This window comes from Cupressus sempervirens, chromosome 6 (assembly GCF_028749045.1).
Source record: "Cupressus sempervirens isolate cs-2001-9-10 chromosome 6, ASM2874904v1, whole genome shotgun sequence".
Classification (NCBI taxonomy): Eukaryota; Viridiplantae; Streptophyta; class Pinopsida; order Cupressales; family Cupressaceae; genus Cupressus; species Cupressus sempervirens.
This window is the reverse complement of record NC_143123.1, coordinates 82,718,553-82,790,641: the sequence shown is the minus strand read 5'-3', so window position 1 is coordinate 82,790,641 and position 72,089 is coordinate 82,718,553. Positions and strand designations below refer to the sequence as shown.

General features: G+C 35.8%; 1 protein-coding gene across 1 annotated transcript; it reads right to left on the bottom strand.

Annotated features, from left to right (window-relative positions):
- Nucleotides 1-25,235: 25,235 nt before the first annotated feature.
- LOC149551271 (transducin family protein / WD-40 repeat family protein) lies at nucleotides 25,236-56,940 on the bottom strand. Its single transcript, XM_089786832.1, has 23 exons — nucleotides 56,336-56,940; nucleotides 53,821-53,875; nucleotides 53,603-53,725; nucleotides 53,351-53,447; nucleotides 53,161-53,197; nucleotides 52,919-53,024; nucleotides 52,777-52,834; nucleotides 47,896-47,993; nucleotides 47,616-47,735; nucleotides 43,187-43,238; nucleotides 40,776-40,897; nucleotides 40,575-40,702; nucleotides 39,890-40,475; nucleotides 39,585-39,677; nucleotides 29,164-29,349; nucleotides 28,857-29,067; nucleotides 27,870-27,943; nucleotides 27,266-27,577; nucleotides 26,972-27,091; nucleotides 26,525-26,831; nucleotides 26,171-26,409; nucleotides 25,978-26,087; nucleotides 25,236-25,772 (listed from the first exon to the last, which is right to left on the bottom strand). The coding sequence occupies exons 1-22, from the start codon at nucleotides 56,650-56,652 to the stop codon at nucleotides 25,998-26,000; spliced, it is 3,531 nt and encodes a 1,176-aa protein (XP_089642958.1). The 5' UTR covers nucleotides 56,653-56,940; the 3' UTR covers nucleotides 25,236-25,772; nucleotides 25,978-25,997.
- Between the last annotated feature and the right edge of the window lie 15,149 nt (nucleotides 56,941-72,089).

Sequence of the window (72,089 nt, the reverse complement as noted above, 5' to 3'; positions counted from 1 at the left end):
AGAAAGAGAGAGAAGTGAGAGGAGAAAGAAAGTGTGAGGAGAGAGAGTGATTAGAGAGAAAGAAGTGAGAGGAGAGAGAAAGTGAGAAGAGAAAGAAAGTGATCAAAGAGAAAGTAAGAAGAGGGAGAGAGTGTAAGGGGAGAGAGAGAGAGAGAGAGAAAGTGATGAGAGAGAAAGAAATGAGGGATCTAAGTGAGAGGAGAGAGAGTGTGTTCAACAAGAGAGAAAGTGTGAGGAGAGACAAATGAGAGGAGAGACAAAGTAAGAAGAGGGACAAAGTGTGAGGAGAGAGAGTTCAAGGAGAGAGAAATTGATGAGAGAGAAAGTAAGGAGATAGAAGTGAGAGGTGAGAGAAATTTGAAGAAGAGAGAAAGTGTGAGGAGAGAGAAAGTAAGGAGAGAGAAAGTGTGAGGAGAGAGTTCAAGGAGAGAAAGTGTGAGGAGAGAGAAACTAATGGAAGAGAAAGTAAGGAGAGAGAAGTGAGAGGAGAGAGAAAGTATTAGAAGAGAGAGAAAGTAAGAAGAGAGAGAGAGTGTGAGGAGAGAGAAGTGAGAGGAGAGAAAGAGAGAAAGAGAGAGAGAGAGAGAAAGTGTGAGGAGAGAGAAAGGAGAGAGAAGTGATGAGAGAGAAAGTGTAAGGAGAGAAAGTAAGAAGAGGGAGAGAGTGTGAGGAGAGAGAGAAAGTGTGAGGAGAGAGAAAGTAAGATGAGGGGGAGAGTGAGGAGAGAGAGAAAGTGATGAGAGAGAGATGAGAGATCTAAGTAAGAGGAGAGAGATAGAGACAAAAAGTGTGACGAGAAAGAAAGTAAAAAGAGGGAGAGAGTGTGAGGAGAGAGAAAGTGTGATGAGAGAGAAAGGAACGAGAAAGAGAGAGAGAGTTCAAGGAGAGAGAGAGAGTGACGAGAGAGAAGTGAGAGGAGAGAGAAAGTTCAAGAAGAGAGAGAGTTCAAGGAGAGAAAGTTTAAGAAGAGAGAGAAAGTAAGAAGAGGGAGAGAGTATGAGGAGAGAGAAAGTGTGAAGAGAGAGAAAGAAAGGAAAGAGAGAAAGTGTGTGTGTGTGAGGAAAGAGAAAGTAAGGAGAGAGAAGTGAGAGGAGATAAATTTTGAGAAGGGAGAAAGCAAGAATAGGGAGAGTGTGAGGAGAAAGTGATGAGAGAGAAATAAAGGAGAGAGAAGTGAGAGGAGAGTGAAAGTGAGAAGAGAAAGAAAGTGATGAGAGAGAAAGTAAGAAGAGGGAGAGAATGTGAGGAGAGAGAAAGAGAGTGACATGAGAGAGCAAGGAAAGAGAAAGTCTTAGGAGAGAGAAGTGAGAGTCCAGAGAGAGAGAGTTCAAGGAGAGAGAGAAAGTGAGAAGAGAGAGTTTTCTATATATTGAAGGTAATTTTTTATCAATTTTTATTAATCTATAGTTTTAAATTGTTTTCTATTTTCTACATCTTAGATCATATTTTTAGTTTTCTACATCGAATCCTATTTTTGGTTTTCTAAATCTAATCATATTTTTTGGTTTTCTAAATCTAATCATTTTTTTTTTTTTTATTGTTTATCTACCTAGCATCTTAAATAAAATAAACATATAATATTTCTTTCATTAACTACAATTTTAATAATATTTTCTAACATTTAAACTAAAATATAACATATAAACATAAAATTAATTATTGTATACTAAAAATAACAAAATACTCATAAAGAGCTAAATAAATTCATAAAAATAACTAAATGTTCAAAAAAAACTACTAATAATTCATCAAAATAACTAAACAATCATTAAAAAAATTAAATATTCATTAAAAATACAAAAAAGAACATACATGGTACGGTGAAAAATAGAGGATCTGGAACATAAGGGAGGTCCAACACAAAGTGGAGGCCCGAGGAAAATAATAGAACAAGGACTAGCAGTAATAGAACAAGAAAGAGAGGTTGGGCATGCAATTTTTTTTGGATATAACCAACAGATTCATCTAAAACAAGATTAGTTACCTCCATATTTCTCTAAACAAAGCCAAAAAAGTAGTCACAACAACATTTTGATCGATGGCGAGCGACAGCGGTGGGAAGGGATCGGGCGAGAAAGGAATTTGAAATCTGCGAGATCTTCGCCAGGTCTAGGATCAGTTTCAACAATAGTAGGTGATTCCACAGGCTCAGGGGATGCTGAGGATGGAGGTATGTTGTGTTAGAGTAAATAATTAATTTATTAATTATTTATTCTATTTACTTAAGTTTACTTAGGTAAATGCATTTCATTTATTAGTTGTAGTCTAGGAGTTTGTTATAAGTTGTTGACAATACAGGAGTTTGTTCTCTCCTAAGTCATACTTATCCTCTCACATTGTTCGAAGACTTTCCACCTCATGTGGATGTATGCTTAGTTGTCACACTTATCTCCTAGCTTCTTCTAGGAGATTCCTTGAGCTCTTTATATTCAAGCTCCTTCATTGTATTTCATCATCACTTCTTGCATATTGTAAATACATATTTTCTTGTGTTTCAATATCTTGTGGTCTCTCATGTCCATTTAGGGTTTTTCCCTAGCTCCACACTCTTCTCTCTTTGGCTTCCCTTTGACAGATTATTGCATGCAGGTGATCTTGGGCATCTTCGGAGTTGGATTTCATCAACTCTAACATGGTATCAGAGCCTCCTTGCTGCTACTTTGTTGAAGTTTTTTTGAAGCTGTGATTTAAAGTCACAAACCCTAGTTTGTGTATTTTTTTTCAAATTGAGGAAACAACAGATTTTCGGAGCACATTGAGCCCAAATGAACACTACCATTGGATTCAGAAGGTATTTTTCAACTAGGATCCATATAAAACTTGTTGATTTTGGAGACAGGGCTCCAAGAGGCAAAAAAATTTCTTGCAGGCCCTTTCGTACGATCGTACGGATGATTTTTTGGATGGGAAACGCAAAAATATTTTTTTAAAAATGCGCCACCATAATAGCACTGAAGCACCACCCAGTGGCCTCCCGCACATCACCCACACTCCGTCGACCCCTATCTAAGCCGCCGCAGGCAGCGCCCCCAATTTCTCCACTCCGTCGGGCTTGTTCGCTCGTCCATTGCCTCCAACAGGGTTTTCAGCCACTACACTGCCTATACACTCAGCCTTACTGTACTTGACACGAGAGTATTTTCTACACCATTAGTATAGCAACCACTAGTTAGCAAGTGACAAGTGGCATGTGCCACATGGCACTTTGCCACGTGGACACTACCACGTCACCCAGCTAACGTCACCATTTTGCCATGTGGTGACCACGTGGCCCCTTTTTTTTTGTTGTGACGAGCCACAAGCCATCAATTTTAAGCTTGCTATTTGCTGACATCAGCATGACATCACCTGCATCATCCCATTGCACCTCTCAGGGTCATTTTGGACCTACTCTTAATTTTTTGGCCATAACTTGAGCATACAGAGGTATTTTTCCAAACCAAAAGAAGTGTCGAAAAGCTAGTTCCGAGACAGAGACATTGGTGCAAGTATTTTTAGGTTTTGATGCAATATTTTTTTAGTTAAAGTCTAAAGTTCTATTTTTGACTCCAGCATGCATATCTTTTGCATCCCATGTCAATTTTTTGAAAACGCTATATTTTTGGAAAGCTAATTTTGTCATCTTTTCAGAAATGTAGTCCTTTTCTTTAGATTTTGGACCATGCTCTCTCTATCATATTTTTGGCATTTTTTCTCTATGGTGGATATCTTGGGTGTTTTAGGTTTGAGGATCATTTTCTTGGCATGGTTTCTTTTGTTTTGGGTTGTCCTTTCTTTTTTGTCAGCTTTTTGTGTTCTGATCATTGTAGACATCATTTGCAAGCACTTTTTTATACGCACTGAGATAAAGTGTCACTTTTGCATTTCGGGTTCATGAATGTTGTTTTGAATCAGTTGTACATGCACTATTTGTATAAAGCACCATGGGGGGGATAGTTTTTTGCTATTTTAGGCCCTCTCCCTTTGTCAAGTGAGTGTCCCTTCCATGACATTAGCCCCATGCAGTGTTGTTGTGACCGTGTCTTTAAAGGTGTTTGTACCTCTTCCTCTCTCGTCGTTCTTGGTTCATCTACAGGAGATTTTTGGCCCACCTTCTCAATTGCCTATCATCTCACCAAGTTTGCATTAAGGGGGGGTTATGTTGTTGTTCTAATGCATCCTTGGTTCGATGCTTCGATAGTGTGAACTATGTATTCAATGGTTGATCCTATATACAAGGTGATTGTAGTGGCTGACTACCTATGCATTTCGGTGAGATGGATCATCTACCATATAAACATTCTCGGTTTGTGACTTCCTCTTCCATGGAGGTTCTTCAGATTAGCAATTTTCTTTTTGGTGGTAGATTTGTGGCTTCTACATGCTTCAGTGATGCTCTTCATGATCACTCCTTGTTCTTGTTTTAGGGGACATTTTCCTACTTGGAGGCTTCTTCAGTTCTTCACTAGGTTCTTACCTCTTTTTGGGGGAGGGTTTTTCCCACATGGTTTTTTCTCTTTCCTTGTTTTCAAAGGTTGCATCTCTTTGCATTTGTACATGGGTACCTAACATGGCCTCGTTGTCAGGACCCATTTCAGCATTCATCTTAGTTTTGTGAGCTTAAGGCATTTCCCTAACTTGCACTTAAGGGGGGCTGTTAGAGTAAATAATTAATTTATTAATTATTTATTCTATTTAGTTAAGCTTACTTAGCTAAATGCATTTCATTTATTAGTTGTAGTCTAGGAGTTTGTTATAAGTTGTTGACAATACGGGAGTTTGTTCTCTCCTAAGTCATACTTATCCTCTCATGTTGTTCGAGGACTTTCCACCTCATGTGGATGTATGCTTAGTTGTCACACTTATCTCCTAGCGTCTTCTAGCTTCTTCTAGGAGATTCCTTGAGCTCTTTATATTTGAGCTCCCTCATTGTATTTCATCATCACTTCTTGCATATTATAAATACATATTTTCTTGTGTTTCAATATCTTGTGGTCTCTCATGTTTGTTTAGGGTTTTTCCCTAGCTCCACGCTCTTCTCTCCTTGGCTTCTCTTTGATAGGTTATTGCATGCAAGTGATCTTGGGCAACTTCGGAGTTGGATTTCATCAACTCCAACATGTTGGAGGAGAAGGCAAGATTTTGGAGGACTTGGGTGGAGGGTCCAAACCAATTTAAAAATGGTCGAGCTTGTTCAGAGTAAGACCTATAGGAAAATCTTGCTTTCCACCAGTTAAAGATACGTCGACAAAAGATAAAGGTAAGTTTTCTATTGAAATCCTTGACCAGATCATTGATTAAAACATTTCAAGCATGGATACTAATGTGGTTGGGAGGTTTATTGGGGCTAGACCTAACATTGATGATGTAAGGAGTTTTGTGCATAAGAAATGGAGTCTAAAAGGTCAGTTGATGTCTTTGCGATGGCTAAAGGGTGTCTCTCTTTTTGCTTTTCATGTGATGAGGACAAACGAGACATTCTTTGTAGCAGCCCTTGGGTAATGGGGAGGCATACCTTGATTCTCCAGAAATAGTCTCCAAATCTTTATGCTATGGATGACTCTACTATCCAAGCCCCTGTATGGGTTCATTTACTTGGCCTCCCTCTCAATTTTTGGGTGGATGATTTTTTTCAGGGTATAACCAACACCTTTGGTGAGCTTCTTTCATTAGATCCAGTGACGGTATCTCAGAAAAGGATAAATATGCTAGATTTTGTGTTGGAGTTACTTAAGGAGTGGATGTGCCTGAATCTATCTCATTAAAATCCAAGCTGGGCATATGGGATCAATGTATTGAGTTTGAGTCATTCTCTTTTGTTTGCTTCCATTGTAAAAAGTAGGGCATTGGGATAAAAAATGTCCTTCTCTAAGAGAGAATTCCAAAAAGGGTAAAAAAGTATGGCAGCAGAATCTTGTGGATAAAGATTTTGGATCTTCGTTGAGAGGAGGGGTTATTCCAGATGGGAACACTACCTCTAAGGATCAAATCAAGGATGTTGGGACTGCTAAGACTATTAGTGAATCTACCAAGACTAATGGAGTGGTTGTTGGTGTCTTGGAGGCTGGTCATTCTGAGAAGGATTCTTCTATGGTAATGAAGAAAGGTGTTGAGATTCATGCTTAGATTAGGACACTGAGTCCTAATTCAGATGTTTTGAAAATTACTCTTGCTGATAAGAATGATAGTCTTAAGGATGGGAAGGATAGCCCTACTAGGCAGGCTCCTGTGGAAGCCATGGAGAATGACCTAGAGTGTATTGCTCAGGAATGGCTGGATGACCATAATAGAGACGGTCTAAAGATGACCCTAGTTGGTCAAGATGTTATCCCTAAGGATGGTAAGGATCATGCTAAAGAGGGTGCCCAACTGGTTTCGTCTCTTCCTTTAGATCCCCATATGATGGATTTGTCTAAGAAAGGAAATTTTGTCAGTGGAGAAGTTGAGGACTTTCTCTCTGTGTCACATGAGGAGGAAGATCAATGGGAAGAGGATGCCTTTATTGTTGAATGGTCCACGGTTGGGAGAAAAAAAACAACAAAGGCAAAACCAAGAATAGGAAGAATGAAGGAGAGAAGGCTGAGCAAGTACCTCTTAAGAACATGAAGAGAGGCCCCAATCCAAAAGGGGATGTCTTACAGAATAGACTAGAAGGTAAGCCTCTTGGGGTATCTCGTAAGAATGGGGATGTTGGATCTTCCCTTTCTCCGGTTGGTAGACCTTCTAACCAGCAGAAGAGAATAGCTGAGACCATTAGAAGCATTGCAGATGGTAGTCAGAGAACTATCCTGGAAGTAAAAAAAAAATCATAAATTATGAAGATTATCTCATGGAATATTTGAGGGTTAAATAACCCTCAAAAATAAGATATTTTGAAGAATATGATCAAAGATAATAGGCCGGATATTTTGGTTATTCAAGAAACTAAGATGCTAAAAGACAAGGTGGAAAGTCTCCCAATGTTTAAGAGTGGAAAGATTATTGGGAATGATTCGATGGGAGCTTCAGGAGGTTTGGCTATTTTTTGGTCTAATAGATGGATTCAAGGGGAGATCATTTTTTCAAAACTCTAATTTTATGAATGTTAGATTTAATAATTCTAAAGATAATTTTTGTTGGATCCTCACCAATGTTTATGCTCCCAATACTAAATGGGGAAGGAAGGCATTATGGACTGAAATTTCTAATTAGAGGAAGTCTTTTGAGGATGATAATTGGATTGTTATTGGGGATTTCAATACTCCACTTAAAGAAAATGAAAAATGGGGAGGGAGCCAGACCCAGCTGGATAATAGGATTGATTTAATGGATTTTATTGATCAGCACACTCTTCATGATATTGATTTACATGGTATTGAGTATACCTAGACGAACAGGAGGGCTAGTAGTGACCTTATTCAGGTCAGGTTGGATTGTGCTCTCATTAGTAATGACTGGCTCCTTACATATAAATGTAACCTTAGTGCTCAAGTAAGGGTGGGTGCTGATCAGTACCCTATTTTTTTGGTTGCTGATAAGATTAATTACCATAAGAACTTCCCTTTTAGGTTCAAAAAAATGTGGACTCATCATCCGGGTTTGGAGACCCTTATCAAGAGATGGTGGGACATTCAAGTTGAATGTATAGCAATGTTTAAAGTTGCTACAAAATTGAAGAATGTTAAGAAAAATATTAAAATTTGGAATAAAAATACTTTTGGTAATATCTTTGAAAACAAAAATAAGATTATGGAGGAACTTAAAGATATTCAAGATAAGATTCAAGTGGAGGGTTATGAGACCTTTTCTAGGGAAGAGGAAAGTGGTAAATTGGTTGAATTGCATGATATGATAGCTAAAGAGGAAACATTTTGGAGGCAACGCTCTAGAAAGGTCTTCCTTAAGGAAGGTGATCGTAATACTAAGTTCTTCCATGTGACTACTCTCAAGCACAGGATGGCAAATAGAATTTGCAAACTTAAGACGGATGAGGGATCAACAGACAATGAAGAGATCATTAAAAGGGAGGTAGTGGGCTTCTTCAAATCTCTGTTACAAGAATCCAATCTGGATCTGGATAAACAAGAGTCTTTTCTTGAGTGCATCCCTTCACGTGTCTCTGAGGACTAGAATCTATTTCTCACTTCTATTCCCTCGAATGTTGAGATTTCTCAAGCTATTTTTTCTTTTGAAGGAGACAAAGCCCCTGGTCCTAATGGATTCCTGCTCTTTTTCTTTCATAAGTACTGGCATATTATTGGAATGGACATCTGCAATGGGGTGAAGGAATTTTTTGGGTCCAGGAATATCCTTAAAGAGTTGAATGGCACATTCCTTGCTCTTATTCCTAAAAAGCCAGGAGTTGATAGTATGGACTTGTTTAGACCCATTAATCTGTGTAACTCTTTTTATAAGATTATTTCCAAGGTTCTTACACTGAGGATTATGCCTCTTTTGCCTCACATTATTTCTAGTTAGTAGAATGGGTTTGTTCCTGGCAAGCAGATAGTGGACTCCATTATTACGGTGCACGAAAATATACATTCCCTTTCGTTGTCTAAGAAGGGGGGTTTTTTTCTCAATCTAGATCTTTCTAAAGCCTATGACAGAGTGGATTGGCACTTTCTCCTCCAGGTTTTGGAAGCTTTTGGCTTCAGTAAGAGATTTCGGGATCTCATTTTTATGCTGGTGTAGTCAGCTTCTTTCTCGATGCTTGTGAATGGTTCCCCTTCCTCTTTCTTCAAGGCTTCTAGGGGTCTAAGACAAGGTGACCCTATTTCCCCTATTCTTTTTATCATTTTAGCTAAATGTTTGGGAAGATTTGTTGATGGTTTGGTTCTTAAAGGAGACTTTGTGGGCCTTAATCCTTCTTCTTCGGCTTTAGTCTGCTCCCATCAACAATTCGTTAATGATTCTATTGTTATGGGAGAAGCCTTGGTGAAGAATGCTAGGATTTTAAAGAAGGCTTTGGTGGATTATGGTTCTGCTACTGGTCAACTTATTAATTGGAATAAGAGTCTAATTTACTTCATGAATGTTAATATGGAAAGGCAATTGAAGATCAAAAATATTATTGGTTGTGAGATTGGTTCCTTACCCGGCTCTTATTTGGGTTTACCTATGGGTTTATCTCCTCCTAACAGCTTTTGGAACTCTTTGATTGACAATATTCACTCCAAACTTGAGGGCTAGAAGAGATCTTTACTCAGCCAGGCAAGTGAGGTTGTTGTTCTCAAATCTATTTTCCAAAGTGTCCCATTGTATGCTTTGAGTCTTTTTAAAATTCCTATAAAATATGCCCTCGTTATTGAAAAGATCCAGAAAAATTTCTTATGGACGGTCACGGAGAATAAAAAAAGACTCCCTCTCATTGCTTGGGAAAATGTTTGTATGCCTTATAAGAAGGGAGTTCTTGGGCTACGAAGGGTTTCTTCCATGAATGATTTTTTAATGGCAAAGTTGTTATGGCGATGGCATAAAGAGAATGGGGAATGGAAGAATATCTGGAATGATGAATACAACTTTGAGAACCTTGACCTTTACCATTTCCTTAATAGTAAAGTGGAACAAGCGGAGTCGATGATTTGGAAAAATTCTCAGAAGCTTAAAAATATTATCAAAAAAGGGATAAAATGGAAGGTTGGCAATGGAAGAAGAGTTCTTTTTTGGGAAGATGTTTTGATTTTGGACCACCCCCTGTGTGATGACCCAAGATGGAACAGGTATATGGAGTTGTGTAAGACCCAGTTTGGTTCTCTTGTGGCAGACTATTGGATAGAAAATGAAAGGGTGGATCTATTTAGATTGGATCCCAATTTGGTAGAACTAAGAAAGATCCTAAATGCTTTTTTCTTAAACCAAAAGGAGGATGAGCTCATATGGGGAAATGAACCTAATGGTGTTTTTTCTATTGCCTCTACCTATGCTGATTCTTTTGATAACCATGATGAACTGTGTTGGGCAAAGGCGTGGATGAAGGGCATGACACCCAAGGTCAACATTTTCTTTTGGATCCTATTGCAAAATAAAGTTCTTACTCTAGATAACCTTAAAAAGTGTGGGATTATTATTATCAATAAACGTGTACTTTGCAAGAATGATGGGGAATCAATTGACCATATTACCTTACACTACCCTTTTTCTTTGAAGATTTGGGATTATATATTTAACTTATTGAAGGTTGAATGGGTTTTCCCTTCCAATCTTCAGTTGTTCTTTATTAGTTGGAAGGCTCCTACAAAGAATTATTTGATTGGTAAATTGTTGGATTTTATTCTGTCGTATGTTGGATGGGGTATCTGGAAGGAGTATAATGACAGAATCTTCAGAGATGTTGAATCCAGCCTGGTGCAGGTTTTCCATAAAATAAAGACTCTTTTGATTGAGAACATCAAAAATATAGCACCAGAACAGCAATCCTGTAATGATTGGGATTCTAATATTCTCCTCAATTTGAATTTAAAGAGTGAGACTATGGGTGATCAGAGAATCAATCCTAGGGAACACGCTAGATGTGATTGCCCTCCTGACAATTGGTACAAGATTAACTTTGACGGAGTTTCGAAAGGCAACCCCAGAAAAGCAGGGTGTGGTATTGTGATTAGGAATTCCAATGGGGATAATGTGGGAAGCTTGGCTATTCCAATTGGTTTTCAAACTAATCACGTTGTTGAAGCCTTGGCTGCTCTCCATGGTCTTCTATATGCAAAAAAGTTGAACTTGAATAAGACCTGGTTAGAAGGGGATTCACTCAATATTATTATTTGTCTTAATAAAAAAAATACACCTTCATGGACAATTAGTAATATAATTTATGAGTCTATTCAAATTATTAATTCTTTTGAAATATGTGTTATTTCCCATAACTTTAGAGAGGCCAATGGGATGGCTGACTAGGAAGCGAATGTGGCATGCAGAAATGATCAAACTATCATTTGGAATACTCATGACCCCTTACCACTGGAGGCTCGACTTCTTTTCCATAATGATAAAGGGAGGTCATCTCAAAAGGCCTTTTAATTATGACTATGTCAGTACGAGGGTATAATGTAGAGTTATGTGACCGCAAGTTTTGTGTTTTAATTCCCAATTATTTATGTAAAACCTTGCACAGATTCTAGGTCTATATTGCTATTGTGCTTGCTGTCATTTGTGAGGCCTTCTTTATTTGGGAGTTGCAGACAAAGAATTATGTGATTTTAGGTTCTTTACAAACGGGTGGAAAGAGGAATCGAGTTGAACCAGGGAGCTACATTGAGGGGATGAAGAAGGAAGAGGTGTGGGAAATTTTGAGAAGGGGTAATTTCACTGGGGTTATGGAGAGGCTAAATGGCAGAAATCTTGCAATCATGCAACAATTTCTCAAAACTTGGAAAGAGGGCTTGATCATGGTGGGCAACCAATGCATGGAGATAACAAAGGAGGTGATTGCTAAGGCTACGGACTTGCAGCTTGAGGGTCTTTATTTCTACAGGGAGCAGAAATTGTCTAACAGAGCCGTTGAAGAGTTTGTCGACTCAAAGCTTGAGAAGAGTTGTCTAGTTAAAATTGGTAAGTCTTACATCAACCCAACTTTTGTCTCTCGTCCATGGCATTTCATCCTATTTGTTATCATGGAGTATTTAACTTTGGACAAGAGATTTACCAAATGTTGTGGTTACCACTTCATGCTGGCCAACCACTTTAGGCACAATGTTAAAATTAATTTCCCTTACTATCTGAAGCAATCACTTACTATCTTTGTTCAAGCTTTACAAAAAGACCCAAATGGCGAACATGTCTACCATGAGGGTCTCATGGTGCTCATTTTGAATGTTTTAAAGGCCAAAAGAATTGTGAGGAGCAGGGATCATATTAAAGATGCAGATTATGAAACGGAAGGGAGTGCTCAGGAGATGGGTTATGACTTTGAAACCCAGGATGAGGCTGAAGGGGGTGAGGTTAATGTGGTTAAGGGATTTGGGAATAGGTCTAAGAAGAAAAGAAGAGTTGCAATCACTCTGATTCTGAGAAGGAGAGTGATTTTGTGGAGGATTTGGTAAGGGATTATAAGAAGAAATTTGAGATTAAAGGAAAGAGGGTTAAGGAAAGTCCAAGGATGAGGGCTTCTTCCCCTTCATATGATGATGAGACCCTAGCTCAACGATTGGAGAAGAAATAATACCTGTCTAAACGCCTTGAAAAGGATTTAGGAGATAAAGGGGTGTAGGGAGATGAGGACTCTCAGGAACAGGGGATACATGTAGATTGGGAGGACAGGTATGTAGGTACCCCTAGGTCTGTGAAAGGGATGTTTGGTAACCCAGGAGCTATACTAAAAGAAATTGGGGTCATGAAGAGCCAAATGCAAACACTTGGTAGAGACATGCAAGACCTCGGGAAGGATGTCATGCATGCTAGTAAAATTGTACGTGGTGAATGCACCCTTGGCCAACATATTAACAGGCTTATGGAGGTGGTTGGGAGTGCTGAGGATGTTAAAAATCTTATGCAAAATATTCTGCAATTGGAGGCCAAGCACAGGGCTATTGAGAGAGACTTCAATGCGAATCAGGGCAAGGTCACTACAATGGAAGCCAAGATGTGTAACCTTGAGAAGCTGATAAAATAAATGGTTGATAATGTGTCTACTCTGCTGAAGAAATTGGATACAGACAAAGGCTAGGATTCTCCTCAGGCGGTTAATAGCCAAGTTCCCAGCAAACACACTAGGGCCCATTCTAAGAAGATTGATAACACAAGCAAGAAGGACGAGGTGAAGGCTATGGCGAAAAACATGCAGATTCTAGCTGATCAAGCCCTGGACCTGATTAAGGCCATGTAGCTGGTTCTTTACTATCTTTTGTGTTGTCTTTTTTCTATCTTAGTGCTGTCTCTTTGCTATTTTTTTCAACAGTTATGTCTGTGACCTCTTTTGTATTCTTTTTGGAGGTCTGTTTCGTTTATGCTTCTAAATGCTCTATCTATTTCTAGATTGTCCTTTTGTAAAAAGGTTTTGGGTCCTTAAAACCTGCTTTTACTTAATCAAAACATACATGGTACGGTGAATGCTTGAAGGAGGTTGAAAAAGCTAATCCGGAATAATGATGTAACTCCAAACATCACGAACTTCACTCCAACCACTACTAAAAAATTGTCATTGTAATAATGAAAGGTAAAAATGGTAAAATGACTTTAAAATTATCATTTTTCATTTGGGGTTAGGGTTTTAAGGCACTTCAAATGAAGCTCACAGCTTCGTGCGAAGCCCTAGCAGACCTGTGGGCAGCAAGGGCTTCAAGCGAAGCCTGTGGCTTCCATCGAAACATGGATTTGTTCAAAGCCATGTGGAGGCTTCGATGGAAGCCTCTCCTTCACTCAGAGCCCCTTAAAATGATTTTTCCCACTTCTCATCTAATTCATTCATGATGAATAGTGGGAAGGAGTTGTGTGGCCTTACCCAGAAAAGATAGAAAGGAATAAGACCTAGACTCTTGTTCCTAGACCCAAGGATAAGAATGTAATTAGCACTATGTGGGTGTTCAGAAATAAGTTGAATGAAGATGGAGAAGTTTCAAGAAACAAAGCAAGGTTAGTATGCAAAGATTATTCTCAAGAGGAAGGTATTGATTATGGTGAAACGTTTGCTCCTCTTGCAAGATTAGAAGGTGTTAGTACTCTACTTGCTTATGGTGCACATAAAGAATTTAAAGTGTATTAGATGGATGTGAAATCTACATTCTTGAATGGAATTCTAGAAGAAGATGTCTACATAGAGAAACCTGAAGGTTTTGTAGATCCTAGCAAAAAGGATATGGTTTATAAACTGCAAAAAGTATTATATGGTTTCAAACAAGCTCCCAGAGCTTGGTATGAAACACTTAATAAATATTTGCTGAAGATTGGTTTTCAAAGGACAAATGGTAACAGCAGCCTTTACATCAAAGAAGGACTAGACAAGAAGATTGTGTTGACAGAAATCTTTGTGGATGATACATTGTTTATTGGAAATGATGATTTGTGGAAATCTTTTTCAAAGGAAATGACTAAGGAATTTGAGATGTCAATGTTTGGAGAAATCAATTTTTTTGTTGGCTTGTAGATTCACCAAAAGAAATATAGTATCTACATTACTCAATCTAAGTATATCAAGGAGATACTAAAGAAGTTTGGAATTGAGGATTCAAGACCAGTTGGAACACCTATGTCTACTAGACATAAGCTTTCCAAAAATGATGATTCCAAGGAGGTAGATCAAACCACGTATAGATCTATGATTGGAAAACTTCAGTATGTAGTACATAATAGGTCTGATATTGCTCTTTCAATTGGTATGGTGGCAAGATTTTTAGCTAGTCCTAAAGAAAATCATATGATAGCAATAAAGAGAATCATGAGGTATTTAAAGGGTACTGAAGATTATGGATTATGGTACAAGAGAGGAGGCAACTTAGATTTGAAAGCCTTCATTGATGCGGATTAGGTAGGAAGTGTTGATGACAGGAAGAGCACCTGTGGTGGACCATTCTTTCTTGGTAAGAGACTAGTGCCTTGGACAAGTAAGAAGAAAAATTACATCTCTTAGTCTACAGTAGAGGTAGAGTATGTTGCAGCAATAATCAATTCTTTCAATATTACTTGATTCAAACAATTTTTGGTAGGTATGAAGGTAGAAATCAAGGATCTAGTGGTTATCTTCTGTGATAACACTAGTGCAATCAATATATCAAAGCATCTTGTGATGCATACCAAGACCAAGTACATTGCAATAAAATGTCATTTTTTGAGAGAATTGGTGCTAGACAAAGAGGTTAGATTGGAATATGTGAATACTAAAAAAAAATTGCAAACATATTCACCAAGCCTTTACCTAAGGATGCATTTTTGTATCTAAGAGGTAAGCTAGGGGTCATTCCCCTATCTGAAGCTCACTAAACAACATTTAGCGATGCATCAACTGAGTATTCTTGAAGATTGGTCAAATTGATGCAATAATAAAAGGGAAAATTGCATATGAATCTATACATCAGGTACATTTAAATTCACTGAATATTGTCTTTAGCATAAGATGTCAAAGAGGGAGAGTTTGTTTTGTCATATTACAAAAATTTTGTAAAGGAAGAGCTTGCTATATCAGAGAAATTTTATGAATTTTTGAAGATGTCAAAGAGGAAGAGTTTGATGAAGAATAAACTTGAAGAGTTTGCTGATAGAGGGATAAATTGAAATCAGAGGGAGAGATTGATGTCAAAGGGAGTTCATACTGATAGAGGGAGTTCTCATGGATGAGAATCAGAATGAAACTAAGGATATTATCATTACTTTTATTTTCCTCTAAAATTTCATTATATTATGACATATTGTGATGACATCAATCCCAAAGAGGGAGATTATTGAAAATAATTGATTAATTGTATATTGTCATTGATGTTACACAAAATGCCATATCTTTTCTTGTTAGTGTATGTCGAGCTCACTCAAGCGATGAAGACAATTTCCTGTGTCTATCAAGCATTCTAGTGTTTACCAAGTTTGGAAGATAATGTCTACCAAGTTCACTCGGGCACCAAAGAGAAGTTTGTAGAAGTTTAATGTTAACTGAGCTCACTCGGCTACCAACGAAAGTTTGCGAAGTTGTAGTATTAACCAAGTTCACTTGGTTAACACAGGAAAATCATTTCAGAAGTTAATATCTACCGAGCAGGGTCAGCTAATAAAGGGTTTTCTTATTTTGTCATATTGAGTTTAATGGATTTATTTGTTGGTTCTAGTCAACTGAAAAGATGAAGAATTATTGTTATAAGTTGTATTCAAGCTTACTGGACAATGTATATGATATAATTATAAGGTCAAGATGAGGATTGAATGTGTGAGAATGTGTGGAAGATAAGAAGATGTTTAAAGGAAGTGAATTGGAAGGATAAGCAAAATTCTAAAATCAGCAATGCAGTTGCATCAACAATCAGGTCATTTCATTATTACTCTCTAACCATTGTAGCAATGAATCAAATCTCTTAACAGAGTTAGCCTAACAGGTATTTGTAAATCCTCTAACAAGGTGGCATTTGTAGATTGAAGTGTCTAAAGACCTCTAACAAGGTCACTCCTAACAGGGTGATTAAATCCTCTAATAGGGTGACACCTAACAGTGTGTTTTGTAACCTTTAATAGGGTTGGCTCCTAACAAAGCTCACTTCAGAAGAGTGAAAAATAGTAACTAGTTGTAATTGGTGGTTTTTCCTAAATTGGGTTTCCACATTAAATCTTAGTGTCACTTGTGTTCATGCTACATATATATGCAACTAAGTTAATTAAGGTTAATCACACTTAATATCTTAAAATTTGCATGTTTAGTATTTGTCAAGTAACAATTGTTATTTCAGTGCTTGCCGAGTTACAACATATTGATAGTGTTAACCAAGGGCCTATATGTTAACCGACTGATAGTAGTTTCAGAAAAGTTTGTGTTTTGTATTGACATCTAAGGGATCTAGGATTTATTTTAGTGGTAACTGATTCATCCCTCCCCTCTCAATTACTCCTCTTATATTTCCAACAGGTTTGTTTAGTTTGGGGTCTTTTATTAATGTCATGTGCATCTACAGGTAGAGTTGTAGACATTGTTCTATCTTCGTGCATCACCGCATTTCCCTTTCAAAAATTTATTTTATGCATTTGTTCTCCCTTTGCTCTCAAGTGGTAGTGTAGGTGCACCCTGATTGTAAGGAAGTCGGCCTTCTCCAGAGATTCAACCTCAGAGCTCAAGTCCCACACTTCGAGGTTCTTTTCATGCTACACAAGGTCACTTGAGGGTCATACCTCAAGCAGGGGTGCAGAATTTTGTGTCAATAGCAACATGATAAATATATTTATATTTTGCAGTAAAATATTGTCTTATTTTTTATTAGTATATATTAACTTTATTTTTAAACTTATTATTTAATTTTCTATATTAAAGATGACAAACGTATTTATTTGAAAATATTATAATAAACTTAAGCAATTAAATTTCCTTTAAGACACTTCTAAAATATTTAGAAAATAAATTGATATATTAAGTTATATAAGGCCATGAAATGATTCTCTAGGTTGCTCTTGCTTTTAGCTCCTCTTATTCCTAATCTTCTTGTTGATGTGGGCAAATAAGGGGTTGCATTCTCAAGCCTTAACTTTAGAACTATGGTCTACAACACTCATAATATGCATGCTCATAAACAACCATATATGCTCATTGCATATCTATAATGAAGCTCCATAGGATGATGTTGTGTATAGACAAAGGATCTCTCCCCTTAGGCACTCTTCAATTGATGGTGTTATTACTTCTTTAGGGGTGGAAACAAATAGTGTGCTCAAGGGTCCTTTTCAAAGTTACTAACACATGGTGTTGAACACTCTAGGGTTAGGCCTTTGGCATGGGATGGGCAACCTATAAGGAGAGTTCATTTCACGATTTGCAAGGGATGTCTGTTGGCTCAAAAACCCTCATCAAATCAGCTCTTGCATCTCTATTTTTAGTATTTTTGAAGATCTTAAAAGGAGCTTTTAATTGGGAACAATTCTTCACTATCAATGCTTTGTTCGACAAATTCAAAGGATTGTCACATAGGCTTGTAGATTTGCATAAGTAGCTCATTAGGCATTGGAAACATATGATTAAAGAAAATATATGGTCTAACCTTGTGGACATAGTTTTTTCATCCTAATGTTTAATAACAAACATAACTGGGATTTCATCCTCCACAAATGATAGTTTTGGGGGAAAAGTTTGCTTCTCCACAAACCTTAGCACTCAAATTTCAATCCTCTCAATGAATCCTTTGTGGTGAAATCTATTTGGGCTCACCTTCCATTTGGTGAAATCCGTGTGTGTGTGTGTGGGTGTGTGTGTGTGTGTGTGTGTGTGTGTGTGTGTGTGTGTGTGTGTGTGTGTGTGTGTGTGTGTGTGTGTGTGTGTGTGTGTGTGTGTGTGTGTGTGTGTGTGTGTGTGTGTGTTTGTGTGTGTGTGTGTGTGTGTGTGTGTGTGTGTGTGTGTGTGTGTGTGTGTGTGTATTTAGCGAGATATCATTTCCAAGATCAGCATATATTGTTGGACATGAACTATAGATTATGAAGGTTCACCTTGTAGATGTCGAAGATGCTTTGATACTGGTCACATGGAAAACAAGTGTTCCAAATCCAAGGTCAAGGATTGATACCAATCCTCATGGATGGATGCTTTTCTAAAATATTATATATATAGTGAAATCTCTTTTTATGTTCAGGGGGTGAGTCTAAATCCCATAAGGACAATAAGATTGCATCCTTGCACAAATCTTTGGGGTAGGTTCAGTGCAACTTGTAATCTTCACCAAAGGATACTCCTTTACTGCCTTTTGCTACTTCAAATTTCCAGCAATATAATGCCCTTTCCATGAAGAAAAAAATTCTTAAGAGAGTCATAGTTACTCATGTCGTTTACCCGCGCTTGGTTGAATTTCGTCACTTTTATATATAAGTATTGACAGTGAGGTTGATATGACTATCAAAGAGAGGTCAATCGATCAAATTCAAGATGTTGTGAAGGGGAAGAGATTCCTATTAGATATAAATCAAAATTATGTATTTGTCATCACTATGTGAAAGGATGGACTAAGCTCAAAAGCAAGAAATTCCCTTTTGGAAAGCATCAAATATCTCTCAGATTGGCAAAAAACATTTTGCTTTGAATATATGATAAGTTGCAAGTTTGTGTAATCTTTTTGTAAGCCTCTAACATAGCATAGGTTTCATTACTATAAGTGACAACAATAACTACATCAATTTTCTATAAATGGCCCACTCTATGTATTGGTTCCTAGGTGGGAACCATCTAGAAGCACCTATGATTTCGCATTGTTACATTTTGAAAAAAAATAGAGTTTCCTTGGTTTTTTTATGGTTGGACTAAGGCTCCAAGGAGAACCCAATTGGAATCCTAAGTCACCACATCAAGTGCTCAATATTGCACCAGGAGGGAAACCATTTTGTGTACCATGACCTATATGTCAATCCGATACAATATATTGATTCACATCTTGCTTATATAATTCCATATCCATATCTGACTTAAATTATTCATCCATTTTGTTTGACCACAATCCTTGTGAATCTAGGTCATTGCGCACCTAGGTGTGGATCAACATTATAAATTTTTCCATCCACATACCACCAAGGAAAAAGATTGGGTCAAGACCACCACTAGTAGAGTCTTCAAATTAATTTCAACCTAAGAACTTTGTGTAATTTTAAAAGACATTCTATTGACATAATTTAATGGGGTATCATATTCATCCAAATAAAAACCCTAGTTGCAAACTTCTATTGTTCAAGTATTTGGAAATGTTTCACATTGCCTAAGACCTTAGTAATGATTAATTCATCCCAACAATAATGTCAACTTATTGGTGCGAGATAATAAGATGTCAAACATACTCAACACAATACTACTAGAAGAATCTAAAAACCAAGTTGTGTAAGCATTTCAAAGATGCATCAATGTCACTCGTCGTTAGAAAATCCTACAATGACTTAATGGTACCACTATATTGGGTCTCAAACCATTGCTTTATCCTTTTGTTAAAAATATTACTCATAAGGACAAGGTGTTTCCCTTTGAAATGAGCTCTCAATATATCATGGAGGGATGAAGGCCAACTCTATGAGTGCATTATATCTCCTACACTTTGATCTTAGATTAGACTTTGTAGGGCATTTGCATGGTTATACCTTAACAAATATTTAAACTATCAATGATGAATAATAATGAATTAAACGAAAGTCAAACCTAAATTTCCCACCTGGATCCAACAAATATAATTGAACCAAGTCGATGTAGCTATTTTTGAACCCTATATAAATATACAACTAAATAAACCACATTAAATATATTAAACATTTTGGCTATATTTGACAATGAGTGTGCACAAAGACAGAGGACCAAAAAGGGGGTATAAGATGCCACATTTTTTTAAATCAACAATCTCTAAGCTTTGATGAGAAATTAAAGATAGCTAGACTCAAAATTCAAGATGTGACAAGAACAAAAGTTGCAATACTCTGAATCTAGTTTCTTACTAATTTATTTTGAAAATGGTGGAGATTAAGGGCCTCAAAAAAGGGATCCTATTTTTTACGAAAAAACATAATATAGAAGTTGGAGTGCTCTCCCTAAAATGCTAAAAAAATAGAATATTTTTAATCCTTCTAATGAAAAGTTAGCTAACATCACGTAGTGTTTCACAAATGTTTTTGCTAACATTTTTCCTGAAAGTGTGATTTTTTATGAATTTCTAAAGTGGGCACATCCTAAAAACATGAAATTTGTGTGTTCTCTCCTAAGAAATCATTGAAAATGAATAAAAAATAAAAACTTCTTTTTAATGTATGTAAAATGGAGTCTAGTTTCTCAAAAAGTAAATTTATTTCAAGATTCGTTGAACAAGCCAAAATCTAAGCCCAAAATCCAACACATTGGTTTTTGGAAAAAATGGATATACTTACAAAAGAAATCGGAGCTGAAAAACATAACATAATCAAAATTGAAAATAAATCATATAGTTAGAGAGATAACTAAGAGATCTAAAATATTGTGTTGCTTAATTATTTCGTTGTTGAAATACATGCAAACTTGATAGGATTTTTGGAATCTCTGTTAGATGTCATGTCTAGAATGCTTTTACATAGGGTGTACACCCTATCATAAGACTAGAAAAAGAAGAGGGGAACCTGATAGGATTTTTGGAATGTTTGTTAGATATCATGCCTTAGACCTATTTGAATCTGCCAAGCCTTTAGTTTAGATCCCAAAGGAAAATCCAAACCTAAGGCTTAGTGGAACCCAATGCAATTGATAGGGCATACACCCTATAAAGTGCATTCATTGTTTAAAATATTGCATTTGAACATGCATAAAATGTGGCTTGCCCACTTGGAATGCTTTTACATAGGGTGTACACCCTATTATAAGACTAGGGAAAGAAGAGAGGTAGATATAGTGTGAGAAGTTGTAGAGAGAGGGGGGGAGAGAGGGTGGGTCAGAGAGAGAGAGAGAGAGAGAGAGAGAGAGAGAGAGAGATGGTTTGTAATAAATAAGTGCAAAGGAATAGATAACAATATTCTAATAGTTTAAACATTATTCTTTAAGAACCTTTAGGATGCCTAATGAAACATATTAGGGGTCTTAAAGGGTCCTAAGGGTTTTTAAGAGGTTTTTAAGGGTCCTCAAATACATCAATGTGTCTCAATGCCCCTTAATAACCTTTGCAACCCCTAAGATGTATGGCAAGGATTCCTATGGCAATTAGTGTGGCATAAGAGATCTTATTGCCCCTTAGGACCCTTTAGGATTCCTAATAATATATCATAGGGATTCTAAGGGGTTGTAAGGGGTCATAAGGGATCCTTAGACTCACTAATTTTTCCTAGGACACCTTAACAATGCTTACAACCTATAAGATGTATGCTACGGGGGCCTAGGACTCCCTACTACGTGTTTCCATCCATTTATTTATGATAAGGGGACTTAAGGGGTCATAAGGGATCCTAAAACACATTAATGTGTCATATGACCCCTTGTAACCCTTTTGAATCCCTAAGAATACATTTTGTATCTTAAGGGGTCCTAGGACATATTAATGCGTCCTAAAACCCTATATGACCCCTTATGTCCATTTATAATCCCTAATAATACATCTTAGGGGTACTAAAGGATCCTAGGTTGTTTTAAATAGTCTTAAGGAATCTTCAAACATATTAATCTAATCTAGGACCCCTTAACAACCCTTACAACCCTTGAGATATATGGTATAATGTCCTAGGATCGTTCACCGCTCCTTACAACCACTTATTATGCAATTTTGTATGGTAAGGGGCTATAAGGGTCTAAGGGCCCTAAGGCACATTAATGTGTTCTAAGACCCCTTGTGACCCCTTGGAACCCTTAGGGATCTCTAAGATTACATCTTAGGGTTCTTAAGGGGTCATAGGACATCTTATGTGTCCTAAGACCCCTTATGACACTTTAGGATACATAATAATACCTCTTAGGGATCCTAAAGGGTTGTAGGGGTTGTAAGGGATCTTAAAGTGTCCTCGAACACATTAATGTGTCTTTGAAACCCTTAACAACCTTTAAAACCCTTCCAACCCTTAATATGTATGGGAAATAGGTCCTAGGACACATTATTGTGCCGTAAGACCCCTTACGACCCACTAGGACCATTTAGGATCCCTACAAATACATATGAGGTACCAAAAGGTCCAGGGGGTTGTAAAGAGTTAGGGATTCCTTGAAAACATTAATGTATCTTAGGACCCTTCAACAATTCTTACGACCCCTAAGATATATGGTAAGGGGTCATAGAATTCTTTATCATCCCTTATGAACACTTACCATGCATTTGTGTATGATAAGGTGTTGTAAGAGGTCTGAAGAGTCATAAGACACATTAAAGTATTCTAAGACTATTGCAAGAGCATCATTGGACCATTGGTAATCTTGCATCACCTAAAATGATTTCTTTTCAAAAAAAATTGTGTTCATTTGGATAGGTTACATGTTCTTCTAGGAAGTGATCAATCCAATTGGCTTGTTATCTTATGTAGTCCTTATGGTGTGGTCTAAGCATCGTGGATATCTTATGCCTATCTTTGTAGCTTGTTCTAAGGTTTCCATGTGAGATTATCTTATGATCAATCTAATCCTATATCAACTTTCTTGTTCTAACAACTAGGGTGGTGAGATTCAACTTGCAATAGGATTTTACAACATATCATTCTAATTGGTGCATTGTTCTATGTTTTTATACATGGGCATGAACCTCTTATTCTTTCGTGCAGTATAATGCATCTAGTTAGGGATGTTATTATGGATTTGGTTCCTAACCTATATGTTATAATATAGTTCCTTTGTCTTAGAGATTGTTGATCGAAGAAGTCAACTTGTGTCTGGCAAAAAGTAGGTTAGTTTCTCTTGTTTAATAGCATAGGGGAGGCAAAGATAGAGGATAGCTCAAAGGCTAGCAAGTGATTTATGAGATAATTTGACCTATATTTCTAGAATAAAAGAAGGTTTAGGTCCTAATTCTATAATATATACTTCCAAGCCAACTTGATGATAATTTAAGTTGCATTTCCTTATTAGTTGATGGTATTATTTCTTTATATTGTTATTTCCATTGTGTTTCTTAAGACAGTATTGGACATCTTTTGGTGACTTCTTTGACCTTAACTACATCAATATGTATCATAGCACAATTGTGATTCTTGGCTTGTGGATTCAGATTCTTGAGCTTGTGATGTTGTTTACTTGTTGCTTGTGAGGTGGTAGAGTTGTCGATCTAGCCGACAATATTTGATGGCTTGCACAAGGTGGTCCAGAAGAAGATATATTTCTAAGTGGAATGATAGAGAGTGTGACGATAATAAAGAATCTATTGGACCAAGATTCAGATATTGTGGACCCTACAAATCTTAGTTGTGGGGAGGCAAAAGATAGTACTAACCTAAAATTACAAAGGATTATATAATGGAAAGTTGGTGAATTACTTGAGTGGAAAATTGGCGATTCTAGGATTAAGAGGATCAATTTCTTGAGGCAATTTTTTGTTAGAAAATTACACGATGGTGTTAAGGCAATCAATACTTGTGATTAGATCATAAAAATTTAGTAGATTGAGAACCTGAGATTCCTTAAGTTTATAAGAATGATGCCTTGAATGAATCTAGAAAGCTAGAGAAAGTGGAGGAATTCAAAATTAAGATATGGAATGAGATATAGAATGCATTGCCTGGGGTTAGGAGAAACCTCGAGGCTAAAGATGAATTTAAAGAAAATGCAAAAGATCTCAAGATAATTGAAGTTGAGATTCATTTTGAAAAATAATTTTTGGTGAGAACTACAGCACAAATGCATAAGAACATTAGAATTGACCTGCTTCTTTCTTTGTCGGTTCATTACATCTAGAGGATTGAATATATTTGTTAAATGAAATAAAGGATTACTTTTATCTTGAAGATGTTAGAGATCCAAAGAAAGTTAGGTTGGCACGAACTAATTTGAAGGGTTAATAATGAAAATTCTCTATTGTCAAGAAATTTAAGGCATCTATAAGTAGGAGAAGCTACAACTTACATGGGAAAAAGCCATTGGATATCAGTCTTAACTTGAAATTGATCAAAAGTAGGGATTAACAAAATGTAGTTTTGAGAACTTTACCATAAAGAGTCACAAGAAGAGATATAGAACCTTGAGGGCAACATAGAGGGCAACATAAGAAAATGTTATGAGTTTGAATCCATACTTAAGATGTGTCATAGAAATCCTTATGCAATCATTGTTCAAAAGATGTTATTCAATGATATCATTAATCGTGGAAGAGTTATCAATTAAATCACCACGTGAAGGGATACATAAAGATTGATTAATAACATGACTAGCTTCTTCTTTTATCATAAGTGATATTAGTAACATGAGAAGAAGGTTGATTAATAACAATCATTGAACACAAGTTCTAATTGGGATGTGCAGTAGATTTATTTGTACTATTAACCTCAGCATCAATAAACATAGCATTAAAATTGATAAGATCATGAATAATATTTTTGAAATAGAGAGTGCTAGGCAAACATTGATATTAATAAAAAAAAAAAACATTTTGATCAAATGATTTAGTCATTGGTTTGCTAGTAACAATAGGACAACTAAGAGGAAATTTAATATTATTAGATTTCAATAACTTTGTCATCACTACATGAAAAGGTTTACCTATAGAAGTGTGAAAAGGTTTACATATGTGTACTTATGATTATAGAATGATATGCAGTAGAAAAAGTACCCTTAACTTTAGATGTGGAAGCAACTCGATCATCTATTGTATTTGTTGTCTTGTTGATTTTGATATAGTTGTTAGGTTTAGAAAACAAGTTTAAATGATCAGTGACGTCACTCTTATTAACACCCATAGGAGCCACTGGATTGGTGCTCTCGAGTTGGCTCACTTGTAATTAATAATGGTCTCTCCCATGTGACTAGATTTTTGAAACTCAATTATTTAATATCTTTTTTAGTGAGTTAATTGGGAAGTGACCTTTACCTTTTCTCGTCAACATTAAAAAATGAATTCAAACATTAATAGCAGAGTCGTATGTGAAATTTTCTTTCGTGTATTCAATGTGAATTAAATCCTTTTACACGAACATAACAAAAAATAAATGAAAATTCTTCATAAAAGCTACAGCATGCAACTAAAGGAACCTTTTTTCAACTACCATCCACAAAATATTCAATGGATATATATTATATATGGTGTGACTTTGTTGCTCAAAGACCTGTTTGCAGAACATAAATGGCATAGAATTCAAAAACATATAGGAAAACATCGAACTCTGCAGACAAAGATTTAACATTCTGCCAAATCATCAAAATATGTAGACGATTATTTAAAGTATTCCCCCACAACTCCTCACGAGTCCATTGATTCAATCAACCTCGAAAACCTAACAAGTCTAACTGTTACAACTGCATTTACCTAGAAGAGGTTAGAGCATGGCAATTTATTTGTTTGCATGTTAACAAATTAAAATTGACCATTGCAAATGCCATTTACAGAAATTTGAACAACTCGATAAGTTGCGTCAATGAAACCTGACTTCCCAACAGAGCAGGAAGCCATTCACCTAGAATATGAATAAGCTAATAAATAATGACACTAATGATTAATACATAGAAACAAGATACGGAATGATCACGCAATCAACTCTAATTCATAATGCCTTTTGCACCTTTTCGCTGAGATTTTTCCTCTAATCAATTCAACCTGAATCATTACAATAGCTCACATAAATAACTGTCGTGCGAAAAAATTGGTGAATAATAATTCACACAGAAGTTTACAATAGCCAATAGCTAAAAACTGTGTACATTGCTATCCTATGACACTAATGTCCACAGGAATTAAAACCAAAGGCAGGAAATAAAAAGATCACCAATCACATAAGTAAAAATAGTTGAATTACTTGTACCTGAAAAATCATCAGCATGCTCATCCCATGCTCTGTTTTGTTTTGATCATTCGCTTCAAAGCAGCAAGCCAAAAACTGCATTCGTCCCAATCACTTGTTGTCAAACCCACCTGCAAATTATTAAGTCAATAGATGACAACTATAAACTAGAAGTGGTAGACCATAAATTCAACAGGACTATGCAAGAAAGGACCTGAATTTGAATAGCTGCTGAATAGTTCCCAGAGTCCAATGCTCGGCAGAGCTGTACAAGTTTAGTTGTCGCATTTGATGATAAATCACCAGAGTTCAATTTCGCAAATAATGACCCAATTTTTCTAGAATTGTCATCTATCTCGCGACGCTTAGATGGATTTGCTCTGGCACCTCCAAGAGCCTCAGAGGTTTCCTTGTAAAGCCTTGTCAAAGTCCCAATTACAGGTCTTAGCTCAGCTGGCAACCACACAGTCAAACAAACATGAATCATCCCACACATCCAAGATCAAAAGGATACCAAGTACCATATTTAGCTATATCATCCAGAGTTCAACGAACAAACAAATCTTACCTGCCACATTTGTTGTATCCACGTTTTGTACTGTTGGGGGTGGTGCAGGTGGAGCGGTCACACTCTGCACCTGACTAGATACAGTGGGACTTTGAGGTTGAACTGGGGGAACAAGACCAGCTTGTGGAGGTACTGCTGGTGTTGTAACTGGCATAAAACTCCGAGGAGGTGCCATAGGTGCAGTACTCGATCCTGGCAACATTACATTAGGAACTGGAGGTGGGTGTACTGGAGTTGACCCAACTGAAGCTGAAGCAGGCATCCCAGGTTGGTAGGCATATGTTCCAATAGAAGGTGTGGGAGCTCCCTGGAGCCAAAACACAACTTTTTCAAGAATCAAATAAAAGATTACAAATTTTAGACACACATATATATTCTGGCATCTAGGCAACTATATTTAGACTGTAGGTGGTCATAATCCACAAAAATGAAAATGTGGCTACAGACCGGATAAATCTGAGACATCAATGAAGGTGGCTGATATTGCTCTGCATTTTTCAGCACAGGTGGTGTCGATGGAACAAAAGACTTAACAGGTTGTTGGGTAACAGTTGGAGCAAAATTAGTCTGGCAAAACAGAAGTGAGATTTCACATATTATCTTTAGAATGAATAATGCTAGAACCAAAAAAAAATCACAACTCGCAACTCTAACAAATGCATTAGAATAGTACTAAATCATGACTAAAATATTTGGCCTGCACTAATCAAAACAGACTAAGTAAATGATACACTGCATTACCTGCTGAGACACAGGAGCAGATGATGGATAGAAAACTCGTGGAGCAGGGGACGGTTGGTATTCTACAGAAGGGGTATAGTTTCCAAGTGGGGACTGTGGCTGCTGTGTTGTTTGGTAGCCTCCAGTGTAAGAAGTATTGATTTGGCTTGGTTGGTAGCCTCCAGTGTAAGAAGTATTGATTTGGCTTGGTTGGTAGCCTCCAGGGTAAGAATTGACAGCTTGATTTGCTTGGTAGGTTCCAGGGTAAAAAGAATTGCCAGTTTGAGCATATCCTTCATATAATCCACCAGTGACAGGCTGATGCAGGTTATCCTACAAGAATAACAAAGTATAAGAATCATGTATACATCAACTGTCTCTTCAAAGTTCAAAATAAAAATGACTACCAAAATTTTTACTCTAGGCCTGCCTGTGTTAAACTTATCCTAGAACTTTGAGGAATCATTTTCTGTGTTAAACTTAAATTTTTGCACCTGCCCATGCGATTATTTAAATTTCAATCTCAAAATCAATATCTTCCGTCTCCTTGCAGCTTCTAAAAGGAAATGCCTAATAAAGTTTATCTTTAGAAAATAAATGCAACCATCACAAACTTCTTAGTTACCTGATTATTATACACAGGTTCTGCCAGAGATTCTTTAGTTCCATTAGGAAAAGTAGAAGGCTCCTCCTTAGTTACTGAAACAAAAGAAGCAAAATAATATTAAATCTAACCAAAGCTGTAATTGCCTCCAAATATGAATATAATTTAACAAACTATTCAGATAAAAACAATTTTAACAAATAAAATCCTACATTACTGGATTCGTGTCTCACCCACAAACCAGATTCGGGTTCGACTTCACAAACCCTTACATCCCAGGTCAAACTGCAAATCTGGGCAGACCAACAGGGTCAAACCTGAACCCTGCATAGACCCAGGACGTACCAGTCGAGAATCCCCACAGACCCACCATGCAAAACATAAGATGTGGGCCCCAAACTTAGAAAACTCAATTTTTATTTTTTTTTGGCTCTAACCCTACAACAACCCGTATTTGGTCTTCACAAACACATTTCATCACTCATTTGCTTTCATTTTGCTCTCTCCATCTTGCAAGTTTGAAGTGAGGTGAATATTGAATCATGTTTCAGACATTAGTGAACTATAAATATATTTTGAGTTTTGTAATTCAGTTATTTGATAATGTTTATATTTGACATTTGGCATTGATCAATGATCAAGCATCATAGATTCAAATTATAAAATGACTTAGTTTTACAATTATATATATTTCTCTTATTTTTTTCAATAATATTATATATATAGACAGATACACATGCACTCGCAAATCATTATGGGAATTTTTCTTTTTCACAAATCCACAAATCAGTTTCTTGAACCCGAATCCACCCTGAAATTGAATCGGCAACTTAGAAAAAATCATTTCAGTGCATTAGACCAACCACAAAAACAACATAAAAACTAAACAAAAAAAAGTTATTCTGGCAATAAAATAACAAATATAGTTGATTGACATTCTTCAAATTTAACCTGGACAAAAACAATGCCCCACAACTACATGCCTCCAATGCAGGAATAATATTTCACCTGTTGTGGAAAGAGAGATTCTATCTCGTAAAATAGCCAGCTCATATGAAGATTCTTGAGTTCCTAGAAGCTTCAGATACTCCAGAGCTATAGATAGAAGTCCCTGACTGGAGAGTAACTCAACATAATTCTCAACTAGCTTTGACAAAGAGGGACTGATCTGCTTCTGTCCAGTTGCTAGAGCAAGAATAACAGTCTTTTCCATCAAATCCTACAAATTGCAACATTGCTCAATATTGTCAGGTTACAACTTTTAACAACAATTTCACATAGCTGGACTTGCAAAAATTGAGCATTATTGGCATACCTGCAAATGATCAACAAAGCTCCTCCCATCATGTTCACTCTGAAGACTTTCAGACCATATCTCTACTGTCTTTTCTATATTTCCGGCACATATATAGCAAAGGGTTGCAGCTAGTGTATTTCCAGCTGTGGCTAATCTAGAAGCAAGTGTATCACATAAAACAGCCCATTCCTCTCTCTGTGAATACTGCATAATACGTACAACTCCAATTAATCCAAACAAAGGATGGCTCGTAAGGCAAAATACTTTCTAGATAACTATACATCACATGAGCTTGTTATCTAGGAATCAAAACAAAGTTTCTTTGAGGGAATAGATGACAAGATAGACAAAGAGGCTAACGTGTCAGAATAATCACAGCTGATCAATAGCAAGAAAACTCCAAGCAGCACATATAAAAGGCCCCTCAAAAAAGGCACGTACTATAAAAAGCCAGGCCCAACATATGTGCAGTTCTTAACAACTCATCCGCATTCTTAATTTCACTATAAACTAGCTCAGACAGAAAATTCCGATTATGTCACATAGTAATTAAGAATATCATTAGTATACTAGTTGAGAAAGTCACATTGACCAAAGACACATGTCATTCACTGGTATTCACACATGGAAAACTGAGTGAGTGAAATTCACTTAAAGTTCCAGAGTAGAAGCTCTAAAAAGAGGATGTAGATCTCAGAAGGCCCTAACAGAAAAAGAAAATATGAAATCAATTGGTCTACTAGTTGAAACCGAAACTCTCTTCTCTAGTACATTTGAGGCTGAAGTAGAGGTCATGGCAGGTGTTATTGCATGCATGGATAAGATGGTTTCAAATTCTGAGATGAAAGACATAGTTCTCGTTGACTTGAAGGTGAGCTTTACTGTATTATTGGTAATTTTAACTCTCTGGAAACCCACTTTGCATACATAATAGTTGATTCTCTATATTTAACCTATTTATTCAAGGTCTACAATGGTGTGAGGAGAGACTCTTTTCTTCAGCTCATGCAATTCAGAAACAAAAATAACCAGCTAAAAAAAAATTGTCCAACACAAGAAAAAATTAGAAACCTGATTCTTCTATTTTTTAATGTTTTCTTGTCCATTTATTGTGAGAGAATTTTTGTGTTGACATGCCCAGTCTTCAAAATCTAGCAATCTGCATGTTGTCCCAGCCATGTCGTGCTTATGGATGTGACCACAATTGGAATTTATTGACCTAGAAGCACTTCAAAGATCTTGTATTCATTTGGTACAACCTATGCATTCAAACTAGAAAGATGGACAGTATTTCAAATGAATCCATCCACTTGGATGATATTAATCCTTATGGCCACAAGACTGTCCAAGAGCATGATGTCCTCCCTACTAATCAATATCTTGGAGATGGGAAGAGAATTGATATCAGCCGCAGAAGCAGTAAAACTCGATGCAATGGAGGAATACAGAGACCCTTTTGAAGAAGCAATCCATCATCTATTCTAAAGAGGAATATATGCAGATTGTATTTGGTTATTTTTCCCATTTTGACATATAATCATTTGTAAAGATCTATATATTTATTATGCTATTCTAAATTTGAAACAATGAGATTTCAAATTAATGAGAGTTTGAAGATCATATGTAATTTTAGAATTATGACTTCATTTGGTCTGCTTCACGTATTCAACACACTTCTTCACAATCTAGACACTTTTCTTGAGCACTCTATACAGACTTTTCATCTCAAGCATGGCTCTCATCAACCATGTTTACCTTTATCTCATAGAGCTCAGCTTCTCTGTGGTGACAGAGAGTTGTCTACAGTTCCATAATGTGTCTTTGATAGCATATTGCATCTTTATCAACTTCTATTTACATTATTGTTTATTTTTCTTTTTCTATACAATTATCTCACTGATACCATGTCTACTAGGCTGCTCAGGAGGTGGAAACACCAAAGCAAAGATTTAATTAAGGTAAGTCCCAAAACAGGCACCCCTTTGTCTCCATGTGTGCATGTTCATGGGGGAGAACAAAGTGGTTTGGCAAACTTCATCAACTCTTATCACCTGTAAGGTCATTCCTCTCTATTCTATTTTGTTCCTCATTGCTTTTATAGTATAATTGTACCCTTAATTATTTTGTTTGTCTTTTACTTTTTGTTTTTCTATGCCAAGAGTTATCTCTCAATTTTCTTGGATTTTGTGTCATTCTTCATCCTCTATTTATACATGACATATGCGTATTCCAATGGCATCTCGTACTTCTTCTTGCATCCTCGTCTCTTGCTTGCATCTTGGGCACTAAGCACACAGAGTTCAGCATTTTCTCCTTGTATTGGCATCATTTCAAATTGGTAGATACCAATTATTCCATTTCCTTTGCATCTAGTATCTTAATCAATTTAATCATCTTAATATCTTTTTCTTCATTCACATCTAATATCCTAGTTCATTAAGTCATTTTTATTACACTTGTGTCTTAATCCTCTAGCTCAGTAGGGCACTAGTATAAATGAAGTGGTACAAGGAAAGGTCCATCTTTTGAGAGTTTAAATGGTCTCGAGGCTGGTGAACTTTTTCTTTCTTCACATTTTGGTGAACCCAACATGACGCTTACATTTGTAAAGCTCTTCTACATGTTTGGATGTTGTGGACTGCTATGACCTTTACTACCTATACCACTTCGGAGGAGTAAAGTGTGAAGGTCTGCAAGACATATTTCCTCCTGATCAACCAAGTTCCACTAATTGGGCCCTATATTTGTCAGGAATATGGATCTTAACAGTACAAGTGGGTCCCTATTCTTCACAAGACTAGCTCTAGGACTTAACACCTCCCCGAAGGAGAGGTCCCACCATTCTACACTAGCAAGTTCTCCTCCTGATTGCCCTCCCATAATGGATCATGAATCAGCTCTAACTATCAGTTTGACAAGATTCAATCCCTCAAGGAGAATCTAAGGGGTTTTGAGAAGTTTCTTTGAAAATGAGACATTCCTACTGAAGCAAGAAGTGTTGCTGGTAATTTAAGAAGTGCCTTGAAGTCTTCTTAATTTTCAGGGAAAGCAATCCAATATTACTAGAGAACAAATTGGTATTGCAATACCTAGGGTGTGAGTACACATGGTGGGATCCATGCCTAATATTGTTCCTTTGAACATTGAAGTTGTTTCCAGTGTCAATGTAAACAAAGACCCCTTGAGATATAGTTCATCGCATACTTGTGCGAATCCTAAATCTTGTCAAGAAGGCGGTGACATAGGACAAGTCAATAGTCAATTATCCACTCCTCCTGGAGATGGTGGTTAACCACCTCTACCTTATCGACCCCATAACCTCGTTCTCAAAACCATATTGCAAAGGTATATTTGTGATAAGGATCCACATCGATTATAGTTCTCTTCCATAATAATCTATCAACACCTTCGACCAACTAATGGATGCATTCACACTCAGTTTCAGACATCTAAATGAGCCCAATTTTGAAAAAGTATTTTGAATCTTCTCTTCTTTTTTGACTTGGTATTTCAACAATATTTTATTTTGATTTTTCTATTTTCAATGGATTTTTTCACAATTTTTTTGATCGGTTACTCTCTAGGTTGCATGGGTACACATACCCACACCCATGGTTAAAAATAAACTTTAATACTATTCACGTTAGAAGTGTTTAACGTCTGTCTTCTATGTTATCCATCTAAACATTTAGCATATTATTATTGCAAATCTGAAATTGAAAGCAATACATTACATTTGTAAACTTTTTCACTGTTCTTGTTTTGGAAAACCATTATCATGACTCATAATTTCAGATTTTCTATATATATTAAATTACATCAAAAAATGCTTGATATACCTACGTACCCCTGTCCCCTATTTTGAAAATAAGCCGTACCCATACTTGTACCAGTACCCTAAGTATCCAAGTACCCCTGTCCCCATGTAACCTTGGTTATTCTCAATGACCATTTAATTGTTTACTGCACACATAACTAGTATCCTGATTTCCAAGTAACAAGCATAATGTAGTTCCTATGGCTGAGATTACTTTGGAGAAAGTTTTAAAAGTGGTATTTGAGATGAAAGCAGATGGAGCGAGATGAAAGTGGATGGAGCTCTTGTCCCAACTGGTTTCTCAGTATTTTCCATAAAAACTTTTGGGACCTGCTGAGCTCAAGAGCTACTCAAGCATACTGGATGATAATTTTGCAGTAATTCTTATTCATTAACAAAGTATCAACATTCAATTTGATTTGACTTCAGACACTATTTCGTTAGCCTTCAAAACTTCACCTTCTTGGCCTTCATCTCAAAGCACAATTTGCAATCAAAACTTAAGTCTGGCTACAAGGTTATCTAAAAGGTCTTGGCAAACAGGTTGCAGAAAATCCTTCCTAAGTTACCCAGATGCAGAGTCGAATGCAGTGCAGGATGCTCTGCAGATGCACTGTGGTGTGCAGTTTGAATAGTCATACTGCGTGGAATAGACATTCCTGTCACAGTAATGAAGCAACTGTAATTTTTCTTCTAATGTTCTTCAAAGGTTCTGCAATCAAATATTATTCACACCAACTATATATAAGAACATTGCGCCAAGACACCAAACAATAAAGTATGCTTGAGGCTGCCGATAATATTCATGACTTTAATAGTCTTAAAATATAATCGTCTGGTAGATATATATATGCAGTCATACTCTTCTCTGGGCAATAATAATAATTAATCTCTGTTGAAATATAGCCTTCACTTTCCATATCTTAAAAGAAGACCACAATATTTTGCTTGAAATAGATTTCTCAAGTCCCACTATAAAGAACACAACTCTGCTATTTATTTTATAATGTAACAAAAATGAAGGCTATTGCTCCAAATGATGTAATTATATATACATAAAGATTATGGTTCATACTATATTACTATCAAATGATTTAGTTCTGTATTTCTCGTATTGTTTTATACATTGTTATGGGACTTGTACTCGTCTCTGACTCAGAAAGTGAAAATTGGGCTCGGACTCGCACTTGGTGACCAGACTTGGCCAAGACTCAGCAAGAACTCGGAAAATCGAAAAACCCATGAAATTCAAAAAATTTTAAGGATTTAAAGATTTTTCATGCATCATTTAGTCATTTAACATCAAATACACAATAATTGAGATAAATAGATGCTACGTAACACTCATACACAATTTTGCTTAGATCACATAAGTGTAAAAGCGAATTTCTGAAGGAAAAAAAACTAAATAACATAATATAAAGTTAAACATAGTGTCACTGTCAAATGTCTACAATATATGAAATCAATGGAATCAAAAGTTCAAAATATCAGCTACAGTGTAGAAGACTAAGGTTCATAATAGCCTATGCTCTCCTACGAATACGCCTAAGATAAGTCATGAAAGACTCAAATATTGAGAAATATGTTTGTTACAGCTTATGTGCACATTGTAGACAACAACAGGGTTCTCAAGTATGTCTATGTATTCAGTAGTGTAATTTGCTATAACCTGGTTAACGACATTTGAAAATTTATACCTAAATTTCCTATAATATGACAAATATTGTTCATATTTTCAGACTTGGAGCTGACTATATTGGTTTATAACTATTCTTCTAAAATCTGTAGGAGAACATTGACTTTTGTAATGCAAGGATATAGTTCCAGATTAGTTTTGAAAAACATCATTACTTGCTTGACTAAATACTATTGTACTAGTACCACGATAATCCCACTCCAAAGGTGTCAAGTCCTATATACAAGGGCAAGCTGGGAAAGGACAATTTCCTAAGAATAAGCTTGTCAAAATCAATTTCAAGCATTCATAACTGCATAAGGCATATTGTTAGACAGTTGGCATTCTTTCTACATAATTTTCTAGACCCAAAAGACTGAAATAAGAACATTATAACTTGCTGCCTCCATAATCTGAGATTGGTCAAGGAATTGTTTAAGATTCAATCCTTAATAAATTCCTGACATACCACAACATCATTTTCAGAATTAATATGCACTGAAAAAACACCTTCCAGAAATCCCTATATCTATTATCTCTATATTTATATTTTTTTCAGGAGAGTCCTGGGCTCGGGACTTGGTGAGTCCACGTGGGCTCTGCCAGGACTCAGAAGAATCCAAGTCCAAAGGCCATTTGCCTCAGAAAGGCCACCTCTGCCTTGGACTCACAGAGTCCCCGAACAGTGGAACTTTTATTTATAACCTTAAAGCCTACTCTTCAGGTAGCCCTCACTCATCTTCAATTTGTGGATAACCTGTTTCTCTCTATGTTCACATTGTAATAGATCTTCTTCACAATTTCAAGAAGCCTTCTGCTCAAAACATAAACCACACCAGATCTTTCCTAAGCAGGATCCTATAGTCTCAAAGGTTTGCTGTCCCTTCTCTCGGTTTAGGCTTGTTAAAAAAATCAAGGACCTGTAATCTCCATCAAAAATGTAAAAACGAATTAGCAAGCTGGATTAGTAAGTTCTTATCTTCAATGAGTAGAATTGCCATCCTCAAATCAATGCTTCAAATTATCCCAGTCTATTGGTTTTGAGTTGTTATTTTTCAAAGATGTTGTCCCAATTTATATAAAAATCATGAAGAATTTCCTTTGGTACATTATGTCAGAGGATAGAAAGTATCCCCTAATTCTTTGGAAAAAGGCCTGCAAACCTATTCACTACAGATGTGGGGGAAACTGAAACACAAACATTATTAATGAAGTTCATGTAGCTAAGTTTATCTAGTTCTACATACTAGATAATATTGCTTAAGGATATATATCGGAAGGCAAACAACCAAGCTCCTTTCTCCCTTTTAGGAGGGCTCACCTGTGGCTCATTTGTTTAGGAAATCATCAAAGGAGTCGACAATAATTGCGATAAAAAACGGGTTTGTAGATTATCAAAAAATTCAATATGCTCTATTTTTGGAAAAAATTATGGTTAGAGAAATGAGGCAAATGGCAAAGAGGAATCTCAGTACCTTGGAAAAGTTTAAGTAATGAGGCAAATTATATAATGCCTATATCCTTCATCTCAACACACTGCTCCAGGGTTTCAACTGTGGGGTTAGTAAGGCTGGAGATCTCCTCAGGTGGGATAAGCAAGGGAGTGGTTCCAATTGTGTTAAAGGTGGTTATCTCAATCTCTACCAAATCATAAAGGAGTACCTCTCCAACATGTCCATGGTGAAAAATTCGGTTGTTCAGCTCCTGGCCCATAACCAATGCTTTCGTTTAGCTGGCCACTCAAAGGTAAAAGTTTGAGTTGGCGTCAATAAACTAGAAAAGGATTTGTCGGTTCTAGCAAGTGTTCTCTATGTCTTGGAAACACTGAGATCAACACTCTGATTCTCCACTGCCGTTTTTCTAGGAAATTGCAAAGTAGATTCTTATTTGCATTCAACACTTCTTGGGTTACTTATTCCATGTTGTATAAGAAAATGGAAGCTTGGATCTACCCCTTGTCTTTAATAATTGTTAGGAAGATGTGGAAGCTAGCTCTAAAAATAAGCTCCTAAAGAATTTGTTTAGAAATAAACATTGCACTCTACGATTCTAAAGTGGAATCTGTTGATCAAGTGTGCAAAATGTTTATCTACTCTGAGATTCTCTCTCAATAATAAAACCAAGAACCAAGAAAATAGTTTCACTGGCTTCAATATCTGTAGAAGCTTGCCTCTCTTGTAAAAAAAACATAAATAAGTTACATGGGTCAAACATCATCATTGTTTGGGCTCTGAAAGTATTGTCTCTAATAGTAACACTGTTGAGGAATTGGAAGGAATGCTCTTTGGGCTTTGAGCTGGCTGCAGAATCTCTCATGATAGAAAGAGATTCACACTTAGTAACTGAAGGAACTAAGACTGGCAAGTTTTCCAATTGGAAGTTAAAAAGATTTTGCCTAGAGGCAATATACCTCATTAAGAAATTTCAGTTTGATTAGGCTTGTTTCTTGCATGTCAAAAGAAATGAGAATAAGGCTGTGAATTGTCCATTTAACCTCAATTTGATTCCAAACTTTCGCAACTTCTGCACAAACATAGAATCTTTTGGGCTTCTCACTGGTTTTGAGGCCTTCCACAAATTCATGGAAGGGCATTGTCGGCTATTTTAACTCTGTTTTGGTGACACTTCTCCTTCTCTCCTAATACAATTAACCAGATCTTTACTCTAAAAAAGGTCTCGGCAATTTATTCCCTCACAACATGTACAAATGTTAAAGTTTTAGTGTTTTCTGTTTTCTTATTACAGTTGTTTTTTTCTTTACTCGCAGCCTCCTTGGAATTAAAACTCGTTAAAAAACTTTCATAAAATGAATGCAATCTTTGTCTTTGGGATCCACTGGTCTTTCATCCTTCCTAGCAATCTCACTTCACTGAATGGAAGGGCTGCTGTGTTTGCCCAGCAAGTTTCAAATTGGCTAAATCATTTCTTTTTCCTCCTTATGTGGAAGCAAACTTCATACTTTTTATCTGAATTTGGTTTCAGATACTTTTCCTATTCTTTCAGTTGTCATGGCAACTTCCCTATAGCATCCTTGAATCTGCTATTGGCCGCACCCTCTCAGCTCTGCTAGTGCACCTCAGGCCTGAACTTGTTTGTCAATTTTAATGCTTTGCTGAATTTTCTGGGCAGATTGTGTTAACAATTTTTTTGCATCAACATTTCGGACACACTCTGTGATCCATCATCAGGATGAGAGAGCTAAAGGAAAAATGTAACACAATCTGCCCAGAAAATACAGCAAAGAATTCTAATGGATTGTGGAAAACTACTATCTACAATTTTAATGCTATCTCTCCCTTTAGTTGTGTCCCTCCTAATGGATTTGTTGCTGATAATCTGAACTGTGAGGGAGACATTTGACTTTCTCCTTCAGAAGAACTATTGGTTGCTTGGTTGTACAATAGTAATCACCAAATTAATCAGTGTGGGCTCGTGGCAAATGATAATCAGATGAATCTTGAAGGATCAAGCATGGAGAGATTATTATTTCTTCCTTTGGCAGAAATAAAAGGGAAGGTATGGATCCTCATTGGTGCAAAAAAGCTCAAGGTGAATTGGTACTCATTATAGGTCATATTTGTCGGATTTTAATTCTGAAGTCATTATTGTTTTCCAAAATCAAAATCAGTCACAATAGGAACAATGTCGATTGTGAAAACTGCTCACTCTTTCTTATAGTGATTAATAGTATCAAAGTTATCAACCTTTATTTCAGAAAATTAACAGCAAGTCAGTGGAAGGAACAAATAGGCTGGGGGCCACCTTTGCTACCTTCATGACCATCAATGTGAACACAAATGAGCTAGAAGTCATTTGTGAGCATCTACTCTTCTTCTCAGCAATACCCACAGCATCCAGCATCAGCTTCAGTAATATTAGTCTCCTTGTGGTTATCTATTTATGTTGGTTTGTTCTTTTGATATTTTTATGATCTAAATAAAGTACTAAATCTTTATAAAATATTAACTAGTAATTCTTTATTTGCATTTGCAACCTACTTGTGATTTATTTTGCTATGTCATCGCTTCATATCCCTATCACGCAGCTGGTTCAGGGACAAACTGGTCCAGATCCTCATCCTGACCAGCTGCAGATGGAGGTGTGACCACAGGTTGCTAAATCGTATTTGCATTCAACGTGGACAAACACAGGAGGTCCCACACTAATTGTAAGGGTCGTTAACCTAGTCTTCAACAAATATGTCCTTTTTATTCTAGTGTTAGATTCTGCAAGGGATGTGACTTGTATGTGACTACAATTCAATATTTTCGAAATTTTGTAACCATAACATGGAGCTACAGGGCAATTTCTCTGGATAATCATAAAAACCCCCAGAATTGAACTGCTTGGGATAAATATAATTGTAAAAGAGCATACGCAGAATATAAGTTTGAGAAAAAAAACTTGTGTCATAAATAATGGAGCACTCTTTTATATTTAAAACCTTTAACCTACAATCACACAAGTAGTAGAATCTTTTATTAGTTTTTCATTCACCTAAATACTTGGTCGATGATTAAGATGCACATATCTATCGACACAATCACCAGTTTAGTTGGGAAGAATATGTGATCTTTGTCTGCTCACGTGTGCCAATGGTATTTTGCCTCTTGGGCCTTTTTGAGTGTTTTATTCACACTTTTAACCAATGATGTGTACAATATTAATATGTACATGGAATCTATTTGTATATTATATTGTGATATATTAGTTTGTAAAAGTAGTAATATCTATTAATATTATTTTACCTTTATTGATAATCTATTATTGTATTTTATGGCTCATAGAAAGGACTTTATCAAAAATGTCAAACTACAGCTGAAAATTAGAAATTTGTTATAAAAAGGACTTATTGTCAAGTACAATTTGCTTCAAATCAAAACTGCATTATTCAATTTACCTAATTTTCTGTATGGCCGATATTTGCGGCTAAAAAACACTTACCGTACAAAGCAAAGCAAGAGTTTCTTTCCAAGACCTCAAAGGCCTGCTGTTCACAAGGCCAATTAGATCAGTATTGACCAATGCAGAAACAACCTGCAAAAATAGTGTTAAATAAGATAATGTTCCATAGAAAGCAATATATCTCAGATAACCAGTGCCAGTTAGCCTTCATAAATTCAGATAACAGAAGAACGTATTGCGGCAAAAGCAGTACCACACTTAATACAAGAAAAAAGCTAAAACGTCAATATTAAAAAAGCTTATGTCAATGCAAATTGCATAAAAATTAGAATAGAAAAAAGAACCTTAAGATAGGAGCAATTCGATTTTTGTAAATATTCATCACGAGTTTTTTCCCATAAAGAATTCCCTCCAACATGAGCAATGAGAAGTGCATCTGCCATCCTGTTTGCTGACATGCAGTGCATGACAGCTCCCTTATAATCACCAACAACTAAACAACATTGAATCGCTTCATCACAATCCGAGTATTCAGTTGGATCATTAGTAGCTTCCTGTTGCACCTCTTCTCCATTGTCTAGAGTATCCTTTCCAACAACAAAATCATTTTTCATGAGAGGAAGTGATGAACCTTCTCTTGGACTCTGCAAATTATCAAAAAAATCCTCGTCATTGTCTCTGAGGGATGTGACATCGTGTCCACCTTTTGACTGAACTGATGGATCTAACTGTGTTTTATCACCAAGAGTAACATTGTTGATTATCTGACTGTTGATATCATCAATGTTGGCAGATTGTGCTTCCTGTAAGTCTCGATTCTCTGCCGACTGCACTTGAAATCCAAGGTGCTCAAGTAGCTTTGTCCTAGCATTTCCTTCATCTTCAAACATGACTTTTAGGAAATTCCATGTTTCCCTTTCTTCTTCCAAACTAAATCAACGCAGCAAACAAATCACTTCAAGATGAGAAAATACAGGTAGATGTAAATTGTTATTCATCCCATTTGACAAGTATCCACAAATAACTAACCGTGACTCCTGAGACTTTTTATCGCACAAGGCTCGCAACGATGATTTTTCACCATCTGCTATTGCAGCTTCAAACTCCGTGGAACGAAGCACCAGACTGTCCTCGGTAATGAGATTGTGTATATATACCTATGAAAATAACACAAAAATAAAGACCATATATCATCTTATGACATGAACTGAAAAATAAATTTTAATTTACCTCAGATAAGCCAACAGCACTCTTCGAGTTTGTACTGGGCCGAAAAGAAGCAAGCTTTCCTCCAAAACCAAAACTGACTCCAACTGGTCTCTTCAACCACTTAGGAGCCTTCAAGAGTGCACCTGAAAAGGACAGAATAAACAATAGACATCATGTATTTGCATATAGAGTCCCAAATTTGTTGAGAAAATCTTATAAGTAAGATTTCCACTTCTCGACTAAGTTATGGTTATCAAATAAAGCAGCACCTTTATGTTTAAAAGCAAAGCACTATACTTGGGTTTTTCACAAAGAAATTGTAGACAACAAATCATGGGCATATCAAACCAGTAGAGCATAGATAGCTAGGGTGATAGTGTGTAAATATCATAAACAAACTGCATCTATTAAGGTCAACATATTTTAAATTCAACAATGAAAAAACCAGATAGCTTCCTAGTACTGTTGATTATTTAATTAACACAGAAGGTTAATGAAATGACAAAACATGTAGATTGGGTGGGCACAATTGGGCGCTAGTGACCCCATATCGTGTGAATCAACAATACAGACTACAGAGGATTGGTAACATGTCATCATGTGTAATGATATATTTCCATAATCGCAAGGAGTGGATAATAAGATGCAGTTAAACCATGGAAATCATGCATATATTTTGATGAAAAAAAATGTCTATGCTTTCATCACTTGCACAATGAAAAATTGCATGCATATGAATTACCAGAAAATTAAGAGACACAAAGAATTAATGATGGATATGATGGATAGCTTGTTATCTCAAAGAGGACTAATAAAGCATATATATGGTGTTCATTGCATAGCTTGACCAGACCAATGCCAACCCTTTACTTTATGATGTTCTTGAATCTTAACAATTAACCGTGTTACTACAGTTCTGCCAAAAGTTATGACAAGATGAATAGTAATACTAGTTCTTTAGTGATGAGGATACCATTTGAGCTAAATAGTAGCAATGGTGATAATAAAAAAATTAAGATAGATAAAAGAATCTTGTATGATTGTCCATCATTGAATATGATGCAGGAGCATCTTGCATGGAAAATTATTGGGAAAAAAATCTGGAGGAGAGAGAAAGTGACGAAAATTAAAGGAGAAATAATAAAAAAATAAAAAAGGAAAAAGGAGAAAAGAAAGGAAAAGAGTATTTCTATTTTCGAGGTGCATAGGTAGCATAATAAAACAAAATAAAAAAATAAATGGTTGTCATTCCATTTATCGAGGTGTGTGGGTAGAATTCTAGAAAGTTATGAATATTGTAGAAGGTCGTGGAAGTTGTAGAAGGTTGTGGAGGAATTCTAGAAGCTTGTGGATAAGCCATGCATTGGGTGGTAAATGCCTATTTAAGCAAGGCATATGAGCATTTCTAATCAAGCTCAAAGAGAAGCTTGAGAAGTAGAAGCTTGAGAAGTAGAAGCTCGAGGAGGAGAAGCTCGAGAAGGAAAAACTTGAGTAGTGGAAGCTTGGAAAGCTTGGAAAGTTTCAAGGTGTGAAAGAGAAGGAGGAAGTGAAGAGTGAGTTTTCCTGAGTCTATGGACAGAGCGCCGAATGTGAGGCAGTTTACAGCAGGATTGTGATGGACTTGTGAGTGTGTAGACAGAGCGCCGAATGTGAGGCAGTTTATACTTGGATCTTGGATGAAGTTGGAGAAGAGCTAGTGACTGCGGTTTAGAAACAAGGAGGTTGCTTGGTGGCTTGCGAGCACAAGTTGAGATCTCAGAGGTTTCTACTAGAGTGTGGATTTGGACTAGCTTGGGTTTGGATTGGACCTTGAGAGATCTTGTAGAAATGTTATTGTAATTGCTAAGGATTTTCAAGTTTAATAAAATTTCTTGAGAAGCATTTATCTCTCTTTGTCTTCATATTGTTGCATTCTTAGTTGTGAGTTGGTAGGGTGGTGTGGCCCTTCGTCAGTGGTATCAGAGCGTACCTTTATCAGTGGTATCAGAGCAGTACTTCATCAGAATAGGATCTGCTACATTCAAAACTGCTAATGCATGCATGTCAAGTGAGTTAAATTGTCCAGAGCACTTCTCCAGGAACCAACTCAACTGTTTTCTGGATATTGTATACACTGTATTCACTCAGCACACATCTCACACCCTCCTATAACCACAATTTGCAGGGAATTCTACATGGTAGTTTGAAAGTGAACAGAGACACTCGTATATAGAAAGCATGACTTCCAAATTCTTATTCCCAGAGCCATTCTACCAAATTAAATAAAACAATTTGCAGGGAATTCTACATGGTAGTTTGAAAGTGAACAGAGACACTCGTATATAGAAAGCATGACTTCCAAATTCTTATTCCCAGAGCCATTCTACCAAATTAAATAAAACAATACAAATAAAGATATATTTTCGATATAATGAATTACACCAGAACATTACCTGAGGAGCCACGACCAAACACATCATCCTGGGAATCCACTTGACTGCAGGACTGAAATTGATCCACATCAAGAAAGACAACCTCGTATTAATTACCAAGATGTTTCGTAAGAAGAAAAAGAAACACATATAGCTCAGCAAGTTAAAAACATAGTAGCATCTGGCATGTAAGACTAGTTAGCTTAACCTAGAGATAAACTTCTCAAGAAATACTCTCAGCAGACAGAAGCAATAGTAAAATATCTACATCCTGTAATTATAAGAGATGATTTTAACACACATACTTTTGATCCAAAATCAATAATGAGTGTATGGCTATGTTAAGCTTGCCATCTTTGACAATAAGACAATAAGTTATTATCAATAATAACAGTCAATACAATCAAACAAGAATCAGCCACAATAATACACTATTTGAAAGAAGGGTGCTTGAAATAAATGACATTCTCTTCAATAAATCCATTAAGGATAAGTGACAAGAGGACATGGCATTTCAAATTCAATAATCATTTCAATTCTCAAATGAATTATGTCTCACTTACAAAATCACAATATGACTGTTACTGTTATATTTAAATTATTTTCATCACCTCAAATCACTGACTCATGAACCACAATGACATGCATCCTAACACTCCCCATAATGTTGCCAATGTATCATTCTACTTTCAAGACTTGATCATGAGTCAGCTATTAAGTATCTGCAATTCGCAAGACCCACGTCAACCTAAATAGATATCTGGAATTATACAGTATCACCAGGCTTTCCTTACATTACTTCAATTTGTGAAGCGTATATCGAGCATCTGCAACCAGCTCTCTGTGTTACTACTGCTCCTACTTTTTTAGACATATTCCAATGACATAGCTCATTAAATCTCTCATCCAGCTAATACGAAGTTATTGGTAGGAATTCAAATGCATCTGACATTTTCTTGTTAATACAGGAATTAAGAAAACAAGTTCAACACCTTATGAGACCATGATAGGTCCAATTAATTCTCAAATATGGAGCTTTTGCCACTCAAAAAATTGTCTTTCCCCAAGCTCTCAACATCATTTCTAATCTACTTTATTTCTTCAAATCAGAATGTCAACCTTTTATGTTTTTGGCAAAGTGAAATGAAAATTAAGTTGAAAGTCAGAAGCACAATTATAATAAGTTTGTGCAGTCTGATTATTTTCAAGAAACAAAGAACACAGTCTCACTGTTACAGTCAATCCAAGTTAAGGGTAGTTAGCTAGATGAATTGATAGGGTATAAACTGTCGTGTTTCAACAGATATGATTCCTGTTTGCATTGTCTTAAAATAATATGTTTTCCTATCTCTTTTTCTAGAAAAAAATCTTCAAGCTTGCTTTTTATCTTTACAAACTTAGGTTCTTGGTTAATTCTGTTTTTTAGTATTTTCTTTTTTATAAATGGTTGCATCTATGGAACACCTTTTACAAGATGATATTTCTGTGGCAAGGTCAATTTACTATTGAGATCATTTTCTTCCATGAAGTGTGTGATCATTTCCTTTCATGAAATGTCGCATGCATCTCTCACTTGTAACTTCTCAACCTCAAAGTGTCTTCCAATGGCTAGCCTTTTTCTTGCAGATTTCTGAAGTCCATTCATTTGTATCTACAATGCCAATGGATTTAGATTATGCTTGGCCAACATTGTAATTAGACGATAGTCTATTTTTAGGTGGGAAACCTCCCCTTGGACTTTCCTCATGTGTCGACAAGTTTGTATGTTCAATTTTATCACTAAATAAATCGCCAAGGATATTTTCCTTGTATTGCGGTGATAATTAACTCCGAAAAAATTGCCAATTATCACGCTTCTTCCTCTTAAATATCAGTCAACATTTACGTTTGACCAGTCTGAAACAACACTAAAAAAACTCAACGCTAAGGTTTCAACTTTTATTTTTACCTTTTAAATAAATCTTTGTTTTATTTAGGCGGAGCTGCATTTTTGTTAGACGGAGCACAATGCAATTACTGGTATTTTGGAGAACAAGTGATGAAGGGTGCTCCCCTTGATACTATAAACACATAACAAAAACAAACAAATAACAGCAATCTATGAGAACAAAATATGGGCTTCTTAATATCGCCACAAATGCAAAATTACATTATTTTGAAATACAATATGCAAACCCACAAGGGCGCCTTCCTTACAATAATTTGCAACACAAAGCTGCAAACTATCACCCAGAGTTGTCCTAGACCATGTACGGGCATTCTTTAAACAGGCATTTTTTACACCGCCCGAGAAGTTTCTAGACATCAAAACTTAACCCTTGAGACCGATTAACTCTAAAATTACATATAGAGTTGGCCCGATACACCTTTGACACTTATTTTGGAAATTTTGGTCGGCCCAACTTCGGAAAGCCATAACTTTCGAACATTTGCTTCCATTGGCTATTATAACCACTTTCGGAATCCTTGACTTCTAATCTACAAGGCCCAAACTCACACGAGCTCCAATCGACCCCATTTTGGAGGTCTTCAACGGTGAGCTTGAAGTTTTTATACCAAAATTGCAGACCAATAATTCGCAATAAATCCTTGAATACTCATGATATGGCACTAAGCCTCAACTGGTAGGCTGATATATCCAAGATGAACATCCACCTCTAAAATTAGCACATTCCAAACTTGTTATGGCCATCTTACTAAGTCGCAAGCCTTCACAGACAACAACTCTGCACTGAAACAACCTTTATTCAAGCAACAAAAAGAAAATATTTTTAAGTAATGCAAGATTGCTCTTACACCCAAGATGTTCTTGCATCAACAAGGTGATTTGAACATAACTTGAGTCTAAGAACAAGGCAATAGAATGTGAACACAATTGTGTTTGAGAACAAGGTGAGTAATCACAGCCTAAGAACAAGGTGATTACTAAGTCGGTGCATGCTATATATTCAATATTGTGTCTGTATGCTAGGAATGCACAACGACTACTATATTGTATACTACCATACTACTTACTGTATTCATTAATTAAATAAAAATTTATAAAGTACAGTGTGTTGAATATATATTAATTTAATAAATACAGTTTATAGAATTTATATTATTTATTCTGTGAGTGTATATTAGCAATTATTAAATATTAAATAAACAGTACAATTTTTTATTTTTTATTAATTATATATTTACAAATGTTCGACAAAAGTGTCGATTTATTGCCATATTTTTCGCCGAGTTGTTGGTGATTCCTAAATTTTCAAAAAATTGGGCTGGCCGAGATATTGCCAAAACCGAATTTTTCAACTATGCCACAGACCTCTGAAATGGAAACACAGTGAGCTAAATTAAAGTATTGAAGAGATGTAACTTCAAATGAATATTCAAATCTTTGATTCTCCAAAACACAACAGAAGGTAACATTGAGTAACATATTTAGATTCTCCAAGTATTTTACCTTTATATAATTTTTTAAAAAATATATCTATATATATATAAGAACATCTTTGGAGATATAAAAACGTCTCTGAAATTTAACATGAGGCAGGAATAATCATCACATCAGAAGGAAACGGTTCAAAAGTTAATAATTGATGTAAGGCACACCTATTATCAACAAGAATCTTCTATTTGCTCACCTCTGTTAAGTCAAAAAAGTTTGATGGAACAGTACCATCATTTAACTACAGTAGTAGGCTTGACTAAGTCATATCTGTGAATAATCTGAAACTGACAAAACTGTAACATAAAACCTCATGAATGCTATTATTAGAAGTTCTGCATATCAACATGTCAAAACCTTTCGATGAACAGGTATCAAGGTACAATGTAAAAACATACAATGTGGAAAATACTTTAAAAAGTCACTGAGTAGAGTACTCAATGATAGTTAGAAGGATAAAGTGTGATTAAAATCCTGGTATTCACTACTAAAGCATGCATGCAGCCTCATTAGGTCACTCCAATGAACTTCTCAAATGCCACATGCGAAACACTATAACATAAAGGTTTCATAAATGTACACGCAATAATAGTTTTGTTTTTCAAAGCATAAATTCCCCAACATTCAAAAAGAGCTACAATCATTTTGCATCCATTCACTTAACTTTGATCACATTGTTCCTTAAAAGACTTATTTTTTGCATCTTGGAAAATGAGCACATACACTATCTTTTCTAACAACACTGTGACCCACCAAAATAGTTGACTGAATCTCACAAAACTGTTCATGTCTTGCAGAAGCGCATCTTGAACAACTGAAGGTAATTTGAACAGGCAAAATATAAACTGAATAATTGTCATCAATTATCTTTATATAAATTATTTTATGGCCATCACTGATGCTAACTTAAACATTGAAACATAAATGGGAAAGCTATTTCATGATAAATATCAGTCAATTTCTTTGGATATAGCCTTTCCACAAAGCAAAATTTATTGAAATATATCATCTCACCTCAATATTGTAAATATCAATTGTTCCATTAAAAGAGGAAGCCGAAAATAGTCCAGCTATCCTTGGCGACCACTGAACATCAAAATTCCAACTGGGCCCAGCTGGTAATTGGCAAACAATCTGCAGCTCATAAAAGTCAAATATATTTGCACTGATGCATTTAAAGTTATAATTTAATCAACCAAAACTTATTAAATACAATACTGAACCTAACAAAAGAACATACTTAAATAATTCAAGCATTGCAGAATATTCATAGGAACAAGTACACATGTCATACCTCACCAGATACAGTGTCCCAGCAGAGAGTAAGGGAATCTTTGGCACAAGATAGCAAAAAGGAACTGTCACTTGTACACCATGACATACCCATGATTCCTGAACAATAACATAATAAGAGTACCCTCAGAATAATGAGAGTGCCCTCACTTAATGCAAAATTCACAGTATAGAGTGAGCAATGGGCAACACTGAAACAACCAAGCAGCTATAACAATGAATTAATGACTTTAGATATTTGTCCTAACAGAGGAAAAATACACATAAATATATACCTTCCAACAAACAAACCAGACAAAGTTTAGAATAGAATGCATTCAATAGTGTGCTTCACAGAATCAAAATTCAACAAATTACTGGCAATCAAAAACAGGTGCCAAGAACCTGGCAAAACAATCACATGTACAAACTTGAATTTCGTAAACCCATGCATCACAGATGTCAGGTGCTAAAAACATTAAAGGACGGGTCAATTTTCCACTTTGTCTTTTCATCGTGTGCTCTGCCTCTTTAACTCCACCAGGATTTTATTTTTTCTCAATTAGTTTAAACTCACCTTCAAACAATTCAAGGAAATCATTGAACAGATTGTAAAGATATTTAATTGTTTTTTTTTTTAATTAAAAATTTTTGTCTCTAGGATTTTAAACTTGCTTATTTCACTTTATTCTTTCTTTCATAACTAAGGTATAAAAAATTTGTGGTTGAAGCTAGACTGGTTTTGATATCTTTCAAAGGTACCCAAATTAACAGATGGAGATGGTATCCACAAATAGCCAAACTCACAGAGAATCTACTGATCGCACCTAAAGGTATGGAAAACTGAGTCAGAACCAAGAATGGTGGTATGCAAATATTGCGGCTTTCCCAGGAGAGAATACCTCAATTGCCTCAATATCGACTTCCATAAACCTTTAATTGAGAAATATAATTGCGTATTTCAATAGAACCCAATGATGCCTAAGAGATGAAGAATCCTTGTCCTAGCAACATGAGATAGAAACATAGAAAGGAGGAGACTAAATATGTAAATTGCAGCATTAATAAATTATCCTCATTGTTTAGATACTTTTATTAGTAGGCTTTTGTCTTGGCATGTGAATGTAGAGTTAACTGAGAGAATACCTCAACGGTTCCCAAATTAACAGATGGATATGGTATCCACAAATAGCCAAACACACAGAAAATCTACTGATCGCACCTAAAGGTATGGAAAACTGAGTCAGAACCAAGAATGGTGGTATGCAAATATTGTGGCTTTCCCAGGAGAGAATACCTCAATTGCCTCAATATCGACTTGCATAAACCTTTAATTGAGAAGTATAATTGTGTATTTCAATAGAACCCAATGATGCCTAAGAGATGAAGAATCCTTGTCCTAGCAACATAAGATAGAAACATAGAAAGGAGAAGAATAAATATGTAAATTGCAGCATTAATAAATTATCCTCATTGTTTAGATACTTTGATTAGTACGCTTTTGTCTTGGCATGTGAATGTAGAGTTAACTGAGAGAATACCTCAAAGGTTCCCAAATTAACAGATGGAGATGGTATCCACAAATAGCCAAACACACAGAAAATCTACTCATCGCACCCAAAGGTATGGAAAACTGAGTCAGAACCAAGAATGGTGGTATGCAAATATTGTGGCTTTCCCAGGAGAGAATACCTCAATTGCCTCAATATCGACTTGCATAAACCTTTAATTGAGAAGTATAATTGTGTATTTCAATAGAACCCAATGATACCTAAGAGATGAAGAATCCTTTTCCGAGCAACATGAGATAGAAACATAGAAAGGAGGAGAATAAATATGTAAATTGCAGCATTAATAAACTATCCTCATTGTTTAGATACTTGATTAGTAGGATTTTGTCTTGGCATGTGAATGTAGAGTTAACTGCTGAGAGCTTTAGCCAGTTGCATCACTTGGCTTCTATTTCCTCATATTTTAACATTCACTCAAAGGTAACAATTGGAACCACAAGAATCAACTCAAAGAAAGGATAATTGCCACAAATTTTTAGTAGTATGGAATTATGCAATCCATGTTATGCAGAGCCCATCTGGGAGTTCTTGCTCAACGCAATGACTATGATTGAAAAGGGTCTAATTTACATAATTTCAGTGTAACACAGGGACACATCACCCCCCCCCAAAACTAGGCCGTCTCAGAGACAGGGATGTCCCCGAGATAGGGGGACGACATCTCAACATTTCGGGCGGCTCCACTTAGAGCACCACCTCCGCCAAAGACGGCGAGACGTCTCCTGGGTGCAGGGGGACACGACGGAGTCTCCTTTATTGCGGGGGGATGCGACGAAGTCTCCTTCATTGTGGGTGCAAGGAGACTTGTGGTTTTTGTTTGCATTAAAATATTATATACTTATTTTGATATCATGATTCATGGCACATGATACTTATTGTAATCATCTTTATATCATGACTCATATGATCATAGATTATTTTTAGATAGAAGAATCTAGATACTCATACTATTGATCTAAAGATTGATATATAGGCTAATATTTGCTGATGTTCAATGTCAATGTTCATTGTTTGTTTGTCATTTGATCATGAATCATGATGTTCCAATTCCAACCTTCAATGCAATGTTCAATTTTAATTTTTTTGTTGAAGTTTACTGTTTTTTAAATCTTTATACGATTATATCAAGTTACATTGTATAATTATAGTACATCTTTTGATAACTAGCATTTTAAGTACCATATGTATAGTATATACACCCCTGCTCCCCCCCCACCACAAACCCCCGTCCTTCGCCGCCATCCCCAAATCAAGGCCCCTCTATCCCCCCGTCTCAGAAACTTTTCCCGCCATCACCCCGTCTCGCAAGGCGGTGTAACTATGCATAATTTGAGTGGGTCCCTACAATGAAGACAAACGTCAAAAATAATGTCTTACTTAAAATCAAAAAAAGGTGTTATAGAAAGGGCTGCAGTTTCTTGTACATGGGTAGATCAACGGCAAGAACCATACATATACAAACTTCTCAGTGGCTTTGAATAATTAGTGTTTTGTGAGTCAATCAATGCCTCCTGTGGGGCAAAATATGCAGAGATTTTGTACAATATTCAGACAAGGTAATCATGGAATTGGGTAGATACAGAAACAATGACAAACCCCAGTCATGGCAACTATGTTGCAACATCTTCTCAAGACTTTAGCCCTAGGAAAGGAAGATGTATATATATGGTTAAAGGTAGACCGTAGCCTCTACAGAAGAAATGCCACAAAGCAACACTAAATTTTCTTCTGGCTAAAAAGGTACATATTGTGCCTCCCCATTTATATATTATTTTATATAGAGACACAATATAGCATCACTAAACCAGAGCACAAAACATAAATTTCACAAGTGAAGAAAAAAATGCAAAAAGGTTTTCTTGTAAATGAAAGACTTAGTCAAAAATTATGTCATTATTTAACTTTAGCTTAATAATTTAAATTTGAACAAAGCCTATGTGTCTATCATACGCTCACTGTTTATAGCCTTCGTTTGCAGACAAGTTCAGCCAAATTAACTTAAATTCAACTTCAGCTGTTGAATGCAAAATGACTCAAAAAGACACCAGCTATATATAGATTCATGAGAAATGATAAAGAAAAATATTATAAATATTTACCAAAATAAATACAACAGTCCTAAGGATTGTGTTTTAGCTTCAAGAAATGAGTATGTCTTTGATTCATCTAGATACCTCATTTCCAACAATTTCCACCAGACATAAAATTCCATAAGCCTACAAACTTTGAGAAGTTTACTGTATTACAGAACAGTAGAAAGTCATACACCATAGCCTTTATGCATCTCTATGTTTCCCTTAAGCTCAATATGCAGAATCCTAGGGACAATTCACAGCAATTTGCTGCATCTGGCACAATTACCACTATCTCAACTTGCAATTTACAAATCAGTTAATGCAATGTATTTTTATCATAGGATTTTTTTGATGCAAACAACACAATAAACAATGCAAATATGCCAATAGCATGGATAAGGTACCACACCCTGTAGAGCATTTACAGATTAAAAACTAGTGTGTGTGTGTGTACTAAAACATTTATCTAAAAAAGGTCAAGATATATCATTTTACATTAGAACTGTTTACAAAGTATTTTATTTCATTTATATTGTTTACTCTATGTTTATTTGTTTAATTAATTTAATTATTATAATTATTTATTTACTGAAGAGGCTTTTTTATTTTATTTTTGAAATATTTAAGAATTATTTTATTTTATTTACTGTTTACTTTATATTTTGTTAAAGACTTACTTTCTTTACTTAAAAGTTATTTTGTAGTTTTAGTTTCTTAAAATATATGCCATCTGTGTTTTTCTTTACACGACCGTGACATGACACACCCCTTGCTGCCAATGTAAAAAAAAAACTCGTCATATTAACATATAAGCATTATTCCATCTCAACTCCAACCAAAACCCTTCATTGTAAGAAATTGGTATTTACCCACATTACAATCTGAAAATTATGATGCCTCACATTTGTACCATGCCTTATTGTTTCACTTTCCACAAGAGGAAAACATTATACAAATTCAAGCACACGCAATTTAAATGTTATTTCTTGTGCCTGGCCTTCCACATAAGCCTACGTTAACATGGTGGATTCAATTAAGTAAAAATTGTGGAAAGACAATATATGTTCTCACTTACAGATAGGCAAGAGTAGGCAAGAGTTGTGAATTATCTACATTCTGCAAGGATTGGCCTACATGAAAACTTTTGAACAGTAGGATTCAAATAGACAAGAATGCAACCAAAAATAAGCCCAGTAGTCTGTGTCACTTCCCATAGAATGTGACAACTGCAAAAGATTGATCAATTTAATTGCTTACCTTTGCTATGCCCTGTAAACTCCTTAACTGGAGAAATTGTATTTCGCATATCCCAGAGCTGAGAAGTTACAATGTAGAGTTAAAAAGCAAGCCTTTGTTGAGTTAAATTAAGCACAAAATTATCAAATGCATCAATCTATACCTGTAAACCTGGAGACAAATCATCATCTAATGCTACAATAAGCTGCTGTCCTATTTTGGGATTCCATTGTAACACAGAGCCACGTCTTCGAGTTGAATCCGAAAAGCTGTTATCAGGTACAACAAGACATCTTTAAGACATTTTGCAAATGAAAAAACCAAGTGTTCATCAAAGCTGATAAACATACATTGAGAAGACACAAGTTTTGAATGATTCTACACCTTTTAATTAAAGTGAATTACCTCATAACAGCTTTCTTTCGTCTTAGATCCCAAACCACTGCACACAGTGCATGCCAAGTTTAGAAGTTCCATTGGTATTGCTTGTTCAATACAAAAGCTTACTACCAAACTAAATTATCATTGCATAATTGATAAGCTAAAACATGTCAATTATATTAGAAGAAATTAGGTCAATACAAAAAAGCCAAACCTGTGGCTCCACTGTAAAAGGTTGAAGCCAATACAGATGCATTCTTTCGATTCCAAGATAAAAATGACATTTCACCTCTAGCACCTAAGCCCGTACTCTGAAAAATATATTTATTACTAAGCTCATCATATAAACCATGCCAAGAAACCTCAGTTAAGTTTTAACACAGGTAGCAACATATCATGTAGATCAAAACATATAAACCCTACATATGATTTGACATAATGGAATTTGCATATAAAAAGCACACACCCCAAGTGGTGGGGAAAGTGAAGGTTCTAAAGGTTTCTGAAAATCCCAGATACAAAGCTCCCCGTCTCCAGCACCAGATGCCAAAATATTTGGAGCAATTGGATTGAATTCCAGACCACGAACCTGCAAACAAGAAGCTGTAATGATTGGTGTGTTGTTCCAAAAATGCATTTAATATTACAATAAAAAACTGAAAATACAGATAGCCATATACCCACATTTCCAGTGTGCTGCTCAAATCGTGCAATTAAAGCACCTTCAGTGTCCTCGAGACTGCAAAGAAACCCCTTTCTTGTTTTAAGTAAAAGAAATGATATAACCATGCTTTAAATGCACCTTAAAAAGTAAAATGGTAATAAGTGTTTTCTTATAACTGCAAAAACATTTAAAAATGAAAAACACTCGTAGACAATTAAAATATAAAAAATTACTTATTCAACACATGGAATAATTGGATGAAAGTGAAAAAGGGAGGATTTCAGAAAATGAGTTCATAATATGATTGATAACAAAGCTCACAAACCAGGCATTTCCAGCCCATAGCAGGTCGGCGAAATGGTTTTGAGGAGTGTCCAATGCTGACTGAATTAAATTATGAACCCAAGGCAGAAACCTTATTAGCCATAAGAAAGAAATAACTGAAGTTTAATTTGAGTTTACAGATTATTCTTGAAAAGCGGGGCATTGACCAGAATGAGGGCAGAATGAGGATAGCAGCATACAAGCAGCAGCTTCAGTAAAGAAATATGCAGAAGAAGAACAAAAGTTATTGTTGCTTGTGCAAAAGAAAGGTTTAAGGGCATAATGTAAATCGAAAAGTTGGAAGTTATTTTGAGATTTGTCACACCTCAATTCGTTGATACATGTGTACTCACTATGTGAGACCTCTTACATGCACCCTTCCCACTCACTGTAAGAAATGTTCCTTCATTTGAGGGGCTAGTAAGTTATTTTTTCCTAACATCCTGCCTTGAGCACCTTGCCTATCGATGAAAGATTGTTTATTTTACATTTTTCACACTTCTTTCAATCAATTTTGTGTTGCATCGTTGTTTTCAGCTTCATCGAGTGCACATTTTCTTAACTTGGGTGACTCATTGATACTAGCATTAAAGAGATACCTAATATTCTGGATTTTGAGCTGTAAATTCTGAAAATGTAGATATTTATTATCTTCACATATTTATGTACTGGCATACCCAGCCACAAAATTTTGGTTGAATCTGTGAGCCAACAGGAAAACAGAAACCCAAACTGGTACTGTAATCAATACCTTAGGTAGAGGTTAGTAGATTACTTTTAGAAGGGTAAACAAGGTCTACAAACATGCCAATGCCAATAAAATCTATAAAATCTACTATAACATACATGGTCTCCAGTGCTGATGTTTGTACAAGAAGAATGATGAAGACTTGTGGTAAGGAGGGGACAAGAACAGTTTAAAATATGTTCAATATGCAATGCAGAAAGTGGTAAGTCTTATACTACCAATTTTTTCTTAGCACATGTCATCTCATTACAGGTACATACTATCCCTATTTCAAACAAATGTTCGAACATGCAATATCCATCAGTCCTGCATCACCCTGCATGGAGAACGTACCACCCACTAGCCTTTGTGATGAAGAATATTCTAAGGTGAATTCAGCGATAGTGGAGATGAGTCAACCCTCTTGCAGATGGTGTGCTCTATTATCAAGGATGTGCAGAGCAATATTTGACATCAGTTACTCCTCACCAACAGTCATACGTGCAACAACCTCTTATTTTTTAGAGTTAATGATTATTTAGAGAAGTGCAAAGATGCAGACTTCCATTGTTAGAATTTGAGAAAGGCCATACAGGAGGTTGAGGCCTCAAAAATTGTACTAGTAGTCACCAAATTGATGCATATTTGCAAATTAGTTGGCATGATGGTTTAAGGTGCTTACTACCATATATTTTAAAGATTGTGTTGTGTTCATGCACAGAGAGACATAAGGAAGATAGATTGGGTGAAGAGGGCAGCGGCAAAATCTAGTAATGTGGATGATTGTTTGCAACCACCACAGCTCACTTGCTCTGTTAAGACATTTTCAAGGAAGGAATTCTTCAAACTTGTCGTGACTAGATTTTCCAATTCCATCATTTTGTTAAAAAGCATGCTAGAGATCCAAGAGCCTCTGTGGTTGATGATGGCTAACACAGAGTGGGGTAGATGGTCTAATGCAACACTAATCATGTTGTATATGTCCACAAATAGACAAACTTAAATATGTGATATTAATCAATTTTGCTAGATTAGTAGAAAGGAAATCGTTCTAGACACACTTCAGGCATAGGTCAATTGAACTGAGGCCAAAACCAAGAGCAAAGCAGAAAAGAAAGGAGAAAAGAATAAATCTACTAAGATTTTCCAAGTTCTCATGCGTGGGCATATTTCAAACATGATTCTAATCACTTTTGCCAGATTAACCTAAAAGCAAATCATCCCAGAAACTTGCAGCATAGCTTGATGGGAATATGAAGTAAGGGTAAAACGAAGACAAAACAGCCAAAGGGAAAAGAAAATATCAGAATTTAACATATTTTCGCCTTTCGATAGATTTAGTTATGTGAATTAAATTGAGATTAGCGGAGAGGCAGTCCCTGGACACTTAATTTGGTCACTGGCAAATTGAATTGATAGATCATAATAAAAAGCAACAACAGCGAAAGAAGGAAACCCTTAAAACCCTATGAAAAAATGCACACCTCATAATTTTAGCTGGATTCCAGACGTTGATGATGCCATCGCTCATGCCACCGGCAAGTAGGCCGAAAGCGTATTCCTCTGTGCCAACTCCAGCGTTACCCCACGACAGGCGGTTAAACCCTTCACTGCTGATGCACTCGCCAACAGCTGGGAGGTTCCGTTCGTTACTCTGGAAATCCAGCTTGAAAATTTCCAGCTTGAGGTAAGAATTGTCCATCAGATCCAGAGCGCCGGCCAATGTACCGGATGCCAAAAATGGCGCCTCTGGAGCAAATGCTACCATGGCAGATCGCGTAGCACTCTTTATCGAATTCATCTTCGTGGTCCTCTTCTTTTTCCCTAATTCGGATCACCTTCCTTTGATCGCCGCAGGATCTAAAACACTGAAGGCATTCGAATCAGGTTACAGATATATTTTCTTTGTAGTTTTCACAGGATCTCAGACAGAGAATTTTGCTCTGAAGTCGGAGATCGAGCAAGCGAGGAAGAAGAAGCCGATGGAGATGCAGTGTTTCTTTTTGTAAATTTTGCTATTGCCAATGTTATTCATCGCTTTTAAGTTTCGAGGGCTGGGTGAATTTTGAAGCGAACGCCGTTTTTTTATTGTTATTATTATTTATATTTGTGTTTTTATTGTTATTATTATTTATATTTTATTTATTTATTTTTGTTGTTGTTGTTTTTGTTTATTACGGATGGCGTTGCATATTATTTATTTTTTGTAACTTTTTTTTTTCCCTTTAATATGCAGAGCTCGATCATCTAAAATCTAGTGGGATATTCACAAAAGCGTTCTCGTGCTATAAAGACGGCTTAGGGAGCTCTTTACACTTTTCTCTTTATTAAAATGAATTAATATGATCAAGGAAAAACAATGAGATGAAACGCTTATACCTCTTTATTAATCAAGTTTGGATTAATAATTCACAACCTCACTTTGGTGTGCAAAAGGATGTGGAAAAGGTGTAAAAGATCAATTAAGGAAATTATGGTCTATTTTCTACACATATGTGTTCTATAAATGAGGCTAATTAGTAGGTCATTTAGTGAATGAATAATGTTGTTTGTGCAATAAAGGTTATAATGAGAAGTTATAGTTTTGATTCAAATGCATCCAATATAGGAATCTTAAAAGGAAGATATAGATAAAGATGGAGATGGAAATTGAAATGGAAGAAAGAGACATGGAGAGGAGAGGGGGAGATGAAGGGATAGATAGATACTAGAGATCAATATGTTGAGAGGGAGAAATACAATGATAAATATAGAGATGCGAACCAAGGTGTAGAGAGAGGACAAGAGAGGTGGAGATATAGGAGTATTCAAAGATGGAATTATAACAAGATAGAAATAGAGTTAAAGAAGTGTGTGTGTGTGTGTGTGTGTGTGAGAGAGAGAGAGAGAGAGGAGTGGAGAGATGGAGATGTGGAGATAGATATATGGATATAGAGGTTTGTCGAGGAGGGAGGGGGGAGCATAGGTGAGAGAGTAATACATTAAATTTTGAGAGTTTGTCTTTTGCAAGTGTGATGGGACAAACCTAAAGCTTCTTTAATAGGATATTCTTATAAAAGCATCTTGAACTTTATATGTTCTAAGCAACAACAACAAAAAATGCATGATAGGAACTTCTACACTAGAGACTATCAAGAAGAAGTAAATTTCAAGATTGTAGTGGGCCTCTATGAAATTTAATGTAATTATCAAATTGTGCATGAAATGCAAATATTCAAATGTGGAGTGTAAAAATAGAAAATAAAATTATTTTGTAACTCAAACGCAAGGGAGAGGAGGAGATGTCTCCAGAAAATAGAAGCAATAAGAAATGATTTTTGTTCTTACAACTATGTTACTAATTCCAAAAGCATTTGTTAGCAATATAGTCTAAAATAGATAGGTATGAATAAAATGTATCTTCATGTTTCAAAGGAAAATGGTGAACTAAATCATTTCTCCAAGGCTTATTATGATGATTATCCCAAAACACCTAGTATGTGCAAGAATAATCCTAGAGGCTCGGCAAGTGGATATGATCTTTCCAATATTTCTCCATTGCATCTCAAAATCTAGCATTATGTTATTATGTTCGTAATTGGGGATTTGTATGTTTTGTTATTGTCATTTTCCAGGTTGCAAGACTATGTTAGCTTGTTTCTGAGATCATTAGTACAATAGCCTTGTAGTATTCATGATAAGCAATTTATCTTCCTAGAAAAAAATTAGAAGTACAAATCTTAAATAGATAATTTCAAGATATACCTATAGGAATCAAGGAAACCATTGATAAATATAGCTAAATTCATAAATGACAAGCTTGGAGATAATACTGTTATATTTTAATATCTTAGTTTTAAAAACGTATTGTTATACCAAGTTCAAAATTCATAATTGTTACAGAACATTATTTGGTTATATCCAAATGTTTATTTTAATATAGCCTTGATATGGGAGTTAAATTAAATATATAGGTGTATCTAGATTGGAATATAAATATTAGTTTACATTATATTTTATGAAAAATAAATTAATATAGAAGTTGATTGGTATATGGCATTGTCAAAAAATTAATAATTTCATCTCTAATCCTTTAATCAATGGTTTTGAGTGTTGTCATCTAATTACCGTTAAATCTACAATGTATTTAGGAGATGGGGAAAACTTCACTCCTTCGAGATTTTGTTTAATGCAACATGATATATCACTTCTAAGAATGTCATCTCAAAGCAACCATTGATAAGTATAGTTATGCATTCAAAGATTACAAGTTTAGAGATAATATTGTAATATTTTTACATAGAAACTAATTATTATCCTAAATTTATTGCATATTGATTGAGAATATCCAAACATGTGCTCAAATATAATATTGGTATAGAATTTAATGTGATAAATTGGAATATCTACACTGGAAGCTTATTATTAGTTTACATTATATTCTTAGACAAGCTTATATTTTTTTCTATTATGTATAATGCATCACATTTACCAAATGAAGATCTAGGTATCAAATAAATTATTGATTTTTAGTCACATATTGTCCTTAATAATCAATAAGATGTTCAATGCATGTACAAAAACATCTTACAAGATTACATTACAGATTTATCATGAAGGAGACAATTGATTATAGTACAAAATGTAAAATGATCATTAAAAATAGGGTAGCTAAGTACATAGATACAAGGTACATCAAATGTGATCATTATGTCTCTTGTCGGGGTGGTCCATCTCAAATAACCCTCCATCCAACAAAGAATTTTGTCCTCTTGAATACCTTGGTTATATGAGTCATTTATTGCCTTAGCAATTGGTATAATAGAAGGTATAAAAGGGACAACAATATTAGGCATAACAATAGTAGGTCCACCTTGATCTTGATCCTCCTTTCTTCATTTTCTATTGATTGTTGCCATGAAATCTGAAGAGCGACCTCAAAAGGTGCATGTTCTAAAGAAAAATGCACCTATGTGTATCCACGAGAGATTTCTTATTTAAGAGATCTCATTGTCCTAACATGTAGTAGATCTAATAATTTCTTACCATTTAGTCTCATCACCTGGCACACTTGCACAACAATATTATAAAAAAGAATCTCCACTCAAACTTTATAAGGTACCTATCTCTATTATTAAATATGTTTTCATTACATAAGTTCTAGATACATCATAGAAATTCAGTAGAAAGAATAGAACCAAAAAAACATTACAATGTTTACTATGGATCATGATATTACTAAGAAAAAATATTTAAAATATCAAAACAAATGTTCATAGAAAAAAGAAACAACCCCAAAGTTCTCTAACAAGCAAACAACCAAAGAAAACATGATAAATAGATTTAGGCAGTCGGCTAGAGGAGCACAACTTTGGTTCCCCATTAGAAAATTTGATTTTAAGCCTATGCAAGAGGAGCCATCATTTAGAAAGTTTTATCATGGTTTCAATTAAATTTATCTAGAGGTCACTGAAGATCTTTTGTTAACTCAAAAGTTTGATATTTTTAGTCTAACAAGAATTAACATAGAGGGGAATGTCTTGGTTGTTAGAGATGATGTTGTATATATATTTGGCCATGTTATTAGAGAGAGAGGTTTCATCAATCCACTTATAGTAGGTCATTCAATATTCATCACAATTACAATCTTTATGGATGGGGCAAAGGTACATGCTCACTAACAACCAAGTAGGTTCTCCATTGTGTATATAAAATATTGAGCTTTCTGTTGCTCCTAAATTTGTTTTTTTCTTGATCCCGCATTGCTAACTATCTCATGTGCATTACTTGATTATTATATTGATCACATTTGATAGTTAGTGATTGTGATAATCCATGTTAGTACATTTGATAATGCATGTGATGTGATTTGAGTTTCACTTTGCATTTGACTAATGAATTGGATATGACATGCATGATGTGAATTGATGATGCATATGATGTGACTAGAGGTTTAGTTTGCATTTGATTAGTGAATTGGATATGATATAAATAATGTGAATATCTTATGTGTTAGATAGCACGATGTTGGGTAATCAGTTTGTATACTGGATAAATTTGTACTTACAGAAGAGTAATATGGACTATATATGGAAGAATTAGATCTTCAATTGTATCACGTGTTTATTCTATTCAAATTCATTACATGTCATTGTAATTAAATAGTCACTATATGGGACTAGGAGGTCTTGACAATTTGAAACTAAAAATGGATCATATTTGATTTAAATAAAAGGTTATGTTCATAGTGAGCCTTTTGGTCGACATAATCTAATGTGAAGGAAAGTGAAAAATAATTATTTATCATATCAAGCAACATGAAATTGATGTCAATGTCATAAACATGTATTAAGGTTAAAGAAAAAAAAGAGATTGTTGATTAATATTCTTGTAGTGTGGGTGTAGTGCATCTCCCATTTGACTTGTGTAAGTCATCCCAATGGATGCAACCTTGTTGATCTCTCCTTGAGAAGGGATCATGATTATGACCATGAGTGGTCTACACCATTGAGGTGATTGGATTTAGGTTCTGTATCAGTTGCTTTGATTATGCTTATGGTTGATTTATGAGATTATGATGTGATTTATGGTTCATTGAGGTTTGTGCTGGTGGTTACCAGGATGGATGTGGTATCATGATGTTGTTCTGTGATTACCTTAAGATGTGTGTAGAGATCACACTGTGTACTATTACCTAATACATTAGACTGGATTCCTATAGCAATGGTAAGTCATGTTTATGACTGTGTTCGCTTATGTACTTTAAGTGCCTTTTTAACATTATGTAAACTACCATTATTAAATGCTTAAATAATTAGAAATGAATTGTCCATGTTCGATTCACTGGTTATGTGTTGCAAATATTTACCTTGTTATATTTTGATATGAGAGATATTTTGTTACTCATGTTATGTTTTACATTTGAGATGACCTGAGGGTCAAATGTTATACTTTGATTTTAGTATCATATATGTTAGATTACTATGTTGTTCAGTTGATCATATTGCATGATGATGTCATTTTGAGATGACAGTGTGTTTTATGATGATATCTGGTTATCCAGTATTTGGATGTATCTCTGATTATGTTGTATGATGGATTTAATGTTATGGTTATTTACTTTGTTCCTGTGTTTTTATGCTTTATGTGAATGTGGGTGATTTAAATAGATTATTTTAGTATAATTGAATAAATGATTAAATTAGGTGATTTAATGCATTTATTGCTTCGGTTATGTTATTATATGCAAATCGCACTTGATCGTGTGTTTAGTGTGCAAGATTTATATCCCTGGCAGTGGCATATGGAGTCAGTGATTCAACTATTCATATTTTACCGATGTCGTCCCTGTATGGTTGACGTATCCTTATTTTAATTTGTTAATTAAACCTTTCGGTGATTATTAAATCCAAACTCATTTGCATTATGTGATTTGACCTGTGAGCGTGTCTTTGCATTTAGAGGTTTGCATTGTTGCAAAAGTTGTTAAGGAAATTTCTGTGTTTTTGGGATTTTGGGCTTTTATTTTTATTGAATAGTTGCCATAGATGAATTCTTATTTCTAGGAATAGCCTGTTTTCATTTGGGTTGGGGTTTAACTAGGTTGGTTGGTTATCTGCCCTAACCAATTATTCACTCAAAAAGTGAATAAGTATTGAAAAAGGAATTTAATTCCCCACTTCTTACTTTTGAATTAGAAAGTTTGAGAGTAAAACCCAAAATCCTCTTCATGAGGATTTACTATTTTGTTCATTGTGGGAGATATGGGCATGGGATTGTCATGAGATCGAGCTCGTTGGATCCAGCTCAGGGAGACCTTGGATTGCCACAATTTTTGGCTACTTCTGCAAGGTTTTTATTTTATGGTTTAGATTCCCGTTTTGTCACTTTTGGCTATGAGGTAGGGCTCTCCCATTTTATCATTTCTGCTCTATTTTAGCTTCTATTTTTGGTAGTTATTTGTTAGGAGGCTAAGAACTAGTGTTCCCCTTTGTTTCTATTTGTTAGTTCTTCTCAATTGGTCAGGTATGAACATCTTCCTTATTTTCGAGATGGGGGTTCAAGGTTTCACACTGTTATGCTGGTCATTTTTACATATGGTGTTCGAACCCAAATTTTATTGGATTTTTAGGGTTTTTGTACCCAAAGACCAAATGGGTTTTAATTTCAAAGTTTTCAAGTTTTGGGGTTCTTACCTTGTTTTGTGTGTCACCCCGTTTTCTCAAGTTTTCTTAGCATGAGCTTGGTCATGGACCTAGATCATCCATTTGGATGTCAGTCAAACCATTGTTGCACTTTTATGTTTGCATTGGGATGTGTGACGCATTAGTACTCCTGATGTTGTGTTTGGTTGAATGATTTTATACCTAGTGTTATGCTTTCTCTTGGACCCTTGTTATTGTTTCGTGGACACTGGGATTCATGTAGAATTGATACTCTTGGATTGAGGTTGGTTGAGTGAGTTCATGATGTTTGGTCTTGTTGCATCATTGGAATTCATGTAGAATCTTGGATTGAGGCTGGTTGAGTGATTTCATGATGTATGGTTTTATTGCCTTTGGGATTCGTGTAAAATTTGTCCTCTAAAGTTTCTTTTAGTCGAGTGATATTTTGCTTGTGGTCTCATCCAATTGTTGTGTTATGATCTTCGTGATGGTGGTGCACCACACATGAGTGCATGTGTGTACATGTGTCGGGTGACTTGAGAAGCCCGATCTTTTGTGGTACTTCTGAATGTTATGATCATTTGGGTTGGGTTGGGAATATGCATGTCTACGGGCACTTATTGTTGGATGAGCATGGGTAGGGTAGGGTAGCATATGGAGAGAGCTTCTATCTCGTAGCCTGGCGATTATGGCGCCATAGGTTGCGAGAGGGAGCTTTAAGTAAGTGATAACTAAATAAAATGTGTGAGTTGTAATAAAACTTAAGATAATGAAAAAAGTTATGCACATTGGCCTTCAAGGGAGTACCTTGAGTGAGTGTTTACATTTGTGTGATGATTCCAAGGGAGTACCTTGAGAGTGTTTCCATATGTGATCCGAGCTTGGGCTTGTTGATGCCAAGCAACTCTCCATGATGTCAGCCCCTACTTAGTATCCCATTGAGTGTGTAACCAAGACCCATAGTTTATGCATTATCTATGTTCTTGGTTTTAGTCATCATATTGTCTAGCCTGAGTGTTAGCCATGGAGGTTGTGCTTTATGTGTGTTTGTGGTTGGATCATTATCTCCATCAGCATGGCGGGAGTGAACCTATGGGTTCTACATGGTTGGGAGGCATAGCTACCTGTACCACTACTAGGGACCAGTGCACAAAGACATTATTTTGTCCCAGTGCAACCATTGCTAGATGTTTTCACTTTGTACTTTGGGTTCCAGAGTATGCTTCCTTATGGTTTATGCTTTCATTGGAATGCTTCGATATCATGTTTAGATGATGCTATTTTATTTGACACATTCCTATATTATGATGTTTAGCACGTGATTAGATGATGTGAAGTGCTTCATTGGCATATCTATTGCTTATTGGTTTAGCATGTTAGATTTCCTATTCGTATGATGTTTAGCATATGATAGATGATGTGGTTGATTTATTGGATTATCTAATGCTTTACTTTTAGCATGTTAGATTTCCTTATTCTTATGTTGTAGCATGTTTTAGTAGTGTCATCCTCATAAGATAGCACCAACGATCTGGTCAGTAGTTTGGGATGTTACGTGTGGGGGATGGCTAGGATCCATGGTGGTCTTATGATGTTATTAACGGTTGGGAGGAACCACGTACTTAGTTTGGTTGTACTGTTCATTGTGATGTTACTTTAGTTTATTGCAATGTTGTCTTAGTACACAATGATGTTTCCTTCTGTACTTTCCCTTCAGTAATTGTTAGATGGTTAGATTATGTTTTGTCTTTCAGTTATTGTTTGAGTGTCCTTGCCTCGAGATGTGGATCTAGTACTCCCCAGTGTGGAGTATCTTTATTTCTTAGCTTTGTACCCTTTTGTTTTCTGGCTTATTGTCTTGGAATCTCACGTGGTGTGTTGGGTTTCTTTGTGTGGCCTTTGGCACTTTCTCGCGCGAAACCCAACACCAATTTTGGGTGTCTTGGTTGTTTGGCCAAGTACTTTCTTGCACTATTTAAGGCACATCCTTGTATGAAAGGTACTTGCTCACGTGGCATGTTGCACATCTTTACACAAGAATCTATCAATCTGTGGTCCTCGCGCACAAAATAGTGGGCATCTCCATTGGTTTTTGGGGATCGATTTTTTGTGATTCTAGTACCCTTTGGATTTACTTAATTTTCCATGCCTTGATAGATCTTAGTTTCTTTGTGTTGCTGTCATTTTAGGTTTATGTTTCTTGTTGTGTGTGTATTAGTTCGGGTAGTGGCCTTTGGAGATTCATTGGTTGTCAGGATGATGGTTAAATCTTTCGTTGCGATCTATGTGATTCATGTATGTTGTTGTCTTGTGTACTCGTACTTGTTTAAAAAAATCAATCTTGGCTTGTATTGAATTCTTATTTCAAGGGTCTCCGGGCAGGACATTACATCTAGTATTAGAGCCCATGTTCAAATATTGGGAGTTCTATGTATGTGTTGCCCATATGGTTGATGTTGTGTTGTGTAAGTGTGAGTGTCTTGGTGAGAGCTCGTGATCTTTGTTGCTTCAGTATCTACTTGGGATGGACTTGCTTGTCCAATTGATGCGACTAGAGCAGTATGAGGAGAAGGAAGCAAGTCTTTCTGGTTTTGTAGATGAAATCAATGTGCCTTGTTTGGTTGGTTGTGTGTGTGACCCTTTTGAATGGAGCCACTGATTGGTATCCAGGTGTGGACTTTGAGTGCCTCTTTTTGTGTCTCCTTGTGGAGTACGGTGCATTGTTTCCCTATTTTCTCTTAATTGTAAGTAAATAAATGGATCTTATTTGTGATTTTGTGTTTTGTCATTATAGTAATAAAATGGTTCCCTTCATTGAGAAATAAGTGTTTATTGTGAATCGTTGCAAAGAAGTAGGTTTTGCATTTTATCCTTTGGGTTAATGACTTAAGTCCCTAATCTGATTACTTTATAAACTTATGGAAATTGTATTAAATTGATGAATATCTAAATGTTGCATTGCATGAAAAAATAATTAAGGAAATTAATGTAGTCTACAGATGCATGAGGTTATTGATGGTAAACTGCTTGATGTGTGTGAGTGTGTTCTCTAATGCTGCTAGGATGACATATTCCTTAGCATTGGGTGGTGATCTATCCCTCTCATGTGACTATTCCCAGTCATCATATATAATGTGATTTGTTTGATGCCTTATTTTATTTGGCTAGAGGTACTTTCCTCATGTTGTTGGGCTACCATTGGTTTTCAATATTTTCCTTTCTTGGACTAGTCATCAAATTTTCTTTATCACTTTCTTTGTGGTTGTTATCACACTTGAATTATAGTTGAAATGAGCTCTTTTGTGAGTTACTATTGGAGTTGAGAATTCCCCATTTGGACTTTTTGTTTTGGTTCATGATGACTATTCTGAATGTGTTTTACTGTTGCCCAGTTGTGTGTTGTGACTCTATCATGTTCATCTCAAACCTATGGTAGTACGTAGAAGGGATAATATCATAGAGAACATGATAGTGTTCTTGTAGTAGATGTAAATTTGTTAAGTATAATTGGATGATTTAAATGGTGATTAAACATAATGATTTTCTAGAAAGAAATTTGAAAAGATATGTACTTGTTGTATGAAAAGTAACTCTTGAACCCTTGCTTTGAAAACCTCTCAGTTCTTTGTGCATTAATGCTCATATTATGTTTAACTAATAAAATTATGAAAAATAAGTAATGATGGTTTTATTGTGTAAATTACCTTTCATTTGAGGTCTTATGTCATTCTAGGCATGTGTGCCTGTTAGTTGTTTTGGACATTTCGTCTATTGCGTGTCTTGGTAGCCAAGACAGTTTGAGTTGCCTATGATGTTATATCTTGAGTGGTGATTCAAACTCTTATGTCTGAGGACATGCTAAGATCCATTATGTTGTAGGCCTCATCAATATCTTTCTGATGCTTTTCAAATGGAGTCAATTGAAATTTGGACATGAAAGTTATGGCCTCCGGAGTGAAGGCAATTTTTGTGCTGATTTGAAATTTTGAATGAGAATCAAGTGGTCGTGCACTTTCTTGCCTGGTTCATTACATTTTCTTGGTTGGTTTAGTGAGAAATTTTGAGCAAGATTGTGTTAATACAAAATTTTGCCTAGGAAAAAATGAGCAACTCTTTTGCACTTCTAAAGGTGCAAATCAATGTCTCGAGTACCCTTTATTGAGTAGAGGCCAATTTAATCATGACGTACCACATTTATGGCCATTGGAGAAGTTTAACCCTTCATGTTTTCTTAGGGAGGTGTTAACAGATCTTTGTAATCTACTAGGTACTTATTGGGATTCATGCTTGGGTTGTGTGTTTCCTGTAGCACCGACACACCCTTGTGAGGTGAAGTGTGATTTGTGAGCATTCCTTGTTTGTGGTGGATGTTGCCTTGTCATTTGATAGTGACTTAGTCTTTTGACAAGTCTAAAATTTGCCTTTTGGATGTTGAATTTGGCGCATCTTTGTATCCTTTTCTCTCTTGAGAAAGTAGGTTAGTGTGGTTATGTCATTAGCTCGGTTAGTGTTGCTTGAGTATGTTGATGGTTGGTGGAATTATGAGTTCCCTAACATGTCTTGGCATGATTTAGTGCAAAGGTTGAGAGTGACTCCCTCTCAGTCCTAATACTTTGTAGTTTCTATCTCCTTAAACTTATATCTTCTAGAGGGTTGTCTTAGTCAAGTTATTCTTTAATAGTTGGCTTGAGGTTGGAGATTGAGTTTAGCGGTAGGATGGGGTGTAGTATTCCTAGCATTTTGTTGGAGGGACATGGTATCATTGGACACATGTTACCATCTTATGAGTTGGTATGAAGATTTTACATGATTGTGTCCACTGATGAAAGTCTTTGCAACCTTGTGGAAAGGTGATGTCTTATCTAGTTGGGTTATGTAGCCCTAGTCCTAGTGATATTGAGCTTTTGTATCATAGAGACTAAGTGCTCCTATGCTTGGTGGTTGGTAGTGGTGAGTATCCTTTGGTGTGTGCTTTTGTTGGAGATTTTCATCCTCTATGTTCAAAGGGTGAGTTTATGTGGTTTCAAGGATGCTCATGTGTGGTATGATAATATTCTTGGGAAATTTTGGGATGGTTATTCCCCATGATTCCAACTCTTGTTGTAAGTACATATTATTTTGACCTAGTTTTATGGTCATGTGGTAGGTGCATGTCATAGTTGGGCACCTCTTGATGAGGTAGAGTGGGTTTTTCCTAATGCATAGAAGGCTCCTTGTTGGATGACCTTGTGTTAGTGTGACACCTTTTCTCTTGTGGTTAACCTATTTGGGGGTTCAAGTAATGGTTTGAGAATGTTGGAGTGATTTGGATGGACTTGTGAAGAAGTCGACGAGTCATTATGATTTCTCGATTTTGATTTTGCTCTTGGTGTGTTTGTTTTCTATTCTTGGATTGTAGGCTTCCAGGAGTAAGCCTAGTCTTTGGGGGGGATGATGTAGTGCCTCTCCCATTTGACTTTCATAAGTCATCCTGATGGATGCAACCTTGTTGATCTCTCCTTGAGAAGGGATCATGATTGTGACCATGAGTGGTCTACACTGTTGAGGTGATTGGATTTAGGTTTTGTATCAGTTGCTTTGATTATTCTTATGGTTGATTTATGAGATTATGATGTGATTTATGGTTCACTGAGGTTTGTGCCAATGGTTACCAGGATCGATGCGATATCATGATGTTGTTTCGTGATTACCCTAAGATGTGTGTAAAGATTGCACTATGTACTATTACCTGCTACATCGAACTAGGTTTTTGTAGCAATGGTAAGTCATGTTTATGACTATGTTTCCTTATGTGTTTTTAGTGCCTTTTTAACATTGTGTAAACTACCATTATTAAATGCTTAAATTATTAGAAATGAATTGTCCATGTTGGATTCATTGGTTATGTGTTGTAGATATTTACCTTGTTATATTTTGATTTAAGAGATATTTTGTTACTCATGTTATGTTTTACATTTGAAATGACCTGAGGGTCAGATGTTATACTTTGATTTCAGTATCATAGATGTTAGATTAACTATGTTGTTTAGTTGATCATATTGCATGATGATGTCATTTATGTACGTTGTGCTTTATGTGTATTTTTGGTTGGATCATTATCTCCATTAGCATGGTGGGAGTGGAATTGCGAGTTCCACATGGTTGGGAGGCATAGATACCTGTACCACTACTAAGGACCGGTGTACAGAAACAATATTTTGTCCTAGTGCGACCGTTGCTAGATGTTTTCACTTTGTACTTCAGGTTCTAGAGTATGCTTCCTTGTGATTTATGCTTTCATTGGAATGCTTTGATATCACATTTAGATGATGCTATTTTATTTGATGCATTTTTATATTATGATGTTTAACATATGATTAGATGATGTGAATTACTTCATTGGCGTATCTATTGCTTATTAGTTTAGCATGTTAAACTTTCTATTCGTATGATGTTTAGCATATGATAGATGATGTTGATTTATTGGACTATCTAATGCTTTACTTTTAGCATGCTAGATTTCCTTATTCTTATGTTGTAGCATGTTTTAGTAATGACGTCCTCATAAGATAGCACTAACGATCTGGTTGGTAGTTTGGGATGTTACATGCGGGGGATGGCTAGGATCCATGACATCTTATGATGCTATTAGCAGTTGGGAGGAACCGTGTACTTAGTTTGGTTGTACTATTTACTATGATGTTACTTTAGTTTATTGTGATGTTGTTTTAGTACACTGAGATGTTTCCTTTTGTACTTTCCCTTCATTGATTGTTAAATGGTTAGATTGCATTCCATCTTTCAATTATTGTTCGAATGTCCTTGCCTCGAGATGTGGATATGGTACACCCCAGTGTGGAGGAGCTTTATTTCTTAGCTTTTTACCCTTTTGTTTTCTGGTTTGTTGTCTTGGAATCTTGTGCGAGAATACAAGATCTCGCATGGTGCGTTGGGTTTCCTCGCATGGCTTTTGGCACTTTCTCGTGCAAAACCCAACACTAGTTTTGGGTGTCTTGGTTGTTTGGCCAAGTAATTTCTCATGCCATTTGGGGCACATCCTTGCATGGCATGTTGCACATCTTCATGCGAGAATCTATCAGTTTGTGGTCCTCGTGCCAAAAACAAGGGGCATCTCCACTAGTTATTAGGGATCATTTTTTGGTAATTCTAGTACCCTTTGGGTTTACTTAATTTTCCATGCCTTGATAGATCTTAGTTTCTTTGTGTTGTTGACGTTTTGGATTTTTGTTTCCTATTGTGTGTGTGTTATTTTGGGTAGTGGCATTTGGAGATTCATTGGTTGTTGGGATGGTGGTTCAGTCTTGCATTGTGATCTATGTGATACGTGTATGTTGTTGTCTTGTGCACTCATACTTGTTTTTAAAAAAAATCTTTTCTTGTATTGAATCCTTGTTCCAAGGATCTCCGGGCATGACATTACAGTGGGCATGCTTATGTTGAAATTTACTTTCTCATTTCATTCATTTTTTTAAGGAACCTTAAGCTTAGTTCTTGAGCCAAGGCATGACCTATGGAGTTTATAGCACTTTTTAATACTGTTTGTCATCCTTATTTTTAATGGAATCATCAATGGTAATTTTGTAGCAGTTATAGTACGAGATATTAGATAACTAGGTGAAATATTGGACAATTGGATATGGAAGAGGAGAAAGTTGTTTAGCAAATTATTTTATGATTATTTATTCCTTTTCAATGTTTCTTTTAGCATTTTGTTTTGATTTAATCTATAAATTAGTTTTTTTTGCATTTTAAAATAAATTGTTAAGGTCAGGTCGAGTATTCTTCTATGGTTATTTATTCTTGAACAACTTTTTTATCATTGAATTAGTGTTAAGCTTTTGTTAAGGGATTGTATATTGTTCGAAAGAAACTTTTCTATGATTTTTTTACATTAATAAGAAACCCTGCTCTATTTTCCTTTACCATCACTGTGAAGTTTGACTAGTAAAGTGTGATTTAGGTAAAGATGCTTTGTTGTCCTTTGTAAATGATTAAATATAAGAATTTCATTATCTAGGGTTTGTTAAACCAACTTGTATCTTCATGTTATTTATTGGAAGCTTATCATATACTATTCATATGTATTGTTTAGATGAGTTGTGTGTACCCAAATTGGGTATAGTTTTAGTTTTTTAACAATCCTTTGTAACCCTAGTTGCATCTGGGAATAGTTTGTGACTAAGTTGGCTCTTGTGTTTCACAATGTTATGTTTATTCCTCAAGTTTGTCACCTCCAAACGCTTAGTATATGTCAAAGGTACCTCTTATGAAAATCACTCATTCTCAGGTCATTGAGAGAGATCTAAAAATGTTTAACAATAATTTCCACAATAACAAATATTCAATGGAAACTACAGCATAGAAGTAAAGTACTTTTGAAAAAATGGGGATCAATAGAGAATTGACCAGAACTTTGGTCAAAGAGAATGAAGAGGGTAAAATCCAAATGGAAGAGCTGATTGATCTGACCCTTGTGATTTTTAGTGACACGACTAAGGAAAATCCTCAAATGGATGTCCTTAACAATGCCAAAAATAGCACGGTGGACAACTTCCACACCACCAAATGGATTTTCATGAAATCCAAGAACTCAAATACAGAGTGAGTAGCTTGGAGAGGGAGAACTATAGCTTGAAGAATAGGATAACAAAGGAAGAAAAGAGCATGGACAATAGAGTGGAGGATGTGAAGAACAGGGTCCAAATGATGGAGAGCTCAATGCATATTGTAGTGGAACAAAGCTTTAATATTCTCAAAGAGGCTAATGAGAATATTAAGCTACTCATTAACAAAGAAGAGGAGCATAGAACCAACAAGGAGGAGGACCCTACTCCCTACAATGCTAAGGACAGCACACCTAATGATAGCTCAAGGAAGCATACTAGATCCAGCACGAAGAAGAAGGACATGGAACCTGACTAGGATCTCTCAAACATGAAGGAGGTGGCTAGTAGATTGTCAGAGCTCAAAATCAGTGCAGCAAAATTTTTGAGAGAAATCACTTGAGCGTCCTAGCCTTTTTGGCTAGCCCTAGTTTTTTTGTCCCGCCCCCCTAGTTTTTTACAAGTTTATCCCTTTTTTGTGGGGGTTTGTT

What these genes read in the sequence shown, in the direction of transcription:
- LOC149551271 (XM_089786832.1), bottom strand. Translation starts at nt 56,652, where the DNA reads ATGAATTCGATAAAGAGTGCTACGCGATCTGCCATGGTAGCATTTGCT. An exon ending in CACTTTCCCCACCACTTGGG is followed by an intron (nt 53,448 to 53,602) that starts GTGTGTGCTTTT and finishes TATATTTTTCAG; the next exon opens with AGTACGGGCTTAGGTGCTAG. An exon ending in GCTTTGTTGATCATTTGCAG is followed by an intron (nt 29,068 to 29,163) that starts GTATGCCAATAA and finishes TGCAATTTGTAG; the next exon opens with GATTTGATGGAAAAGACTGT.